Source organism: Crocodylus siamensis, chromosome 6 (assembly GCF_052110815.1).
Source record: "Crocodylus siamensis isolate JL-2025a chromosome 6, ASM5211081v1, whole genome shotgun sequence".
Taxonomy (NCBI): domain Eukaryota; kingdom Metazoa; phylum Chordata; order Crocodylia; family Crocodylidae; genus Crocodylus; species Crocodylus siamensis.
Window position 1 is genome coordinate 79,187,789 of NC_143400.1, and position 72,089 is coordinate 79,259,877.

Consider the following 72,089-nt stretch of genomic DNA (forward strand, 5'->3'; position numbering starts at 1 on the left):
GAACCACTGTAATTAAAGCTCCCACAACATCATGTGTATTCAGCATCTCACACTAGAAAATGACAGCAGGGATGCTTTATCTAAAGCTAATTCAACAAGCTTTAGTTAAAGTGCCTGTGCCACCATTTTGAAGTGCAGGGATGCTGAATACACATGATGTGGAATCATGCTAATTAGCATGCTCCAGTAGATTTGATTAACTGAGTCTTCTCTGATGCATGCTAATTAGCATGTATCAGAGCAGATGTCCAGCACATGCATAGGTGCCCAAAGTGAGGCATTCACCAGTGCAGAACAGAGTGAAAGAATCGCTTCTATTGAATTGCAAGTGATGATCTTGGTAATACATCCCAGGATGCTAACGGCTTTCAGGAACTGACTATTGGTTCATATTCTGTTTATGGTCCATTGTAAACCCCAGGTCCTTTTCTGCAGTACTGCAGTCTAAGAAGGTATTCCCTAGTTTGTATTTGTGCATTCAGTTCTTCCATCCCAAGTGCAGGACTTTGCACTGGTACTTGTTAAATTTCATCTAATTAATTGTGGACCATTTATCCAGTCTATCCAGGTCACTCTGGGTCCTAGCCTTGTCCTCTGGAGTGTCTGCAATCCACCCAACTTGGTATCATCTGCAAATTTGCCAAATATGCACTATATCCCATCATGCAAATCTTTAATGAAAATGTTGAATCATACTGGACCCACAACAGACTCCTGGGGAACCCCATCTGATACCTCCTCCCAACTAGGTATTGAGCCATTGAGGGCTACTTGCTGAGTAAAATGATCCAACTAGTTTTCTATCCACTGTATAGTATATTTGAACATAATGTTGTAGGAGATCGTGTCAAAAACCTTGCTAAAGTATACCACATCTCCTGCTCTCCCCTCATCCATAGAGCCTGTCATTTTATCTTAGAAGGAAATCAGTTGGTCAGGCATGACTTGCTCTTGCTGAATCCATGCTGACCACTCCTGATTATCAGGGATCCTGGTTTTCCCTAATAATAATAATAATAATAAATAAATAAATAAATAAAAGTAACCCTAAATCCCCATTTTTCTGTGATTAAAATGAAACATCACTATATACCAATATATTAGTGGCGTTTCATTTTAATCATAGAACAATGGAGATTTGGGGTTACTTTTTTAAATTAGAAAATTGGGGATTTTTTTAAATCAGAGAAAACCAGGATCCCTGCTGATTACCTTGCTCTCCTTCAGGTTTTTCACAATGGATTCCTTGAGAAACTGCTCCATGATCTTTCCAAGTATATAGGTCAAGCTGACTGGTCTCTAGTTCCCTGGATCCTCCTTCTTCTATACCTTACATTTAGACACTATAGTTGCCCTTTTCAAGTCATTTGGGACCTCATCTGACCTCCATGAATTCTCAGAAAGGAACGATGCTCTGATATTACCTCAGTCATTCCTTTGGTACCCCTGGGTGAATTCCATCCAACTCTGCTGACTTGAAAGCATCTAGATTCTCTAAGTAATCCCTAATCTGTTTTGCCATTATGCTAAGATGTTTGTTTCCTTCCCTATCTCTGCTTCTAACTGCACTCTTCACCTGGTAGTTGCCCCTGTTTGTGAAAACTGAAGTAGAAAAGGCATTAAATATTTCAACTTTCTATGTATTATCTCTGACTAAATTGCCTTCTGCATTCTTTAACCCTCATCTGTTCTCATGAAACCATAACCATTGTTGTTCTCATGGGATAACTTGTTACCCTGAAATTTGTCATTATTGGTCTCATGGAGTAAGCCACCCACATGAATAAAATGGAACCAGTGGCAACACTATCAATGTACCAAAAACTATTTATTAAACATACGGATTGTTTGAAAGAGTATTTATGATAATATGAACCCAAAATAATATTTAACTAGAAATAAGAACAAAATTTAAACTTTTTTTAGAGTTTCAAAATGTGAGTGAACAATTTGCTAAGTCTGCAGTTCACACTGTTTTCAAACAAACACTTCCAAAAACATTTCCTGTTTTAACTAAATATTGCATTCCTCACAAAGCAGTAATGATGTACTGTGCTTCACACAAATTGCTTACAATCTTCACATCATTTCTGGGTTTTGCGGTCATTTCTCCTTGGAAAAAGGCACAACATCCGCTCATGCTTGCAGAAGGTTCTGCAGGGGTGCGTTGTGGCAATTTGTAATTTACGGCAGTCATACCAAACTTGACAAACAGATTGCATTATTCTTCATTTTATATGTCCGTCAATTAACTGTTCTCTAAGCTCCTGCAAAAAAAGCGCCATCTTAACTGTGATTTTTGCTTCCAGTTTGCATTGTGGCCTAGCCAAATAATGGGGCTGGCAATAGCAGCCACATTCAGCGTAGTGAAAAATAGTGTCATTGGCCACCTGATGATTTTCCATCTGCAGGTGGTCATACAGACCAAATGATCAAGGTTATCCATCCCACCCGAATACTTTTTGATGGCTTCGTATACTTTTACTAAGTATATTTTGCGGGATATAACTGTATTATATTAGAAGTCATTTTCCAATAGTATAGTTAAAAAAAAAAAAACAACATATCCAGTGGTTAGGTTAATTAAAGGCATAGTGGGTACATTTACACATGCTATTAAGGTGACACAATAAACTCCAGCACAGTTTGAACTGCAGTTAATTGCTGTGCTCCCAAGCACAGTAACTACACATACGCTCAGCACTGCAAGTGGCAGAGCAGTTCTGGGCTGACAGTACTATGTTATGTTGGAGTTAATTAATTTTCTGTGCCCTAATACCAGCACATGTGTATGGTAATGCTTTACTGGGGAGCTAACTAGTCAACTGCACAGTAAAGCACACATAAATAGATGCATCCAGTATGTCTAAAAAAAAAATAAAGACATACTGTATTAGGGAAAGCAAACTTTATTTTGTGGAAATAAACCGAATTGAAAGAGTGTACCCCAATACCTTAGAGGCCAAAATCAAATACTCAAAGACACATTTTACCTTGGTTTACACTTGTAATCAGGGAATCTAAGCATCTGTAGTTGCAGAGGAACAGAACTTTGTTTTACTTGTCATTAGAGGTGCACCAATACATTGGTCTGATACCGGATTAGCACCAATATAAAGAAAACTGATTGTATCGGAAATTGGCCTGATGTGGCCAATAATTTGGGTAATAAATGCCTGCTCACATGTGTAGCCAAAGTGCAGCATGCAGGCAGTGAAGAGCATAGCCTGGCAGCTTGGAGAGTTGCATGCAGCTGGTAAGTCTGTCATGGTGGAAGGGTAGGAGTGGGGAAGGGGTGTGGGGGGGCAGATCAGTGCCCCCCATGGTCAGGGAGGGGTTGGAACAGGGGCTGGGGCTGGCACTGCCCACTCAGAATGGAACAGCGTTCAGGATGGAGCTGCAGCTCACTGGGGAGGTACGGGGAGGTGGGGAAGCTCCTGCTGCTGCGCACATCCCGGGAGGGCAAGAGGGGGGGCATGTGCCCCCAAATCTGTGTGGGGTGGTGGTAGAGGCTGCAAATGTGGCTGGAGCCAGGGCTGCACTGGGCTCTTTCCAGTGTGGAGGGGAGGGAGTTGGACCATGGCTGCACTGGGGATGAGTGGCAGCAGTGCTAGAAGCATCTATGGCAAAATTTGGGGTGCCTGCAGCTGTCCCCCTCCCAAAGCCCCTCTCCCAGCACTGTTTCCCACCCTGAGCCCAGCCCGGTCCTGCCCTTGCTGGTAAGAGCACTGCCTCATCCCTAGCTAGAAGCTGCAGCCTGCCCCAAGCATCACATGTCCTTCTAGGGTGTGCACAGTGGTGGGAGCTGCCCCTCACCCCTGCCCCCTGGACAAGCCATGGCTCTGCCCCGTGCCCCACCCTGCTCCAGCTGGGCAGTGCTTGCCCCAGCCCTTGATTCACTCCCTGCCTCACTGCAGGGGCCTTGATCTGACCGCCCCCCACACACCCCTTCCCTCCCCACTCCCATTCCACCACAACAGACTTAACAGCTGCACACAGCTGTATCAGAAAGCAGATCAGTATTGATCAATATGTCTCCTTAAAAATTGGATATCGGTATCAGCCCCCAAAATCTCTATCGGTGCACCCCTACTTGTCATTTTTAACATGAGTTTCTATTTGACTGAGGAATGCATAATTTAGTAGTAATTAACTGGGAAGACAGGATTGAATACCGGCTGTTATTTCCATCCTCTTTGTGCTTCTCAACATGTCAGGAGGGCAGATTGGGATTCTCCTGAATTCCAGTAGATCTGGTGACTGTGGGAGGGCCCTGGTAAGGCCAAGACAGGAGAGATGTGACATATAAATTGATCTCAGTAATTCCTGGCTAGTGTTGCTGTCCCTATGAGACTATTTTAGTCACTGCAGTTTTATGTAGACCTTACACTGCTGTAAATTATGCCAGAGTCATTTCAGCTCCAATCTAGCTCTAGGGCTGGAGAAATAGAAAAGTCCCATCTCTTCCTCCCACCCTAGTTTTTGTGCTTGGCAATCTCAGGGATATGGCTCTCAAAACACAGAAGAATTAATTCCTTTCCTGTAACTCTCTTTAAAAATTGTATTCAAGCTATCAGAGTAACTAAAGGTATGATTTTAGTGTATTTGTTATACCTCAGACAGAAATGATGGCCTTGATGCAGAAATTACTTGGTGAGATTCTATGACCTGTGCTAAACAGGAGGTCAGATTACATGGTCATAAAAGTCCCTTCAAGCTTTAAAATATGATTTATTTTATTTTATTTTATTTTATTTGCACCCTGCTTTAATTTCTGCTCCACAGTACAGAAGCTCTGGCATTACTATTCAGGTAGCTGAAGGAGTCAGTGACCCATTAATGGGCCATTAAGTTAAAGATCCATTGATTCTCATTTCACAGGTATTAACAATCATTTCTCCTTTTTAATGGTCATTCCACTAATCAAGCTAACCTTTCTTAAGGCAATTGTTCTATTGTTAGGACTTCTGGTCTCTTCTCCTATTTCACAGCTCTTTACCATTTTTCAAGATCATACCTCTACCAGTTGAGACCAGTCTTCAGCAGCAGCTAACCAGAGTTAAGCAGGAATATGAGGGTGAGTCACTTCAAGATGAGGTTCTATTCCTGCTCTCAGCAGCTGTAACTATGGAGGAAAAAAACAAACAAACTTCATAATGCCTTTCAAAACCAAGGTTAGTATTATATTTGAGGGAGTTTAATATACAAGAAAATACAGTATGCTTTCAGTGCCTTACATGTCAGTGACTTCACATTTACTGTTGATATGACAACATAGTCTCAGTGATGCTTAAGTAGAAATATATTCCAAAACTTAAATGAGGAAATCAGTCCCCAGAATTGAAAATATATGTCAGACTGCATGAGTTAAGACTTTACAAGAATCTTCTAAATCAGTAGTTGCCAACCAGGGATATATGTACCCCTAGGGGTACTTTAAAGTTCATAGTGTGTACACAGAACTGATGTGGCCAATAATGTGAGTGATAAATGCTGCATTCACACAGGTGGCCAGGAGCACAGACTGGCAGCATGGAGAGCAGCCGGGTCTGGCTCGTAAGTCTATTATTCAAATATATTGTTACATATTTTAAATGGAAGATATTTAAGGATGATAAGCTGTTCAAATATGCATATGGCACTAGGATCAGATTTTTAAAGGTATTTAGGCTGTAAACCTTAATTACTTAGGTGGCTAAATTTCATTTTGAAAAAATAATTTAAGCACGCAGCCTCTTATCTTAGATTTGAGTACTGTTAGGATGATGTAGTGGTGTTGAGGACAGAGCTGCCACTGCCTCTGACTCTGAGCTTAGAATCAGATTTGTAGCTGCCCCTCTTCCCCATATGTATGCCATTATTACCTTCCCTTTTCAGTTCCAGCTCTGGCTGCATCATCCCTCTGTCCCAGGACCCAATTTTGGCTTAGGCAGGGAGCATAGAATATGTGCTGCCTCCAGCTCCAGCCTTGCCATAAAATAGCATGGGCAATTCTGGCCAGCTCTGGGGCCTGGACTGGAGCTGCTTGTTCTACAGCAACATCTACGATAGCAAGAGGGAGAGGAAGGAAGTGATGCAGGGGAGCAGGCTGAAGGGGAGGGCAAGTGGTGGGTAGGGGAAAGGTGCCAGGAGTGCAAGTACTGCAGGGAGGGGGCATCAGGGGGCATAGGTATGGGGCAGGCAGGCAAGATGACTGGGATGCAATTTGGGGGACCAGGCAACAGGGCACATGTGCTGAGGGGAAGCAGGCAGAAGAAGGGGCAAGTAGTGGGGAGGCAGATGGTGCAGGCTAAAGGCATTGTGGTAGGGGCAGGAATAGGGCAAGCAGGCACTGGGCAGGGCAGGTAACTGGGGAGGCATGTGGTGGTGGGGTAGGTGGCAATGATCAGCATCAGACAACTTTACACTCCACTGCATGCCTTCCCACCACCTGCTTCCTTGCTTCTGCTTGCCCTGTTGCACCAGTGAGGGGGGCACATTTAAGACCACCCTCCAAAAATTAGATTCTAGATGTGGAAAAATATATCAAGTTTATAAATTATCCATATCTAGAATCTAATTACTAGGGTGGGGTCATCTTAAATTCAAAGTTGTCTTGGATTCAGGTAAATATGGGAACAATCATGATACCGCATAAACATTTGTGGTTAACGGAGCAGGCTGCAGTAAAGTCATTTAGTGCTAGGAAAAGACAATGGGTTGATTCTAAGTGATATTCCAAAAAAGGAGGCCTACACTAGGATTTTTCAACTCAAGCCCATCACAGTAACAATAATTTATGTAATAAAAATATGCAGTTGTGACTCTAGGTTCAATGACATTCATAAAAGCAAGTGTATGCACTATTCCCTAATTAATTTAGTTAAGCAGTCTCAGTTGCTTTATATTGACAAAAGAAGGTAAAATTATTAGTTCAGACTATTCCTGACACGGGAGTACTTTCAAATGACAAAGGAAAATAATAGGAGTTTCTTGTTGTGTTTTATTTTAATAAGCTCTGAAAAAAATGTAAATCAAAAATCTATTTCTCAATCCTTTTCAACTGTGAGTCAGTAATAGGCTTTTGAAATTTTTGCGTTTGATTGCCTCCAGTATGCTAGTGGTCTGTCAGGAAGCAAATTACTTCTTTGTACACCTAAGCTGATAGAAAGATTTCTTTTGCAATAGGTTTAACACTAGTAACTTTTACTTTAATTAAGTTAGGGGACAGACTTCAATAATATGAAGTCTGTTCCTCCTCATTTCCCTGCAGGGCCACACACCCAAGGAAGAATCACCTCAGGAAGTGTCCTCAAGTGCAAAGTGGCAAATGGTCACTTCCAGAACCAGGGCTGCTCATAACACAGCAGTACCAGTTCCTCCAGTCCAGCTGGAGAACAGGTACAAGGCCCTGGCAATACTAAAGGAGAAGGAGGGAGAGGAGACAACCAGAAAGGAGGCAACTCCACACTCTCTCCACACTCCAAACAGCCTGAAGGAGCTAAGCAGTCCCGGAGGAGAAAGTGTTGAGTGATCATCATAGGCAACTCCATCCTGAGAAGTACAGAGGGCCCCATCTGTCGCCAGGACTCCTCAACTTGTGGGGTCTACTGCCTACCCGGAGCAAAGATTCATGATGTGATGGGATTGATCCAAGCCGTGATCCAGCCCACCAATTATTACCCCATGGTCCTAATCCATGTGGGTACTAATGACGTGGCCAGGAAAAGCCCTGATCACCTGATGGTAAACTACCATGCTCTGGGGGGGGTGCTGAAGGACGTAGGTGCACAGGTGGTATTCTGTTCAACCAGTGAGTTGCTGTGGAAGACGGCATGAGACATGCATCGCAGAGACCAACTGGCAGTTTTGGGAATGGTGTCTTGAGGCAGGCTTTGGCTTCCTTGACAATGACCCACAAATGATGACGAGAGAGACATGCTTGGGTGGGATGGGCTCCACCTTTTCCCTAAAGGTAAGCATGTGTTCTCTTCTAGGTTGGTGGATCTCCTCTGGTGGGCTTTAAACTAGGCTCGTCGGGGGAAGGGGAAGATGAGGGTGGAGGAAGCCTTGGACCGCTAAACCAAGCAGTACTAACAAGTACAGCCCAGGCTAGACCGATGAGCAGAACATATATACAGGTAAGCAACAGGGGCCAGGGCAATGCTGTGATTAGGGGGCCAGTGCACACATCTGCAGGAGGCCTCAAATGGCTCTACACAAACACTTGTAGTATGTAGTATAGAACTTACCCTCCTGCTAGCTGACACCAATCCAGACCTAGTGGGGCCCACTGAAACATGGTGGGACCCAACACATGACTGGGCGGTGAATATCAAGAGCTATAAGCTGTACAGAAGGAACAAAACAGGGAGGAAAGGTGGAGGTGTGGCACTCTACATTAAGGAGGAATACACATCCTCATCAGGTAGCACAGAGTAAGAGGAGGGGCACATGGAAGTGATCTAGGTTAGAATACAAGGCAGTCGAGGGGAAAGAGACTTAACGGTGGGGGTCTACTACAGACCACTGTACCAAAGGGAAGAGCTAGACCAGGAATTCTTAAGTCAGCTCACGGAGGTAGTTAGGTCAAAGGACGTGCCAGGTCTGACTGCTCACGTTGGTTCCTAACCCAAATGCAGGACCTCCATCTAACCCAGGAGGTGCACAGCCCCACCAGGGGAGACACCTAGTTGGACCTTGAGCTGGCCGTGGGTGAGAACCTGGTGAGAGGGCTGCAGGTGCTCAACTACCTGGGTGACAGTGATCATCTCCTGCTGGAATTCACCATCCAGCGCAAGGTGGCAAAGGCCTGTAGCAAGGCAGCAGCAGTAGATTTCAGAAGGGCAGACTTCAATGTGCTAAGGAGAATAGTTGGGGAAGCACTGAGGTCCTGGAGGGAAGGGGAGCCAGGTGTCTAAGAAGAGTGGTTGCTCCTTAAGGAGAAGATCCTTCAAGCCCAAAGGGAGGTAACCCCAACACGGATCAAAGGGAGCAGGAGGGCACAAAAGCCCCCATAGCTCACCAAAATCATCCAGGAATTTCTTTTAGCTAAAAGGGAGGCATACACCCAATGGAAGGGAGGAGCCATCACCAGGGAGGATTATACTGCAGTTGCTCGGGGATGCAGGGGGGCAGTCAGGAAGGGCAAGGCGGAGACGGAACTGGAACTAGCTTCCTGGATCAAGGACAAAAAGAAGTCCTTTTTTAAATACATAGGGGGCAAAAAGAAGGTACCGGGTAACATGGGGCCCCTGCAAGACATGCTAGGAAATTTGGTCATCACACCAGATGATAAAGCTAACCTGTTTAATGACTTCTTTGCCCCCATTTTCCTGATCAGGGAGCAGATAAGCCCCACCCACTGGGCTCCCCTCAGGCCCCAGGGGAGGCGCACCTAGGCCAAGGGTCAGGGAGGATCTAGTCAGGGAACTTCTGGAGGGACTGGATGTATTTATATTCCAGCTGGGCGACAGCGATCATCACCTGCTGGAATTCACCATCCAGCGCAAGGTGGTAAAGGCATGCAGTAAGGCAGCAGGCCAAGATTTTAGGAGGGCAAACTTCAGCAAGTTAACGAGGATAGTTGGAGAAGCGCTGAGGTCCCAGAAGGCTGGGGGGAGCCAGGTGTCCAAGGAGAGTGGTTGCTCCTTAAGGAGACGAACCTCCAAGCCCAAAGGAAGGTAATTCTAACCAGGAACAAAGGGAGCAGGAGAGCACACAAGCCTCCATGGCTCACCAAAAGCATCCGGGAATGTCTCCTTGCTAAAAAGGAGGCTTACACCCAATGAAAAGAAGGGGTCATCATCAGGGAGGACTATTCTGCAGTTGCTCGGGGATGTAGGGGTGTAGTTAGGAAGGCCAAGGCAGAGATGGAACTGGGACTAGCTTTCCAGATTAAGGACAATAAGAAGTCCTTTTTTAAATACATAGGGGGTAAAAAGAAGGTCCTGGGTGATGTGCGGCCCTTGCAGGATGTGTTGGGAAATTTGGTCGTCACACCAGACGGCAAAGCTAACATGTTTAATGATTTCTTTGCCTCCGTCTTCCTAAGTAGGGACCAGAATGGCCACCTCCCCGCTGGGCCCCCCTCGGGCCCCGGGGGAGGCACACCTGGGCCAAGGCTTAGTGAGGATTTAGTTAGGGAGCTTCTGGAGCGGCTGAACGTCTTCAAGTCAGCCAGTCCGGATGATCTCCACCCTAGAGTTCTAAAGGAATTGGCTAAGGTCATTGCAGGACCCCTGGCACGGCTTTACGAGCAGTCGTGGTGCTCAGGAGTGGTGCCAGAGGACTGGAAGAGGGCCAATGTAGTTCCCATCTTCAAAAAAGGGAGGAAGGAGGACCCGGGAAACTATAGGCCAGTTAGTCTTACCTCGATCCTAGGCAAGCTGTTCGAGAAAATTATTCTGGCACACATCCAGGAGGGGCCATCAGGGGACTGCATGATTAGGGGCAACCAACACAGGTTCATCAATGGCAGGTCCTGTCAGACCAACCTGGTGGCCTTTTACGATCAGATCACCAAATCATTAGATGCAGGGGTAGCAGTGGACATAGTCTTCCTGGACTTCCGGAAGGCTTCTGACACTGTCTCTCACCCTGTTCTCATTAAGAAACTGGGGGACTGCAGTGTAGACACCGACACAGTCAACTGGGTCGCCAACTGGCTGGTGGGCCGCACCCAGAGGGTGGTGGTGGATGGGTCCTTCTCAACCTGGAAGGACGTGGGCAGTGGGGTTCCGCAGGGCTTGGTCCCCAGGCCCGTGCTGTTCAACATCTTCATCAGTGATTTGGACAAGGGGGTAAAAAGCACCCTGTTCAGATTTGCTGATGACACTAAGATGTGGGAGGACGTGGGCACACTGGAAGGATGCAACAGGTTACAATCAGACCTAGACAGGTTACAAGGGTGGGCGGATGAGAATAGGACGGGATTCAACACAGACAAGTGCAAGGTGATGCACCTGGGGAGGAACAACCGGCACCATACCTACAGGTTGGGGAACTCCCCTCTTGTTAGCATGGAGGCGGAAAAGGATCTTGGAGTCATAATTGACTCCAAGATGAACATGGGCCGGCAGTGTGGGGAGGCAGTCAGGAAGGCCAACCGCACCTTGTCATGCATCCACAGATGCATCTCGAGCAGATCCAAAGAGGTGATCCTCCCCCTCTATGCGGCACTGGTCAGGCTGCAGTTGGAGTACTGCATCCAGTTCTGGGCGCCACACTTCAGGAGGGATGTGGACAACATGGAGAGGGTCCAGGGGAGGCCACTCGCACGATCGGGCGCAGGAGGGCAGGCCCTACGAGGAGAGGCTACGGGACCTGAACCTGTTCAGCCTCCAAAAGAGAAGACTGAGGGGGGATCTTGTGGCCTGTTATAAACTGGTCAGGGGGGATCAGCAGGCATTGGGGGAGTCACTGTTCCCCCGAGCACCGCCAGGAGTGACCAGGAATAACGGTCACAAGCCGGCAGAGGGGAAATTCAGACTAGACATCAGGAGGCACTACTTCACTGTCAGGGCAGCTAGGATCTGGAACCAACTTGCAAGAGAAGTGGTGCTGGCTCCTACCCTGGGGGTCTTTAAGACCAGGCTAGACAATCACCTTGCTGGGGTCGTTTGACCCCAGTACTCTTTCCTGCCATGGCAGGGGGTCGGACTAGATGATCTACTAAGGTCCCTTCTGACCCTACTAACTGTGAAACTGTATCTTTCTAACATCAGACTAGAAAGTTGATATGATTAGTCTTTTGCCTTTCAAAGTAAAATGATATTGTATTTCTAAGACTACAATTGGTTTTGGACACTTGATTAGCAGATTTCAAGACCTATACATTGAAAGCAGCTTTTTAAACCACGGAATAACCTAGTACAAGCAGCAGCATACAAGATCTTTTTACAACAGCCAACATGAGTTACTAATACTGGAAAACTTGTATTGGAATAAGATTTCAGCCAGAACAGTGGTCAATCTGTTACTTACAACTAAACATTTGTTATGACCTTCATGTTTCAAGCTGCTTATACATTTCCAAAATTTTCATTTATTAGATTGCAATTTTCCTTCTTGGTTTGTGCTCCCGTTTGAATTTATACGGAGAGATTGTGCAGAAATAATGCAGTCGCTTAGCAGGAGAGTAAAAAAAAAAAATCATTCTCCAAATGAAACAAATACATTTTTAATAGTTTTGTACCAGGGTGCCAGAAGGAGAGTGGTGATATTTGGCAATGAAACAGTCCTTCCTGTGATGCAATGACTTTGGGTGGGTGAAAAAATGGGTTTGGTGTCACTGAACTACCACAGAAATGAATGTTATGCTGCGTACATACAGACTTAATTTTAATGGGGTTTTCTTTCTAAGACCTTGAATCTACATATTGATGCGATTAGGTAGAATCCTGAATCCAGACCAAGTTTTGAACTTATTTGTTCACTGAATAGTATTAGGGTTTTGCTCACATAGCTCTGTCAGGATTGGGCTTATTCGTATAGAATGCATAGTAAAGGAGGACTCTGCTACGCATGAATGGATAACTTAGCTTCCAAGTGGACTAAGGTTACCACAGGCTCCTCTAGCAATACATGTATTTTGTTTGAAGCAGGATTGGATTCATTCAGTATATTTATGTCATCAACCTGAAAGCTGCACGGAAAAGGTGCATAGGAAATAGGCTGCCCTTGAATCCAAAAGATACATGAATAATTTAAAAAGCAAGCTTCTCCTAGATTCTTGGATTTGCAGAACTGAGCTCTCCTAGAGTATACTCCTTGGAGCTCAAAGAGACCTGCAATGACACCAATAGTAAAGGTGTGACAAGAATAGATTGGGCCAGCATAGTGTTAAAAATAGTTAAATTTTATAGGATCAAATTTAAAGTTTTGCAATTAACAATTTATGTTGCTATTTTTATTACAGAAAGTGTCAAAATGTTAACGCCGAACATACTTTGGGAATGACAGCTGGCTGTTATACTACACTGACCTTTACAATATTTGTAATTTGATTAGGTGTCATTCTACCTGTGAAAGCTTACTAACCATTTCAGGAACAGATGCATGCTGTGACACTTTACTGTACATTTCACTAACTTAATAGGCTGAACTAATTTTGCCCAAACTGTCAAAGAAAAAGTTTTCCTTTTTTTTATTTATTTTTTTTTGTTACTTAGATTGGGTATGCAAAGTTTTCCTCCACAGCGATAAATTTTGTAGAGTAGTGAATTTGTGGCTTAACCTAGGCTTGGAAGTAGATGTAAGAAGCCAGTCACAGACCTAATAGGAAGCACAAGGACTTCTTCAGTCTAGTAGCAAATCTAAGGGAATACAAGCCTGAATCGGGGCCCGAGCTGGCAGAACACAGTCTCAGAATGCTGTAATACAAAGGCAAGAGACAGTTGCATGAAACAGGAGCATTTTAATAGTTGGGGTTTTTTTGAAGAACTGGATTTCAGGAAAAATATTGACACCTACTGTGTGTTCTATAGAAATGTTTCTATTGTGGTGGCCAAGCTCTGGTCAACAGTAGCCATAAATTTAATATCCTTTAAAATGGCATGGGAAAAAGAAGGAGGATTTTGCTCACATAACTATCAACATGGACCTAGCAGCTCAAAGTCAAGATCAGTACTAATTATCTACATAGTAGAAAAGATTAATTTTTCTTTTTAGCAATGCAAAGTCTTTTCCTGACATGTGAGGATTCTTTTAGGTTTTATCACTTTGTATCCTATTCCCTGAAGGTTTCTGTGACACTGATGTCATCCTGATAAATGAAACTTCTCCAGATGCTCTTTAGATTCCATCAGCTCAATTCTTTAATCAGCTATAGGGGTCTTCCTAAAGCACTTGTCTTCTCTCAAACTGCCTCTGGGGAGTTTATCTTCCCTGCTGGTTGGAAAGCAAACTGAGTCCGCAGAGTGGCCACTGCAAAATGCCAATGGGCAAAGGGGTGACAATGACAAAACCTCCTACTGGGAACTCTTCTTCAGGATGTGATTTTACATGCACCACATATATCTTCCTACTGGTCAGAGGAATAACAAGGTGTCATTTTCCCCAAGATTTATAAAGAAATGAGAGGATGAAAAGTGGACTTTGTCCTTAAATTTGGACTATTTTTTTAAAAATCCACTTTGGTGACAAGTGCCAAAATCTTTTCAGAATAGAAATGTGAATACTGCCTAAAAGTTTGCTACCCCATTTCTCTGGCATTTTTATTTTAGAGCTTATACAAAAGAACTGAAGGTAAATCTTTAAATTCCTTTGGACAAGTTCTATTTTTCTGAGCCCAGTGAAATGTTAAATCCTAAGGAGAGAAATTGCTGATTAGATTGCTAGTGTGACATTTGTGGGATGTTCAAACATATCCCACCTGCTTTTCTTTTATGCACTATTACATAGCTAATTCAAGGGAACATTTAAGTATTCACTTGACTAGAAATGAAAAGCATAGGTCCCATTGATTCCAGTTTGTAAAAGTGTTTCCCTGAATAGGGCTATTGAACATGGGCCTAAATAAAGAATTCTTGTATTCATATGTTTTACAGTAAATAAGTAGGAAACACATGGCTGAAAAATGGAAAAGCTCCAGCCTCTGAGTATGATGCTATACAGAGGAGCAGATGGACAGCTGCTGCAATTTCAATTAGATCAATTTCAAGGGAAGCCCAATTAACGGCCAATTACAGTACTTGAGACTGATGGTGACACTGTTTACTAAAAATGATAAAAACCCAATTATTTACTAACTGTCGCGGCCTGAACTAATGCAAACATACTGGAGCCACAGTGAGTATTTGATGGATACACCATTTTGAGTTTACCAGTAAAGATTATAAAGCAGTCATTTTTATTTTCTTAGGAAGAACAAGACTGAAGATGGAGCAGGATTTGGACTAGACTGCTCTAGAAACCTAAACTAGATAGATAGATAGATCATATTGCATATGAGTTTATAAGCATTACTACAAGAAGAGGAAAGTAATAGTTCTTAAGAGCATTACTTAAAAAATAAATAAATAAAAAGCTTTCTTTTAAATGGTCGTTTGTCTACACTGGGGCACTAGAAAAATTCTTCCAAATTACCTTTCAAAGTGGATTAGGTTAAGTGTATTAAATCCCCATGCTGACACACTCAATCAGAATTGAAGAGGTCTTAATTCAATTTATCTTAATTAATTTGAAATTAATTTGGAAAGTAATTAAAGTGATTTCTACAGCAAAGAAGGTATACTGAATTAAGGCTACTTGAATCCTGAATGAGAGTATTCACACAGAGATTTAATGAACTTCAGCTAATCCACTTTAACTTCTCAATTTATGGTTATGGACAGTTGACAAATTCACCACTGGGCAAAAGGGGTGGAGCTTTACTGCAAGCCGGCTACTTCATGGTATTGCCTTTATACATGTTTTTATCTAGCCATAAGTGAAAACTAAGCTGTGGTAGTTTATCTGACAATGAAAGAAAGGGGTAAATTATCACAAATTATTCTCCAGTTACTGCAGAGTAAATACATGAACATAGGCTATTACTGGAAAGCAAGCACTTACAAGGTAAACACCAATAGTAAATTGTCTACATGTCTGTATCCTTAGTAATTTCCTGAGTCTATCTGTTTGGACAAAATGTGAGATTAAAAGAAAAAATCCTAGCATCAGATCCTCAATAGGGATTAATGGATGACAAGATGCTATGGTGCCATAGAGATGCGCTACGGTGCCATAGCATCTACTGGCAAAAATGGTGACACTGTCACTACATTGCTGTAGCAATGCACTCCCTCATTATAGTGCGGTGCTATGGTGATGTGGCAGCCAAAATTAACCATGTGTAGCTGGCACAGCACAGTATTCACCATTTTTTAATACTTCCAAAAGGAAGTACTACATGATGACACTGTGACAAAGGCACTGTATGCCCATGTGTAGATGCACCCAATATGTACAGCTCCATTCATGTCAATAGGGCAATATCAATTGACATGGGGATGATCTGCTGTGTGATTTTTCTAGAATTGTTCTCATCTTTGGTTTTTTAGATGATTCAGTAAATTGGTCTTTTAGAACATATTTTTATGTACTTGCCTGCAAAATTATTAATTATAAAAGCTTTTCATAGATCATTTCTTGACATTATGAGCTGATCTGGAATGACCCCTTTTGTGAAGGAAGCTTTGCCTTTCCTAAGTCAGATTCAAGAGTTTGGTATTTAACCAATCTTTGAATGTGGCATTTAATCTTTTGTAACTGTAGCAAAACAGTTCTCAAGTCTAGAATTGGCATTTATGTATTTATGTAGGATACAGAAAAGTGGTAGCCAAATCAAGAGAAACTGAGGAAAGTAATAATTTGTACATATTCTACACATCTTATTAAATATAATGAAACACTTTTAAACATATTTTTCCAAAATAAATTCTGGAAAATATTTGAAAATTCTGCTTCTGGGATTAAGAATTAAATGTCCCATTTCAGCCTGGAGCATATTTTTACAGCTTAGCTACCATATAAATCATTGAAAACAGTAACATAATTGAACTACTGATAGTGCTTTAAATACAGCAGTCCTCATGGGATCACTATTTTATTGAATTTGTCCAAAGATGAGTTATTATCTTATTTTTATAGAGCACAAATAATCAGTCACTTACTCTTTGCTTACATGGTAACTGTTTTTCCTAGTGGCTCTATTATTCAGTCCTAGTTTTCCATGTCAAGTCAGTATTCAATTATTGTAATCTGAAAGACATAAATGACAATGTAGTTTTTCAGACAGCAATTAAATAGCTATTTATGCGTTCAAAAACATGCTTATAATGCTGTATAATTGTACTGAAAAATGATGTGAAATTATCAGTAAACTGCTTTTGTGCATTTCCCTATCCAATGGAATGTAACACAACTTTGACAGAAAGAGTATGTCTACAGTGCAGTCAGTAGTGACGGCAGTGAAATATAGACATAACTGAGTTAGGTTGAAACTAGCTAACCTGAAGATTGATGGTAGTATCACTGTAGCAGCAAAAAGATCTGTGGGCTAATGTATCTTGCTTTCCTGGTTTTTTTAGGTCTCGGTGGGCATGTCTACATGTGCTCCCGACTGCGCAGTTGTTACTGCACAGTAATTTAGTACTTGCATTAGCATTAGCAAGTGCTAAATGACTGTGTAGTAACCACCATTACTGCACAGTCCTGGCAGCACACAGGTCATTTCTGACCCCACTGTGCATCAGTGTCACGCTTCATGCCTGGTCATGCCACATTACCGTAACATCGTGTGTAAACACACCCACTGAACTCTATGCTGACATGGTAAACTGTTATTGCTCCATAGTTTCATAGTTGGTAGGGTCGGAAGGGACCTGAGCAGATTATCAAATCCGACTCCCCACCATGGGCAGGAATGAACGCTGCTAGAAATGAGCTAGTAAGTATAAAGATGGCTACAAACCCCCAAAAATGAATTGGATTTGTTGTGTAGAACCAGTGGACTGATTATACTTGCAGGCTTAGCAATGTCAGCCCTTTTGTGGGTGTCATAACAAAGGGTGGTTTTAAAGAAGGATTTTAAATAAATTTAAATAAATTACTAACTGATTAACTGACAAGAGATTAAGTATCCAATCATATGGTAACCTAGAAGGCAGACAAGTGAATTTACACTTTAGTCATAAAGCTCCTGAGTAGAGACCTTGTTCTATTATAGGAGTGAAGGCTATAGAATGAGTAAGATGCATCTGTGCCACTACTAGATCCAAAACTGGTTTTCTACAACAAGCTGCATCTTGAGGTATACTTTATACCATTCTTTTTCTTTCTCTCAATCACATCATAGAGCATATTTCAACATCATTCTCCAAAAGGATCAAGAATTCTTTCATGACTGGACCCTGCTAACATATTTTGAGCACCCTAAATTAAAATTCCAGATAGATAAACTGGTACAACTTTGCTTTTCTGGGTTTCCTTTTACAGAATGATCTACAGGTATTATCTACTTTCTTTATAGTTATATAGATATGGTCAAAGTGACTAACTTAGTTCAGAAATAGCAATAACAGCTCATCAGGGACCTAAAGACCTTTGAGTTTAAGATTGTTCAGTTCATTAAAAAATCAAAGTAGGCTGACTACTAAGCAATCATTGAATTTCCAAGACTTCTTTGTCATATTAAATTTGATCTTCACAAGCGTAGACACTTGAACTTGTTTACAAGCATATTTGAGATACCTTTCTTTCTTGTTCTGTTCTGTCCACAGAGTATTTGCTATCTAGTGACTCTGTCTGAAGTCTCACAATAACCCTGTAAGCCTACTGACCTTCTTAATCTTTTGGGCATATTGCAGAAGGCTATTGACTCCTTTTAGTTTTTTTATAGTTGATATACTTTCAGTGTCTCCACAGGCAGTTGAGCATGCCACTCCCAATGGAACTCAGTGGGATTTAACAACTGAATGTTTGTCTTTTGAAAAAAAGATCCTTCATCATCTTTAACTGAAAATTATTAGCTTTTTCAAATGTTTGGTAGAAAGTCTACTATAGGAAAGTATATATTCAGCTGAGTTACTCTCACATTTTGGGCAGTGACCAAGAGATAAGTAGCAATTTAGAAACATCATTTTTTCCAGTTCATCATATATTTATTTTACATTTCAAATATAGTTATTTGATTTCTAAGAATGGAGGGTTTTCATATTCAATTTTGGTTACAATTTGTCAGGTTTTTCTTGTTGGTTTTTCTGTAGGGTGAAGGTCAACGTGTGTCCTAGCTTACATTTTGTGGTGCATACCTTACTGTCCTTTTGAAGTGCTACATTTCTGTAGGAGGTTATGTAAAAGATGTAGAACTGTCATTAAGATGATTGTGCTCTAAGCCAATATGATGTCATACCTTTGAAAAAGTTTGTTCCTGTGCTTGTTCCACTGCATGGTCAGTCTGCTTGACTGTAGTTTCTCTTAATTGTCATCTGTTTTTACCTGTTCATTTTAATTGCATCAATTGGGGTCTGGGATTGATCAGGTGCTGAGGCACATGGTTTACAGTCTAGAGGTCACAAGTTCAAGGCCATAACAGAAATGCTCACAGCGCGGCCCTGTCAGATTCCAAGGAATCTATGAATTCTGCTAAATGCCTTGTCACAAGTACATGAAAAAGGAAGTACTTTATTCATTTTTATTAGATTTTGTGCTCTTCCATCTTCTGTATGCTTGATTACTCAAACTATTGTAGTCTGATATGTCTCCCTTTTCCATCTCAGCTGGGAGTTTCAGCTGTTCTCCTTCATTCTCTTCTCGAGCATTTCTACCCCCACTGCCTTTACTGGATCTTACTGATCTTCTTGTTCCAGTTTCTGCAAATGTCCATCTCTGCAGAAATTCTGGTAGGTTTTTTTGTAAAGCAAGGCTACCTTTTAACTGATGTTTTGTAAAGGGCCAAGTGGTGGGTTTGTTGCAATGATCTTCTGCAGAGAATGAATTTAATCCTACTGATTCCTTTATGGAAAACAATACTTTGTAAAATACATCCCTGATTGTCAGGGGTGGGGGGGAAGGAACAGGGAGGGTAGGAAGCAGGGGGTGGTGGGTTACATTATTCTTTTTTCCTCTGACTGATTGTCATGGAGCACCAGTAGGGTGTTCACCACTTAGGGAGGTTACAAGCTCTGGGGAGAACTTGTTGGCTGAGTAGCAGGGAACATGCCACCCCCCCAGGAACCATTTTAAGGGGAAAGGCATGTGTTAGAGCACTCATGGCACTCTGCCACTTTACGAACTGGGCCAGACAGCAGGCAGGTACAGTCCAGTCTTGACAAGTGGCCATCTTAAACTCAGGCCAGTAGGACTGGAAGCAGCAGTTTCTGTCTGGCACTGAAGAAGCAACATCTTCCAGCGGAGAAGGCAACATCAGACTGAGCTATTCCTGGAACACCTTAGCAGTAAAGGTGAGGCTATGGGGAAGTAGGAGGCCTCATTGGTCTTGGACATGATCTGAAACTGTGCCCTGCCGGGATAGGGAGGCCTGGTGGTTCTGCCTGTGGCTGGGTAGAGTCACTTAAGTGCCAGGTTGAAGGACCATACTGGTGTAAGGAGAGTCAGGGTGCCTAAACCCCTGCCCTCACCTTCAGGTGGGCTTAGGAGGCAGCTCAGGGCTAGGCATGCAGAGTAGCTGCACCTGAGCCCTGTGGGGTGGGAGACCCTGGAAGTGGGCCAGGCACCACAGGACACTGTTACCTGAGCCTGTAGAAGTATTCTACCTCAAGCCCTGAGTGAGAGAGCAGAGTGGTGGGCCAGGCATGGCAAGCACAGTGCCACCTGAGCCTGTGGCAGTCGTTGATCCCAAGCCTGAATGGTATGGTGGAGCAGCGTGGCCCTGAGAGAGGGCAGGGTAGTGTGGCCCAGAGTTTGGGTCAATATTGTGAGAAGCAGCTGAGTTGTGGGGCATGGCTGTGAGGCCCCAGACATGAGGAGGCAGCTGACAAGGCCCAGTGTAAGCCACTTGACTGGAGGCCGGGGCTAGGCTGGATATGGAAGACCCGGTGTGTACACCAGTAGGGATACAGGTGCTAGGCCTGGAAACATGTACGAGGGCACTAAAACTTTGAGCTCTGGCTGGGAGTGAGAATCCCACATGAGACTCTGGAGCTGGAGTCTACCAGCTTTCCTCTACCTAGCTAGGGGAAGCTGGAGTTCTGTGATAGCCCATGTGTCAGCTAGAAGCTGGAATCTACCAGCTTTCCTCTACCTAGCTAGAGAAAACATCTGCGAGGCATGGGGCATGTGTAGGGATGGTTGGAGCATGTACATCAGGCCCTTGACATCAGGGTGGATTGAAGGGCAGCCTATTAATATCTAGGGGAGCCTATTAATATCAAAATAATAGGACATCAAAGTGTGGCAGAAGAAGGAGGTAGACAGCATGCTCAAAAACAGTAGGAGACTAGCACTGTGGTTGTCTTGGGAGTTCCCACGTTTCACCACACTGATGAAAATGTAACTATAAATACGCACACTTAAACTTAGTTGTCAACCACTGACCCATATTCATATACAATTATCATATACAGCAATACAATAATGACAGGCTTGTTAGGATAGTAAGTTTTCTTTCTAAAACTGAATATTGCAATTTTTCCAGTGTATGGCCAGCAGAAGTGTTATAACAGAGTGGTCTTTGATACCTTTTTGTACGTGCGTGTATGTGTGGCAATTTTCCAAAATTATTTGTAGACTACAGTAGTCCCTCCTATCAATTATGGTAAATTTCACTCCTCATATATTTATAGAAACACTTACCATGTGAGTTACTGAGCTGTTATAGCCTGCACAGAATTAAATGTCAGAAAAAAAATCAGGGCTAATGTTTAGTGGCATGAAATAAACTTAACCATGGCTCAAGGATTTTTTGTTATTATTATTCCAGTTATATGACCTAGACCTAGACTGGAATTTAAATTCAGATTTCTGCAATTACATCAATTTTCTAAGACATTTATTGGGTGGCAGTAAGGTACACTACATTAAATAAAATCAGGAATTGTCTTTACATATATTGCATTTTAATGCTATTTTTACACCTTAATTTGATATCTTTTGACATCCTTAAAATAATCTGTACTTCCATCTGCTGTGATTACTTTTGTAAAATACATTTTGTTTTTATCAAATAATGAGTAAATAGTCCCAGTCTAATTTGGTTGGCCAGCATTTTAGATATTGCTTTTTTAACCACTCCTGTTGCCACTGTCTTAAGGCAGTCTCCAAATATTTAAAAATATAGTAATATTAAAATAACCATGCATGTAAAATAAATTTTCCATGCACATCAACTCAGACTGATTATTAATATTGATATCTAATGCTGTTAATATTAATACCCCCAAAATAAATCTCCAGATCAGTCATTCGCTTTCACATTTCACTTGTACATCTCTCAACCCACCGGCTTTGAAAATAATCAAGTTTTTAGTATTTCTTTGAGTTAAATACATGCAGATGTTTTGTAAGAAGAAAGGAGACAGATTCCTCAGCTAAGTGTTCCTCATAGAAGACCTTTTGTCAGCAGTTACATCATTATTTAAAGCAGGCAGCTGTCAACACGGGCACACAAGCAGATTATAAAGCTAAGTACAGATATTCAAAAAGCCTGAGGCAGAATGGATCCAATCTATGTGGGTTTCTCTAAGCTGTGTAGATTGGATTGGGAGCAAACAGAACTCATGTTCACACTACAGTGGGGAGAGGCAGGCAGTTGCCTGCAGTGGTCCAGGCCAGAAGGTGGGGTTCACTTCTGCATGCTTCCCATTGTCAAGGGCTGCTCAGCACATGCCCCCAACCCCTTGCTGTCAGTCACAGGGAGGGGGACAGCCAGCACAAAATCATTCCCCCAGCCAAAGCAGCTGGAGGGGGCTACATGGTGGGATCTTTCCCTGTGTTGCCAAGCCAGCTAAGCCATTCTATACATCCCTGCCCTCCTGTGAGCCACTACCTCTCACCAGCAAGGCAGGGGGTAGAACAGCCCTGCCCCCCCCCCCACAAGCTGAGGTTTGCAAAACTAGGGGGGAGCTGCATGGTGGGGGCTTTCCCCATGCTGCCTAGCTAGCTGGCTGAGCCAGGCAGTGCAGGGAAAGCCTCCTCCATATGGGGGCTGCAGCTTGGGGCGGGGGGGGAGGACTGCTTCTGGGGCAGAAGACTTGGTTCCCTCACATCACCCACCCTCTCTGCCAGTAAGAGGCAGCAGCTCACAGGGGGACAGGGCTGCGGAGCACCGCTTTACTGCCTCAGCTCTGTGATAGCCCATGGGTCAGACTGGCTCTGTGCTGGGATGAAGAAGATGAGTGCTGGCTGGGACAAATCCATGCAACCTGCAAGTGAGGCTTAGTAGGGGAGCCACAAATCATCCTGGGAAATCAGGGGACTGTGACTTAACTTGAGTCAGGAGGGTATCTGAGATGGAAGTCTGATAGACTGGTTCAATCTAAAATAATTAAATCTGATACTACATCCATCCAGATCTATCTTAGACAGGGTTTTGCCATTTTTAAACTGGTCTATGTGCACTGAACTTCTGTTCTGTTACAGGTTTAGACTGGTTTCCAGTCACGTATACCAATTCATGTGTAATTTCTGTATCTAGCCACAATTAGCTACATCCCAAACTAGTAAGGAAACAGTTAGGAGGATATGAGGAGAAGGAGGGAGACAAAACTGCAAATTTAAAAGCACCTGATTTATGAGTATGGTGTACAGCCAATTGGAAGGTAGCTAATTTAAAAGATTAAGGGTATTTTAATATACCTTTCCTCTAAATGAGTAGGTGAGTATCTATACTTCCAACCTAATCCCTTTGAAATCACTTTACATTATGAATTCATGTAAGTGATGACTGCAGCATTTTAGCTACAAAAGGAGACTATACCATGTCCCTGCGTAGGAATTTCCTGGATATGTTCTGATCACCTCCTTTTGCTCATGTGGCCCAAGTAGGAAATACTGGAGTAATGACTAAATTGCCATTCAGACCTTTTCTGTCTGGAAGGCCTAGAACTGACTAAGAGGATTTCCCCATAAACTGTTTCATCACAGAATTTCTAGATCTGGTGTGTGCCAAGAAACACTCTTGGATGAACAGGGAAATCCAGGAGAGCCTAATGGGGAAAAGAGAGGCATACAGACTGTGGAAGCATGGGGGAGCCACCAAGGAGGAGTATACCTGCTTGGCTCACACTTGCAAGGAATCCATTAGGAGGGCCAAAGCAGAAATAGAACTCAGGCTGGCAACAAAAATTAAAGAAAACAAAAAGTCCTTTACATACATAGGGAGCAAAAAGAAAGCACATGGTAACATAGGACCCCTACAGGACAGACTATGGCAACTGGTAACAGATAGAAGGGATAAAGCTGAGCTTTTAAATGAATTCTTTGCATCTGTATTCCTCAACATATATACAGACATATCTCCCAAAGGGGCTATAGATAGGCATGAGGGACTCCAACTCGCCAACAGTTAGCACTGACCTGCTGAAGGGACATTTGGAGGGGCTGGATGCGTTTAAGTCATCAGGTCCTTGTGATCTTCATCCAAGGATATTGAAGGAATTGGCCAGTGTCATAGTGTTGCCCTGTGGAGTCAGGCCAACTCTCAGGAACTCAGTACTGCATTGTTAGACAGGATGGTGTGACACAATTGCACCTATACAAACACACAAATCAATCAGGTGCATACACACACACACTACCAGCTCAGGCACATACACATCCAAACCAGTCTAGACACATGCATACCTATCACCGACTGAAGCACATATACTACACACCCCAGAAGTTAGACACAGATCACTAATTTGTATATTGTGCACACAATGCCATACATACACACACACACACACAACCCAGATACACACACGTTCAAAATAACTAGTCTAGGTTCATGCACACCTATCACCAGTTTAAAACCATACTCACTACACACATTAAATTTAGGCAGAATCAGTTACCAACACCTGCACATTCAATGCACATACATGGATTACTAATTTATATACCACACACACATGTCATGATATCTATATCTATATATGTGTGTGTGTGTGTGTGTGTGTGTGTTCACTAATTTACACACCTACAATCCACCTACACATACAAGAGGTGAGCTCCTAAGTTGGGTGTTGTGATGTGTATGTATGTATGTGCTTGGTGTACTTAGGGTACCTGAGGAAAGGTTAAGGTAAGAAAGTAGAAGTGTAGGGAGTTAAAGTTACCAGGATTAGAACTGGTACACTACAGGGGCCTGGACTGAAGAACTGAGGTTTGGGGGTAATTTTAGGTTAATTGATCTTAACTGATCAAAAGATAATGCCCAAAGCCTGCAGAACAGGGAAGCGATGCTGGCACAGATTCTGGGACTGGAGCCAGAGCTATGGGGAGCTGAAAAGGTAGATAGGGAGAGGATGGAAAATGGGACTAAGAGAAAGTGTGGGTGTTATAGAAGGGCTCTGGGTGTGGAGAGCCAGAGAATGGCTCCAGGGCAGCTAGAGAAGTTGCAGGGAGCGGCAGTAGATGCTGGGAGCTGGAGAAAGGCTCCAGCTGCTGGATAAAACTGCAGGTCAGCCACAAGGAGCTGGGAAGCTACAACAGGAAGGGAGACTACAGAAGGTGTGGGGGAAACCGGAAAATAGAGAGAGAGACAGCAGAAAATCACAGGAAAAGCAGCAGGAGAGACTGAAAGGCAGCAGGGGCAGCAGGAAAGCAAAGAAAGGGAGCAGAAAGTCACTGGGAAAAGGCAGTAGGAATTGAGGGGAGATTGGGAAACTAGTGGAGAGGGATGGGGGCTAGAGCTGAGAGAATGAGGCTGGAATTTAAGATAAGGAGGGGACTGGGATTTAATAAAAAATGACCAAATTCAAGGTTACAAATGACAGTGGTTTTATTGAACAGGGGAGATGGTGACACAATGTCTTATTGGTTCCCTTGCACACACACACCCACTCACAATGGCAGCAGGGGTTAGAGAGGCTTGGTGCAGGGGCAGAAGTCCACTAAAGTCCAGGAAGAGAGAGAGACAGACAGACAGACAAAAAGAGTCCAAATTGTAGGAGGAGGTATGTAGGTAATATCTACCTATTCAGGCTGGAACGGGGTCCTTGTCCAGTAAGTGTTGTCCAAAGGGGGGTAGCCGGCAGGGCCTCTGGGTGGATAGGTGGTATGGCATAGTGCTGGTCCAGATGGAGAGAGAGTCCTACTGGGTTTGTCTTCACTGCCACTTTTTATAGAGCGGATCTTGTGTGACCCTAGTGACAGGAGGCAGGCCTAGGCAAGGGTCAGCCCCTGGTGTACTGAGCATGTGTGCTCCATGCTACATCTTAGCTTGCTTTTACTTATCTATAGGGAATAGAGCAGGAGAGAAGTAATAAATGGTTGGGGGAAAGGGGAGGGAATGCATTTTAAAATAAATAATAAAAAAAGAAAAACAGGGTTTTTCTACAATTGCAGAACCACTGGCATAGTTGTTTGAACAGTCACGGTGATCAGGCACTCAGGACCCTTCTTCCTATTTTCAAGAAGGGGAGAAAGGATGATCCAGGTAACTATAGGCCAGTTAGCCTCACCTCTATCCTTGGGAAAGCCTTTGAAAAAATGATTAAGGATTACATTTGAGGGAGTCCAGTAGGAAAAATGATTCATAGATGCTAGGGTTAGAAGGGACCTCAACAGATAATTGAGTCCGACCCCCTGCCTAGGTAAGAAAGAGTGCTGGGATCAGATGCCTATCCAGCCTTCTCTTAAAGACCCCAAAGGTAGGGGAGAGCACCATCTCCCTTGGAAGCCCATTCCAAATTTTGGCCACCCTTACCGTAAAGAAGTTTTTCCTGATATCCAGCCTAAATCTGCTCTCATTCAGTTTGTAACCATTCTTCCTTGTTACCCCTAGAGGCACCCTGGTGAACAGAGCATCTCCGATCCCTCGCTGCATCCCCCTAATGAATTTGTAGGTGGCCACAAGATCATCTCTCAGCCTTCTCTTGCAGAGGCTGAAGAAGTCCAGGTCCCTTAGTCTTTCTTCAGAAGACTTGTCCTGTAAACCCCTAACCATATGAGTGGCCCTCCTCTGGACCCTCTAGACTCTATCAACATCCTTCTTGAAGTACGGTGCCCAAAACTGGACACAGTACTCCAACTGTGGTCTGACCAATGCTGCATAGAAGGGAAGTATCACCTCCTTGGATCTATTTGTCTTGCATCTGCTGATACATGATAAAGTGTGGTTAGCTTTACTGATGATTTCATCACACTGCTGACTCATGTTCATCTTGGAGTCCACTATGACTCTGAGATCTCTTTCCACTTCTGTGCTGTTGAGAGGGTCACTTCCCAGCCAGTAGAAGTGCTGAATATTTTTGCACCCTAGGTGCAGCACTCTGCACTTGTTGTTGTTGTACTGCATCCTATTGTGTACTGCCAACTTTTCTAAACTGTCCAGGTCTGCCTGCAATCATTCCCTACCCTCCAGAGTGTGCACTTCACCCCACAATTTAGTATCTTCTGCAAACTTGGACAGAGTACACTTCACACCCACATCCAAGTCACTGATGAAGATATTGAAAAGTACAGGTCCAAGGACCAAACCCTGCAGGACCCCAGTACTCACATCCTTACAGGTTGATACCAGTCTGTCTACTACCACTCTCTGGGTGTGACCACTAAGCCAATTTGCCACACACCAGACCGTGTAAACATCTATGTTACAGCCTCTTGATTTATGAGAATGGGATGAGATACCATATCAAAGGCCTTGCTCAAGTCCAAGAAAATGACATCCACCTCTACTCCTGCATCTAAGCATTTTGTGACTCAGTCATAAAACGAAACCAGATTGCTCAGGCATGATCTACCTGCTACAAATCCACGCTGGTTTCCCTGATGCATTATTTTTTCCCAGTGGACTCCAACAAATATAATCCTTCATAATCTTTTCAAAGACCTTTCCAAGGATGGAGGTGAGACTGACTGGCCAATAATTATTCGGCTCCTCCTTCCTCCCCTTCTTGAAAATAGAGACCACATTGGTCCTTTTCCAGTCCTCCATGACCTGACCTGAGCACAACAAGTGCTCAAATGCTGAAAGCCAACCATCATGGCTTCATAGCAGGTAGATCCTGCCTGATTAACCTTGTTTTTTTTATGACCAGGTCACAAAGTGCTTAGATGCAGGAGCTGAGGTAGATGTCATCTATTTGGACTAAAAAAAGGCCGTTGATACATTATTGCATCCCATGCTTACAAATAAATTAAGCAGTTGTGAAGTAAATGATTATCCAGTCAGGTGGGTGGAGAATTGGCTTGTGAGACACACCCAGGTGGAAGTGTATGCGTTGTGTTCAACCTGGAAAAATGTAGGCAGTGGAGTTTCCCAAGGTTTGGTCCTTGGACCAGTGCTGTTCAATAGCTTCATCAGTGTCTTGGATCTTGGCGTGGAAAGCATTTTATCCAAATTCATGGATGAGACCAAATGATGGGGTAAAGTAAACACACTGGAGTGCAGGGAGCAGATTTAGGCAGATTTGGACAGATTGGAAAAGTGGGCAGAATAGGATGCAGTTTAACACAGATAAGTGCAAAGGGTTGCATCTAGGGAGAAACAATCACCAACACACTTACAGACTCGGAGGTGACTTTCTGAGCAGCACAACAGCAGAAAGGGATCTCAGAGTCATAGTCAACTCCTAAATGAACATAAGTTGTCAATGTAATGAAGTGATTAGTAAAGCCAACCACTCTTTTATGCATGAGAACGGGTCTAAGAAGACGATACTTCCCCTCTATGCAGCATTTCTGGAGTACCACATCCAGTTCTGGGCAAGCCCACTTCAAGAGGGATGTGAATAACTTTGAGAAGGTCCAGAGAAGGGCCACTCGTACGGTTAAGGGCCTGCAAGTAAGATCCATGAGGAGAGATTAAGGGAGCTGAATCTCTTTAGTCTCTGCAAAAGAAGGCTGAGGGGATCTTGTGGCTGTCTACAAATTCATCGGGGGTGTGGGTTGGAGGGGACGGGAGCAGCAAGGATTAAGGAATACTCTGTTTACCAGGGCACCGCTTGGGGTTACTAGGAACAATGGCTGTAAACTGATGGAGAGCAGATTTAGATTAGACATTAGGAAATTTTTCTTTATGGTGAGGGTTGCCAAAATCGGGAATGGACTTCCAAGGGATGTGGTGCTTTCCCCTACACTCAGGGTCTTTAAGAGGAGACTAGACAAGCACTTAGCTGGGGATGTCTGACCACAGTGCTATTTCTTGCCCAAGGCATGGGGTTGTACTTGATCTACAAAGTCCCTTCTAACCCTGAAATTCTATCAAATCTTTGAGTGGGATGTTCTCAGGATTGCCCACCCCAAAAGCTATCAGAGATATGGTATAGATATATACACTGTGAGTTAATCAGTTCACACCTATACTGTTGGTGACCTATACTGCTGAATTCCGCCTGCAGGTAGATCTAGGTGGTGAATAGTTTTATGATCGTGCAAGGTGAGAAAATATTATAAAATGAAAAAAAAATAAAGGATAAGTTAAAAGATCAAACATTTTTGTGATTTGAAAGTCTGAAGGAAAAATAAGGAAAAATTCCGAATTCCCATTTAAAAATGTTGAAACAAAACATTTTTGGTACCTGCAGGACTGATAAAACAACAAAATATTGTTTTTGATTAATTACATTTTTCCAACATAATATTTTTTAAAAGTTATGACCAGCTGTGCTATTGTATATTGTGTAGATTATATGGATGTGGTGCATATATCATGTGGAATTTTTCAGGCTCAGTTCTCAACAAAATGGAATTCAAAGAGAGGATCTGTATTGTGACTAGAACAGTGGCAACTTTCTCAATATATTTACCTGTTCCCTGTTTTGCAATGACTAAACTATTATAAGTGTCTTTCAAGAAGGGGAGAAAACCCAAGTCTCCCTCCTTTATTTTTACATTAATTTTGCACATCTTTTTTGAAAATGAGGAGTCTGCTTACCTCTGTTATCAAGTTCATTTTTTTCCAGGGCACAGCTCCATCAAATCTGTATAGAAAATGCAATATAAAACATTTTAAAGGGTAATTGGTGAATATGAAAAAGCAAACATAAATCTTCATAAATCCACTCATTTGCATTTTTAAATTTTATTTTAAGGACCATTATGACATTATGCTACTTCTGTGGAAATATATTAAGGGTATACTAGAGGATTGATCATAGTCTGTCATCTCTGAGGTCCAGGAACAATTACAATCTCAATACATATTAATACAGTCAGAACATTTGAAAACAAAGAAGTTAGTGTCACCAATCATAAATGTTATTTCATATTTTGAAATCGTATCTCAGACAGTCATAGTAAAATATGTGTGGAAGGGACTTTAATGTTATCTGGTATAATTTCCTGCTGAAGGCAGCATCATTGCAGTCTTAACCATCCCAGACTAATGTCTATGCTCTACTTAAAAGCATCCAGTGGTACATTCCACAACTTCTCTAGGTAATCTGTTCCAGTGGTTAAACACCCTTGTAATTAGAAAGTTCTAATATTTAACCTAAATCACCCTTTCTGCAATTTAAGTCCTTTCTCTTCCTTTCTGCAGTGATCATAGAGAATTGTCATAGTTTGTTATCCTTATCGCAGTATTTTTTTTGTATTTGAGGACTGCTATCAAATCCCTTCTTAGTCTTTTCTTCTCTATAACCAGTTTCATCATTTTCAGGCCCTTAAATTATTTTTTTGCTTTTCCAAGGACCCATTCTAAGTTGTTCACATATTTTTAAAGGGAGATGCCCCAAACTGGATACAATACTCAGGCTAGGCCCTACAACTGGAGGAATGAGGTAGAAGGATGACTTTGCATGATTCACATGTGACAATCCTGTTAATCGAACAATATTACACTGCTGCCACCTTTAGTCTGTGGTCTGCAGTAAACTCCAGTCCTTTGTTTAGGCCTTCATAAGTGTATTGTTTTGAATTTGTGCTTCAGCCTATTTATTTCCAACCATTTTCAAATGTGTCAAGGTCATTTCAAATCTTAATCTAGTCCTCTAAAATATTTACTACCGTATAAAGCTTGCCTTCATACACACTTAATAAGTGTGTATTAATTTCCATCTCCTAAATTATTAGTAAGAATAGTGAACAGTAACAGACATAAGACAGACCCCTGGGAAATCCCACATGATACTTCACAGTTAGATGTGGAGCCATCATTGACAGTCCTTGTGTTCAATGATCCAGCCAGTTATATATAAATGAGTAAATAGTTCAAAATGAAACCTGAAGCATGTTATACAAAATAGTGTATGATGTGTTAAAATGTGCTTGTTCAAGAATGATTGTATCTCATGAGGTCCCTTCCAGCCCTAAAGTTCTGTGAATCTATGAATCCCCTTCTTTTTTTTTTTTTTTTTTTTTTTACAAAATGCATAGAGGAATTGCACTCGGTAAACAGAAATCACGAATAGGAGACATGGACAATGATATTCCTCAGGTTTCATCTTAGGATCTGCTTATTTTTAGATGCAGCAAAATATTTTTTTGCAAATCACACAGTAGTGACCAATTCATTTGTTAACAGTGTTGGCCAGGGGAATTGATATAATTCTAATGAAGAATACAAAATTCATTCTGGAGCCTGCCCCTTGATATATGTTTAAAAACTTGGCAGTTCTGTTCCTCTTCATGTGCTTTTTCCTGCTTCCCTCTGGAGGGGTTTTCCATACATTCTATAAATATTTCAGGTAGGTATAGTTTCATCCTATGATTAGTTGCTTATTTCTTTTTTAACATGCTTCTTTGAATATATGTTCCTATGTATGTACCATCCTTATCTGTATCAATCCTTTTTGTACTCAACAAATGTCTAAACTGCTACTTTTCTGACTGGCCTTTGAAAAAACAAAACCAAAAACATAGAACAAGGTCATAGAGCTGAACAGGAATTTTTCAATAAAAATTTCCATCAAAACCTAAAACTTTTCCTGGAAATATATAGTTTTTGTTTAAAATCTCATCAGGAAGATTTCTTGGGTAAAGGATAGAATATGTGGCCAAAACTTAAGAGATGTCCCTAATTCAGAATAACCTGGTGTCTTGGGGTATAGACAGCTCTCTGCTGCGACTCAGAATGATTTTTGCAAAGCATTCAGACTTACAGCATTACCCCAAGCCAAACAGAAGTTCACTGTTGGTTCCCGGGGAGAGGGGAATTTAGCTGGGGCTGGGAGGCTGCAGCCAGACAGATCCCCATAGCAATGGCCAGGGCTCTCTGCCACTGCTCATTGTTTTCAGAATGGGAGGGGGGAAAGGCAATGGAGGGAGACCATTCTTGGGGCTCCCCAGCTGGTGCTGAAGGGTAAGTGGGTGAATTGGAGGCGGTGGGGGGAGAGAGGTTGCAATACACCTGCCCCCCCCAGCGAGGGCTGAAACCCTCCCAGACTGAACTCCCTGCACTCCCCTTTCCCCCTCTCATTTTGAAAACACTAACAGGCTGGAAGCAGAGCAGATAGAAGTTACAAAAGGTGCTATATTTTGTAACATCTTTATCTGATACCTCATGCAATGAGGGGTCAGATTTGCACCCAGTTGGCCACTTCTGAAGTTATTTACAGCTGTGCACTTGTGTTTGGTCACAGCTACAAACTGATTTTTGTGCCAAATCAGGTGAAAATTGTCATTTCTGTCTGCACCTTGGGGCACTTTCCTGGGGTGTAAAAAAGTTCCTGATTGAGGCCAGAAGGTTGAACTTAAGTTTTCCATATTCCTGTAAGTGCCCTAATCACCAAATTGCTGACTATTCTGAATTCTCACCTCTACTTTAACCAAATGTTCCATGTTAGACCCAGGAAAGCTTTCTGATAATTTTTTACTCAGAATTCATAACGTTGTACTAAAGGTTTCAATTGTAATGAATTGGTTTTTATATATATTTTTTTTATTTTGTTATGAAAAATATTTCACTGAAAATTTCCTAACCAACTCCTAATTACAAGTGCAAGCCCAACAGGTGTTCAGCAGAACAGATCATTCCTGGTTACTTAGGGGCTTGTAAATTTTTACCTAAGCACTTTCCTCAGTAGAGACTTGGTGATGAAAGAGTCGCAGAGAATAAAAATGAATACCCTAGACTAGAATTTGCACCTTAATATTGCTTTCAATAATAAGAAAGCACAATTCCATATGTGCTGTAAGAACATATATAATTCAGATGCTCAGGTATTTAAGTACTGCCCTGTGAATTCATTTTCACCTTTTGTACAAATGTTTTAGTCTTTTGTACTTTAATGCATTTTTTCTTTAAATGAAAAGTAGAGTGTATGTATATAAGAAGAAGGATTTAATGTATGTGCTATAACATCCCCCCCAGCAGTTATCCTTTTAATATTGAGAACTGCAGAAAATATTATGTACACACACAAGGCCTAAAAATTCATACACTGAGTGCTATTAAGGGAAGAATAAGGGCGCATGATAGAAGATAAAACTGTCATCAGCCATATTCAGTTATTAGGAAAGGGGAAAAAAGGATAAGCATTAGAAAGTTAAAAAAAAGAAGAGTAAGACAACAGAAATGTAGGCATTTTGTTAAACTATGATTAAACTATGGTCCCTCCAAAGCATTCTAATATATATTTCTAAGAAGGCTAATTGTCATGTTTTAAGGAAGGCAAAGTTCAAAAATATACAGAAGAAAATCCTTAGAGTTCTCTAGCAACCTGTTCCTGTGCCCACTCACATCAATGTGAGTGTTGCCACTAACTTTTGTGGGAGCAGAATGAGATTGCAGGGAAAATATGTGAACTGGTAGTCTGTTTCAATTCTTTTTTCTTTTGCTTTCCATTTTTCACAAGATAGTACTTCTGAATAGCATCATATTTCCTTAGCTTCCTCAAGTACAAGGATAAATTCTGAAGGGTAAGGAGGTAAATCTGACTTCAGCCCCTATCCTGAAAGCAAAGGAAAGTCACGATCCATCAAAGTAAAATATCTGCATATGCTAAAAATCGATCTAAGATTAACCTATTTCAGGCTAGAGCATAAATGATGAAGTAACCTGATGACAAATCTAAATATTTATTAGTCCTGAGCATGTCTTAGTGAATTATTTGGTTCCTTACACTTCCATCTTCCACTTTACTGATGTACTGATATATACTTACAAGTTCAAATCCTCCCAAGTCTTTGTTGGGGACTAATATTTAGAAGTGTTTTTGCATCATATATGGTCCTGGATGTAATATGGATTTAATTATGTTTGAGACAGGCAAGTTCATATTTGATTGCTTCTATTTCTTCCAAAGAATATATTTCTTTGATTAATCTGTCTATTCCATCTGTCACTTTATAAACATAAACGGAGGTACTTACCTGAGGATAATTCATATCTTTTTATAGGATAGGCATCTTGCAAACTTGTCCCCATTTGACCTCAGAGCATGACTTTTTCTTATCTGTTATTATTTCTATGGTTGAGTCTTTCTAGTCATTTTTTTTTTTTTTTTGCAGCTGCAAGATGCTGGATACCTGAGAATACCATAACCTAATTTCTAAAATGTCCTTTTGGATTCAGTTCAGCCAACAAATTTTCTTATCTTTATGGCTAATCTCTGGATTATTCCAGATGGACACATTGCAAATTTCATGTGCATTGAAGCTCAGAGCTCATGATATTGAAAGCCAAATTTTCACATAAGCAATTTTTTGCTGAGGTGGATACTTGTTTTATGGTTGACACTACCTTGAGGCGTTAACTTTTTGGTACCAGTCTGAGGTATTCATAGAATCATAGAACATTAGGGCCGGAAGGGATTTCAGGAGGTCATCTAGTCCCACCCCCTGCTCAAAGCAACTAGATCATCCCCCACCTGGATCATCCCAGCAGATCATTCCTGCTGTGTATTAACCAGTTCACACTTTTTCCTGAATTTCAAACCAGATACAATGAGTTGCCAGTATTGTAATGTGTGGTGTCATAAAGTCATAGAGAAGTAGGGTTGGAAGAGACCTCCAGAGGTCCTCTAGCCCAACCCCTTGCTGCAGGTAGGACCATCCCTACCCAAACCATCCCGTACAAACCATGAACTAAACTCCACATAAGAGTTCTAGTGTCAGATCTGGGAATGTAAATCCATCATTATGCTTATCTAAATTCACATTGGTTAGACATAGATTCATATATTTTAATTGTTCTAGGGTAACTGTTTAATGCTGTGCATTATTAGGATGTATTCTATTTAATGTATGCCAAATAGAATATGCTTCTGGGAATGAATTTGGTAACTTAAATTTAACTTTAAAATATAAATCTGTCACCAACACATTGGGCACTTTACATGTGCTCCAGGGGTGGGGGTGGCGGTGGGGGAAGATGGGCAGTGCTTTAATTAGAGCGGCTCCGAGAGAGCTTATTCAGTGAGCTTTAGATCAAGCAGCCCTGCCACCATTTTTAAGTGCAGCTATGATGATACATGAGACACAGCAGGATGCTGGAGGGCAGCAATAGTCTGCTCCAACCCTGGAGTTGCAGCTTCCATGCTCATGTGTAGGTGCCCATTGTTCTTAGATTTTCAACCCATCATGCAATCTAATTGTGCCTTCATTTTGTTTTATTTCAGTATGTAAGTTTTGCATTGCCAGCTCAAATCATATTGAAGGTGAGATCTTCAGAGGTGTCCCTTCGCTATTTGTAATTTCATGGAAATATATAACTATTTGTAAATAAGTATTCAATAATAAGCCACTGAAGCTAGTTTATTATATTCCAAGTCCCCCTCCCCAACATATTTCTATCAGCCAAATAAAATACTATATACATTAAAATAAATTATTGCAGTTTGACCAGGGTTGTTTTAGACTAATCAGATTCAGAATTGCTCTCATATTATTTTAGGAGAGCCTGCTCTCAGAGAAATCTCATTTAAAAAGAGGACATCAAGTGTATCTCCTCATCTCAAAGGCTTACTCCTATTTCCATTGAGGATGACTCCAAAATTCCTTTTGGTTCTAAGAGAGAAAGATGAAACCCTAATTAATAGCGATGCTCTTGAAAGATTGTTTCAGTCTGTTAAAGTCAGTGGGACACCCTGCAGGATTTCATTTTACTGAGATTTGGATTACAACCTTCGTGTGCATTTTATTGTATGGATTGGTTGGAGGTGTGAGTCAGTAATTTTTCTCTGCCTTATTCTGTGTCTTGATATCTCTTGAGAACTGAGGTGGTTAAGTGATTCCAGGTTCTGGAAGTGAAATATGTGTGTGAAGGACTGACTTATGAACAGGAAGTGAAACAGAGGATTGCATACTGTGTATGGTTTCCAAAAAATCTATCCGGAAATTCTTTAACGCCAAAATTTTATTTTTACTTGTTAACATTAGTTTAAACTTTCGCTTTAGTTCTACAGCAAATGTTTCTATCATTACATCTGCCCATTATCCTATTGAATCTTTTCAAGCATGGTTTTCCTGTCTACAAGTTCTGGTTATAAACCTCTATAAAAATAATTAAATGACTCATTGATTTCATTACTGGCATTGTTCTAGAAGTAAACAGGGATTTAATTTCACCATTTTATAATTATTCTTTTTGACCCCTGTTGGAATTCTCCCCAGAGTCCTACTAGTTTTTGTTCTAACTCTGGCTGTTTTATTGACCTAATAAACGTCACCATCATGTTATGGTTTACCCTGTTTTTTTTTAGATTTTTTTACGTTCATCATTAGACAAAATCTAAATCTGAAGTACATTAGTCAACAGAAAAGTTGATAAAAGTCTATAATACACATCCTTTTACTGATCTAAAGATATTGTTGTATGCAAACAGACAACTGGTTCTGAAGAAATCCTTTTTCTCAGTCTGGCTGACCTTATCAAGTTATATGCCTATTCAAGTGACCCAATCAAGTTTCCTAACTTTCAAGGGAAATCATAAGAAAAAATGAAGCTAAAAACAGATTTTCCTGTCTGGAGATTATAGATATATTTCAAAAATAACATGATTTCTATAGGTTTTTCACGCATTTTAATTAAACAAATGTTGTAATGGTGATAATTATTCTACTTCAAAGCATTTGAGAGAGTGGCTATATTAATCTTTTCTGCGATAATTAGCAGCTTTATAGATGAATGTAATTAAAGATTATCAGAACTTGAAATATTATCTACCAATGTATGTGCTTCATAACTATATGCATATCTATAGATATATCTATACATATCTATATCTATATCTCTCTAGAGATAGCTCTAGAGACATACATATATCTCAGCTGAAGAAGTCAGCTGAAGTAGGAACCAGGCATACAGGCCAGCTAAGGGGAGTTTGAGTAGAGACTGCTCACTGGGAAAGGAGCAGGAAGCCTTGGTTGCTTTGGGAGAGGGTTTGCAGGTGCTGCTGAGGGGTGTTTCTGCTTTGTTTTTGATTCATATAGATTACCATTCTGCAGGGCTGTTTGAGGTTCTCAGCTGCTGAACAACGTGAACAAGGAGGCAAGTCATACAGACCAGGCCATCTTTCTGAATGGTCCAATGATTAAACCAGATAATAGGGTAGTTTAAATTGGAGTCTGCAGGGGAGTTTCCCTTAGCTGCATTCACTGGAAGCTTGCTGAGCATTAGCAGGCAAGGGGAGAAGGCCTTTCTAGGAGAGGGGTGGGCAAAATATAACCCACAGGCTGGATTTGGCCCATGGCCCATATGCCATATGGCCCATGATAAGTCCCACTTTCCCGGGGGGTGGGGAAGGTGGTTAGAGGGCCTAGAGCAGTTCCACAGCTGGAGTCTGGTTCTAGGCAGCTCAGACAGTGGCACTGGCAGCTCCTCCCACCTGCCACTGCTGCTGACCCCAGGCCCAGGGAGACTGGCAGGGACCTGCACACACAGACAAGGCCCCAGCCAGCCCCACACCCATTCCACATTCACCCCAGCCAGAATGGACCAGCTCCAGATCACCTGGGACCTACATGCACAGTGCTGACCCCAGCCCACCCTGTGCCTGCTCCAGACTGCCCACCCACACAATGGCCAGGCAGAAGCTGCTGCTGGGTGTGGGGGAAAAGTGGCCATCTCTTCCTCACTGTTTCTGAGCCCTTCTTGCTGCAGCCATCCAGAACCCATACCCAAGTTGCCCTGCAGCTCCTGTCTGTCACCATTACCACCACTACTAGCGCTGCCTCCAGGCCGACCAGTGGGGCAGTAGTAGTAATAGGGAGGATCTGCATGGCAGCCCAGGCATGGATTCTGGGCAGCTGCAGCAAAAAGGGCTTGGCAGCAGTGAGGGAGAGTTGGCCACTTTTCTCTTGCACCCAGCAGCAGCTTCTGCTCAACTTCTACCATGGCTGCTCAGCATGGGTAAGTGGACTGAAGCAGGCATGGGGCAAGTAGGTTTGGGGCTGTGCACATAGGTCCTGGCTGGTCTGGAGCTGGTCCACTTTGGCTGGGGCAAGTCCAGAAAGGGTAAGGGGTGGGCCAAGGCTGGGGCTGGGGCCAGGGCTGTGCACTTAGCTGCTGCTGGGCACTGGTGATGGCAGCGAAGAGCCACAGGGCATGTGGGCTGTGAGGAGTTGCGAGCAGGGTGGATGCTGACCAGCTCACGGCAGTCAAACTTCCTATGTGTTCTGTGGGCCCAATTAATTTCCTGAACCTGTTCTAGGTAGTACCAAAAGAAAAAGTCAGTGATGTGGCTGGAAGATGTTGCAGTGCCAATGCTAGCAGATCTGCCTGCAATTCCTCAGCTTCTACCTGTGTGGGCTCTGTTCAGAAGGGGCCATTGAGCATCAGCAAATCCAGCTAGGTCCTTGTCTGGCTTTGTGAATTATGTAGTCTGCATATCCCTGTAAAAGCCATTAGGTGGCAGAGTGCTTGTGGTGTGACATGTCTCCCAGTAAATTTTCTGGAACCTGCAGAAGGTTGTCCCCAGGTAACTGAGAAGCATCTGTGACCATCATCAGGGCTTCATCAGTATGATATACAAGTAGACTTTGAAAGAGGGTGTTGGAGGTACTGGACTGCAAGGAAGGCCTGCACATTGAGTAACATGGAAGCTGGCAGCTGGTCACCACTAGCAGCAGATATTATTCTTAGTTCATTCAGGTGAAGTACAGGAAAAAGCCCTAGTATTAAAGAATTGTAGAAATTTAGGGTTGGAAGTGACCTTAGGAGGTCATTTAGTCCACCCCCCTGCTCAAAACAGGATCATTCCCAATTAATCATTCCAGCCGACTTTATCCAGCTCAGCCTTAAAAACTTCAAGGATGGAGAACCCACAGCTTCTATGGAAAGCCTGTTCTAGTGCTTTACAACCCTCACAGTGAGAGAGTTTTTCCTAATACAGTTGAGCTTCAAACACATTTTGCAGTTTCAGTTATGCATTGTCAATTAATTGTGACCCTTTTTTGTACAATGTATGGATTCAATTTTACACAGTGCAGCATAGTCACCAAGATGCACTGATGCATCTAGAATTAGCTGCTTGCTTGCTCCCCCGCACTCCAACATGCTGCATTCAGTCTATCTGGTAAATGTGTTGTGATGGAAGAGGAGGGGAGAAGGAAAGGGTAGTGGGGCAGATCAATGCCCCCCATGGTGAGGGAGGGATTGGGGCAGGGAATGGGAGAGGTGCTGCCCAGCGGGGGTGGGGTAGGTTCATCTGGGCATGCGGAGTGGGGGGGCAATTCCTGTATCTGCGCAGAGCAGGGCAGACCAACTCTGGGCTGGAGTTGGGGCTGTGTGGGGCTGTTTTCAGTGGGGGCTGAAATGGACTGAGTTTGGGGCAGGCAGTGGCGGTGCTGCAAGGGGGCTACAGAGGGGCGATAGTGAAATTTGGGGTGGCTGCAGCTCCCCCCCCATGACAATCTCCTAGCACCACCACTGCCCACCCTTAGCCCAGCCCCCACTGAGAAAAGCCTGGCACAGCCTTGACTTCAGTCTGCAGCTGCAGCCCACCTGCTTAACCCTGCACAGATCCAGAGCCACATGACCCCCATGCCCTCCCTGTGCACAGCAGTGGGAGCTGCCCCCTCCCATGCCCCCAGATGAGCCACAGCTCCATCCTGTACCCTGCCCCACCCCAGCTGGGCAGCATCTGCTCTTGCCCCACTCCTCCCTCACTGTGAGGGGCATTGATCTACCCTCCCACTTCCCTTTCCTCCCCCCTGCCCTTCCACCATACCAGACTTACCAGCTGAACACAACTCTCCAAGGTGCTGGGCTCTGCTCCTCACTGCCTGTGTGCTGTGCTACGGCTGAGTGCATACATGACATTTATTGGTCAAATTATCAGATGCATCTAGAATCTAAGCCCTTATTTCCATAGACCCTTGGTATCTTTTTTACATGACTTCTATTTGCATGGTGTTTTTTCAAGAACATAACCACTGTGTAAATTGAGGCCTGACTGTATCTAACAGAAACTTCCCTTGCTGCAACTTGAGGCCATTGCTCCTTGTTCTATTGTCTGCCACTGCTGAGAACAGTCTATCTCCATCCTCTTTGCAATCACTTTTTAGGTAGTTGAAGGCTGCTATCAAATCTCCCCTCAGTCTTATTTTGTCCGGACTAAATAAGCCCATTTCCCTTGGCTTCTTCTCATAAGTCATGTGCCCCAGTCCCGTAACCATTTTTGTTGCCCTCTGCTGGACTCTCTCCAAATTGTCCACATCCTTTCTATAGTCAGGGACCCAAAACTAGACACAGTATTCCAGATGTGGCCTTACCAGTGCTGAATAGAAGGGAATAATTATTTCCTTTGACCTGCTAATGCAGCCCAGTATGCTGTTAGCTTTTTTCACAACAAGGGCACATGGTTGGCTCATATTCAGCTTATCGTCCACTGTAACTCCCAGGTTCTTTTCTTCAGAGTTGCTGCCCAGCCAGTCAGTCCCCAGCCTGTACCAGTGCATGGGATTGCTTCATCCTAAGTGCAGGATTTTGCACTTATCCTCATTGAACCTCATAAGATTTCTTTTGGTCTAATACTCCAATTTTTGTATAGCCTCTCTGAATCCTAGCTCTACCTTCCAGCATATCTACTACTCCCCGCCAGCTTGGTGTCATCTGCAAACTTGCTGAGGGTGCACTCTGTCATCTTCAGCTTCTTTGATGAAAATACTGAACACAACCAGCCCCAGAACTGGGGCACTCCACTTGATATCAGCTGCCAACAGGACAGTGAGCTCTTGGCTACTATCCCCTGAGCCAAAAGATCCAGCCAGTTTTCTATTTACTTTTAGTCTGTTCATCCAACCTATACTTCCTTAGTTTGCTTGTGAGAATGTTGTGGAAGTCTGTATGAAAAGTCTTGCTAAAGCTGAGGTATATCACATCCACTGGTCTCCCCACATCCACAGAGCCCGTCATCTCATCATAGAAGGCAATCAGGTTGATCGGGTCATGACTTGCCCTTGGCAAGTCAATGCTGACTATTCCTAATGACCTTCTTCTCTTCCAACTGCATAAAAATGGATTGCTTGAGGACATACGCCATGATTTTTCCAGGGACTGAGGTGAGGCTGACTAATGTGTAGTTTCCTGGATCCTCCTCCTTGTCTTTGTTCAAGATGAGCACTATATTTGCTCTTTTACAATCACTCAGGACTTCTCCCAATTGCTATTAGTTTTCAAAGATAATTACCAGTGGTTCTGCAATCAGATTGGCCAACTCCCTCAACACCCTCTGGCACATCCCGTTTGGCCCCATGGACTTTCTAAATAGTCCCTAACCTGTTATTTTACAATGTTGTTTGCTCACCTCTTACCCAAACTGTACTTCCAGGTGCAGTAATCTGGGAGCTGGCCTTACCTCTGAAGATTGAGATAAAAAAGGTATTGAGCAATTCAGCCTTTTCTGTATCCTCTGTTACTAGGTTGCCTCCCCCATTTAGTAAAGAATCCAAGCTTTCCCTGATCCCCCTCTTGTTGCTGATATCCTTGTATAAACCCTTGTTGTTACCCTTCATGTCCCTGCTAGCTGTAACTCCAGTTGTGCTTTGGACTTCTTAATTCCATCCCCGCATGGCCAAGCAATACTCTTATACTTCTCTGTAGTTATTTGTCCAAGTTTCTACTTTTTATAAGCTTTCTTTTTGTCTTTTAGCTTACAAAGATTTCTCTGCCAAGCCAAGTTGGTTTTCTGAAATGTTTGATAATCTTCCTGCATATTGGGATGGTTTGTTCCTGCTCCCTCAGTCAGGATTCCTTAAAATACAATCAACTCTCCTGGATTTCTCTTCCCCTCAGACTGGACTCCCAGGGGACCCTCCCCATGATTCTCTGAGTGAATGTAAGTCTGCTTTTATGAAATTCAGAGTCCACACTCAGCTGATTGCCTTCCTTCCTTTCCTCAGGATCCTGAACTCAATCGCGTTGTGGTCACTGATGCCTAAGTTGCCATGTATTACTAGATTCCCCATCCAGTACTACATTCCCCTTCCCTGTTTGTGAGGATCAGGTCAAGAAGGGAACAGTTCCTAGTTGGCTTCTGCAGCACTTGCACGAGGACGTTGCCCCTAACACCCTCCAAAAACTTCCTGGATTACCCACATCAGAGGAAAAAGAATCTGCTACATTGGTAAAAGAAGTCAAAATCATGCACCCCAAAGACTGGGGAGGTCAAGACCACTGCCACCAAGAAGAAGCAAAGGTAGTAGTTGGTGACTCCCTTCTGCAAGGGATGGAGGCATCTATTTTCAGGTACTGCTACCTAATGCTCATGTGTACACTAATGGTACTGCCAGGGGTGATATCAAAAATGTCTACAGGGCTCTGGACATAATAATAAAGGGACAGGAGCTCAGATTGAGTTCTCATTGATCCTTCTTGTTAAAGGGAAAGGCCCAAGCAGGCAGAGATGCATCCTGGAGATCAACATCTGCTGCTAGCAGTCCTCTGGCTTTTTTGATCAAGGGTAGTCTATTCCAGGAAGAAAAACTGTAGTAGTCATTAGTGAATCAATATCTAAATGGGAGGAGGTAACATCTGGGGTTTCCTAGGGAATCCTAAATGGGGCATGAGCCCACTACTGTCTTCATTAGTGATTTGGAGGGTGGATTGAGAACACAGAAAATTTTCAGAAGGAGTTGAGAATCAAGTTGAGTGGAGTTGCAGACACTCTGGAGGATAAAATTAGGATTCAAAATGACTTTGATAAGATGAGAAAATGGTCAACATTTAATCAAATGGAATTTAATAAGGAAAAGAGAAAATTCCTGCACTTAGGATAGATAGAACAACCACATGCAGAGTGACTGGGGAATGACTGGCTAGGCTGAAGAAAAAATTTGGGAGTTACAATCCACTCATGGGATAGTGGCTTCTTTAATCTTGGAGTTCCCCCTGTGCACCCCTCCCACTGTTGATTGGTAAAGGGGCCTTCTACCCTTGCTGCTTGCTTCTGGTGGCTGGGAGGCTAAACCTGTGGTTTTAAATATGTTGCATGGCTGTCGAGAGTGAAGCTGCTGAAATGAGCAGCACGCAGCAGAGAGATGTGCAGAGGAGAGGTCCCTGAGGAGGGGCCGTGCATAGTTGCTGAGACGCATGGCAGCAAGACGCGTGGCAGAGATCTCAGAGATAGGGCAGAGTACTGCAGCTAAGACACACAGCAGTGAGATGAACACCAAAGAGCCTTCTGAGGCAGGGCATGGTCCTGCAGCAGAGGCCTGGTCCAGAACAGCCCTGGAAGGGAATCCAGCAGAAAGCTATGGCTATGTTTCCAACACTAAGGACCTGAGCAGCAGCAGTAAGAGGGCCATGCCCAAAGAAAAGCAGACAAGAGGCCCCCGGATCAGCAGCTGGAGTACTGACTAAAGCCATCCAAGACACAGGTCAGACAGAGCCAAGGTGGGAGAAGTAGCAGTTCACTTGGGAGTGCCCCGATAATACTGTGTTGGAGAAGAAAAGGTCTGGAAGGCCTGCTGACTCCTAGGTAACTGGGAAAAGGGAAATGCAGCAAAAATTAAGGGATTTTCCTACCAGGAACAAGTAGACCCAGGGAAGTATCTCAGGTGTACTATAGCAGTGACTGATATTTGTTATTGTTCACATTCTGAGTATTCAGTCCTGAGTTATCTCCAGACAGAGACAGTTTAGATTTCCTGATTCCGAGTCAAATCAACAAGAGACAGATAGTGCAGGGTTGACCTCCAGTACAGGCTCATAACAAAGTGTGTTGCCTGACAGATGAGAGAATTATCATCTATGGCCTTAGACATCAAGACACTGACATTAATTCAGGCCCTAGATGTGTATTCCCTTGTTACAGTCCTGGATTGCCAACATCACATCTGCTGGGGTATAGGGGAGACTGAAGCCCCATGAAGAAGCCAGGATGTGTGGTTCAGAGAGTCACTTGCAGGGAACTGTCTCCCAAAGAAGATAAGATCAAGTCATGGCAGGGAAGAAGGAATGATGACATACTTTTATTAAAAAACAAACAACAGCACACTGGATTATATTAACAGAGTTTCTCCTTACACATCAAGGGAAGTGATTCTTCTGCTTGGTTTAGCAATGGTGTGAGGTCTCACCTGGAGTGCTATGTCCAATTTTGGGCACTGCTTATGATGAAGGAGACTATGTGGCTGAGTTTCTTGTGAAGCCTTGTGAGGCTATGTGGCTTGCTCCTTGTGAAGCAAGGACTGGCTTCAAGGGGTCTTCTTAAGTGAGGCAGAATGAAAAAGGCCAGTTCTTGGGGAGTCCTGAGGCAAAGCTTTCCCTGACAATGTTGTTGATTCTGTGATACTGCCCTTCAAAAAAAAAAAAATACATGGTCACATTAGAAAAAGTCTAGCAGAGAATTAGAAAATGATTATCATTGTAGGAAACATGACACAAAACAGAACAAAGAAAAGAACTGGGACAATTCAGTACAGATAAGAGAATACTGAGAGGAATTTGATAACTTTCTTCAAAAACATGACAGGTTCCCAATCATATTGGGGATGATGATTAATTATTCTCTCCATCTGCAGAGGACAAGACAAGAAATAATGGTCTTAAATTGCAACAAGAGAAATATAGGTTTCATATGAGGAAGAACTTTCTAACTGGAAGAATAGTTGGAAATCAATCAGATAGAATTAATCAGGGACAAGTACAAAGTCTTGCACCTGGAACAGAATAATTGCATGCACACCTAGAGAGTGGGAATGATTGGTTAGTCTGAAGTACTGCCAAGAAGGACCTGGGGTTTGTAGTAGATGATAAGCTGAATATGAGATAAGTGAGCTCTTGTAAAAAAGTCAACAGAATACTTTATTATATTAACAGGAACATTTCTTGCAAATCAAAGGAAGTGATTCTTTCTCGCCTTGCATATTATGTCCACTTTTGGGCCCCTGGTTTCAATAGAGATGAGGACAGATTGATAGCAATCCAGCAGAGCATAACAGAAATGATTAGAGGCCTGGGAAATATGACCTATGAGGAAAAGCTGAAAGAGCTAGAAATATTTATTCTGGAGAAGGGAAGACTGAGGTGGGATTTGATAGCAGTATTCAAATAACTGAAGGGCAATCATAGAAAGGATGCAGATAGTCTTTTCTCTGTAGGTGTAGTGAACAAGATTAGGAGTTATGGTCTCAAACTGCAACATAAGAAATTTAGGCTGGAAATTAGGAAGACATTTCTGAGTATGAGGGCATTCAAATATTGGAAAGAGTTACCATCTCATTATATAATATCCTAATATTATAGGACAGTAGTCAAGGAGGCACTCGGAGCCCAGGGTATAGCTAGTATGGTGGTCCAGGAAAGGTGGTCCTTCCTCAAGGAGGCTATCCTTGGGGCACAGAGGACGCAATTCCACTGTGCAGGAAGGTGGGAAAAGGGTCCAAGAAAACTTCATGGCTGATTGTGGATATCCAGGCTGGCCTGAGGGCAAAGAAAAAAGCATACTGGCAGTAGAAGCAGGGGGCAGGGACAAAGGAGAAGTACACCTCCCTGACCCGAGCTTGTAGGGATTTGGTAAGGGAGGCTAAAGCAGCACTGGAGCTTAGATTAGCTTCTGGGATTAAGGATAACAAAAAGTCCTTCTTTAAGTATATAGGTAGCAAGAAGAAGTCTTGGGGTAACATTGGACCCCTACGGGGCAGGGCAGGGCAGTTGGTGACGGACGCGCGAGAGAAGGCAGAACTCTGTAACAGCAGCTGTTGGGGCTTCTGGGGGCTCATGGCAGAACCCCCCCTCCCACACAGTGTGTGGCAGAGGGAGGCAGCAGGGATCACCCCCCCCCCACACACACCTGGCAACAGTTGGTGAGTGTGGGGCTTAAAAACAAAAAAGGCAGCCATTGACAGGGCTGGGAGAGCAGGCAGGGGATGTGGCCTGTTCAATTTGGAGATTCGGCCGATTTGGCAGCAGCCAAATCTCCAAATCAGTTTGGCTGAATCAATTCAGGACCGTGATTTGAATCACTGAGTTGAATCATTGTCCTCTGAATTGGCCAAATCCAAATCCAAAGTGAATACTAGCCACTTTGCACAGGCCTAATGAATAGTCCTTTAAAAAATATAACCTTCTTCCGAAAGTCAAATGAAAATCCAAGTCAAATGTTGCAGGAGAGTCCTACTTCATATATTAATTCTTTTAATTACAATTAACTAGAAAGACAGTTAAAATGACCATTCAGAATGTAGCAACATATAGTAACATTTTAAATTACATTTGCACTATATTTCCCAATATTATTATTCAGAACATAATTTCATTTCATTCAAAAACATTCTGAACATTGTCTCCAATTTTGGTTATCCCATCTTAAGAAAAATATAGCTGACACTGAGGAAGTCAATAGAAGGTCAACTTTGATGGGTACAAGTAAGACAGGACTTGCATATAACAGTACAAAAAAGCAAGTTTATTTTCTAGTGAAAAGAAGAGAGAAAAAGGGCTCAAGGTTTTCAGAATGTTTTTGCTTTCTGTCTCATATTAATAATGATCATGATGAATTCTTAATAAAATTCATGGCATATGTAAAAATAAAATAATTTATTATTACTTATTAGTATTATAATAATATGTCACAGGATGTACCAGGCTTAGACCTTCAGTGTACCAAGTACTACACACTGTAAACACATAAGGTACAAGATAGTTCTTTATATTTAAAAGAAATGAAGGGTAGGGAAGGGAAGCCAACACTTAAGCATGGTATAGTGGGCTATTTTTTATAAACAACAATTACTACACCAAACTAGAATTACAGCTCGCATGGTCTGGCTGTTGTATATGATGGACAAGTTGCAGTTATTAATTTATGTGCCTAGATCTGATTGGGACATTTTCAACAACGCAGATTCATTGAAAGCAAAAATGATTGAAGGAACACCACTGTCTTGACTAAAATTTAATCAGGAAGGTTTTACAGGAAGTCAGGAAGAATGAGGGAAGACAAGGCTTACCTGGCTAGGTAAAGTTCAGAGTTTAGTTAGGTATCTCACCTAGATGAAGGGAAGCCCACACTGCAGTCCTCACTGAACATCAGGAAGAGAAGGACCTTTAGCCTGTGTGGTAACGCACAGAAACTCAGGTTCTCCTAAGCGAGTCATCCTGACTTTACAGATGTTCAGGATTTTTCTCCCAGAACAAAAATGGTTATACCAGGAGAAAATAAACTTGGGAACAACTAGAGTTAAATCACTCCCAGGAGAATTTCTCTTGTGAGAGGGAATATCTGGACATGTTCTCTTCTGAGAGAAACCACAGCGTGTCCTGAAGAATCTCAAGATGCTTTGCTCCCGTCTCTTGAGAGGAGGAGGCAGTGTGTTGCTTGCTGGACTCCGGATTCGGCCATAGGGTATAATAGAGAATCAATGAAATATCTATAACTTTGTTGTTTTTTGGCTGATTCAGATGAAACTTGCATGGGACTGCACTAGGTCCACATTAGTTTGTACCTGGCCTAAAGTATAGCTACTCTAGGCTACACTTACTGTAAACACTAGGCCTGTGCAAATAGGCAGCTATTCAATTCAGATTCAGCCAATTCGGAGTTGGCCAATTCAATTTAGGGATTTAAATTGTTTTTTCAAATCAATTTGGAAAAGATTCGGAGCAGCACAAGTAAAAGTGCAGAGGTGCAGTTTTCCAGAAACCCTTGCACCTTTCCTTGAAAGCTTTTAGGCTTCATGGTCTCATCAAGGTCTATTATCCCTGCAGTTTTCACCCCACTGCACCTTAACGTGCATCACCTTTGAAATGAGTTTTGCTTGTCAGCAGCTTGAGGTATAGTTTCCCAGAAACCCCTGCACCTATCTCCTTGAAACTTTGCAGGATTTGTGGCCTCAGAAAGAGCTACCATTCCTGCAATTTTTACTCCTCTGTGGCTTAACACACACACACGTGACATAAGTTTTTGTTTCAGAACTTTGAGGTGCAGTTTCCCAGAAATCCCTGTACCTATCACCTTGAGTCTTGGCAAACTTAGTGCCCTCACCAGGGTATACTATCTCTGCAAGTTTCATCTGAACCAGCCAAAAAACAACAAAGTTATAGATATTTCATAGATTCCTCATTATACTCTATGGCCGAATTTCCAAATCGGCTCCAATCTTTGGAAGCAATTTGACTGAACTGAATCAGAAACATTACTCAGATCTCTGAATTGAATCTCTGGCATCTGATTCTCCCACATTATATGAGCGTGTCTTATATCTGAGATCAGGTGACTGCCCTCACTGATAAATTAAAGGTTGTCTCTCTTCTGTGAAACAAATCAAAAGTTTTCATTTTCTACATTGGACCAAAAACCAAAGGTTGAAACCTCATTATTTGTTTTGAAATGGAATATTATCCAGTCACTCCTATTTGGAGCCTGTTGTTTTGTGTCTCTGTGCCTGACACCAAATTAAGTACAGTGTAATGAGAAAAAAAATAGCCTAAAACTTGGCCCAGTACAACACATTTTCTTATGGATTCCTCCATGGTTCTGGCCAATCTTTTCTTTATTAAGAAAGAAGAATTTAATATGTACTTTTAGGTTCCTAAGTGTAACTAACCAACCTTTTTTGTGCCTGCGGTAGAAGACTGTTGACTGTTACAGTTGTTGATTTGAGGCTCCCTCTTTGGCTGAATGGTACACTTTGATTCTGTACCTCCGTGCAGCGGTTCCCAGACTGTTAGCTTGGCAGCTTTCACAGTTATTTCTGTAGATAATTAATGGGGTGAAATTTGAGATTCTGGTTTCCATTAAGCTGATTTTATACCAATGTAATTCTATTGGTGGAATTACTTTTAGTATATGTAAAAAGAATATCTCTACTATCAGGCTCATTTCCAACTTATTTGCAAAACCTTATATATGAAATTTGATGTAAAAAGCATAAAATGACACTATTTTATTCTAATTTTATACATAGACAAGATGTAAGAAGGTTAGGGAGAGAAAATGATTTCTCACTAGCTAATTATAAAAGAAACGTACTATTTAATAAATCCACAATGTAACCTTTTTATTAAAAACAGAGAGGGTGAATTATTATTTGAGGTTTCATCTGGGTCAGTCTCAAAATATGAATAAAACATTTTCCTTGCACAAATCATTCTCCTCTGGAATCTAACTGAAAGGTTGATGAAATGACCAACAAAGATGAAGCATTTCATGGAGCATTTTGGTGATTAAGAACCCTCTTAGAACGTGGAGGGTAGGAAACAAATGTAACAAAAAATACAAACTATACAGAATGGTAATGTAGTTTTATACTCAAATAATAAAAATAAATTAATCATTGTCTGCAGGTTTGTTTACAATGTTATTTCTTTATATTTAAAGAGTGTTGAAGGGACTAGAAATGCTTAATTTATGTATTCTCAGTCTTCAGATGTTGCATTTGGATCCTCCTTTGAGAAGTTGAATCCAACTTTACAAGGATTATCACTACATCAGTTCATGGCAGTATAATGATGTGAGTAAAACTCTATTTCCTAGTTACCACATTTCATAATTCACAGTACATTAAACTATATTGCTCTAAGATGTATCAGAGCTATATAAACTGCACACAAAGTATGCAATTTTATCAAGAGTTTCATTGATCAGTTTGTTCATCATATCAGGTTACAATCTTTAAAAATCAATTAAAGTATGGTCACATGGGAAAAAATCACAAATTATGCAAAACTGAAACACAGAAGTGCATGAGTAGCATTGGAGATATCTATTAGGTATCTGATTTTAAAAACAGTTAGGTAAAGATTTAGTTGCTCAACAGAAACCATAGATCAGAAAATTTTAACTACAAAGCTTAACCCTAGATACATTGATTAATATTTGCTATGCTATGACACTTGAAAGATATAAATTTAAATCATCAGTTAAATGCCTTTCTTTCTATTTAATCAGAGTACTATAATGTGGTTAGTGAGTTTATATTTATTTCACATAGAATCAAAGAAAAATGCATTGGGAAATATTTAACTTTCAGTAAAACAATTACAAAGATTTAAGGAGAATACAATCTATATTACACACTGGAGCCAATGGTTGGAGAAAAAATGGAAGAACTCAATTTAGAATTACAGAAGTCAGAGTTGCCATTTTTATTCGTACAGTAGTTTGCCATTACAAAAGTAGGGTTTTTTTCTCAGGAAAATTTAGCAGTACTAAAAATTACTGGGCTTTGATGCTAAGCAAAAGTAAAAATAAAAAAATTGTCATTTATCTTTACTGTAAGTATGGTTCAGAAGCCTTTGATAGATTTTTTTCTTCTTAATTTATTGTAAATCCTTACCATTCAGAGATTTTAAAGTCAAAGGCTAGAGAATTGAAAATTCAGAAAACAAACAATTTTTTATTTCTAGAATCTCAGGTGTATGCAGTTATGGCTGAGCACTTGGACCCAGACCCATAAAGATGGTTAGATGTCTGTCTAAATACTTTTTGAGGCTTGGACTTCAGCTCTTAATGTTAAATATTTACAATAGCTAAAAAGTTCTTGAAAAAATATTAAATAAGAAAACATAACACAATTTTCTCCTGCAAAATGCTACTCCAATTAGATATAATTTCTGGGTGTCAGAATGCTATACCTATGAAATGTGAACACAAAAAGTCAGGCAAATACTTTGTCTTATACAAAACATTCACTAGAGAGGAGGGTGGGAGAAGTCCACCATGCTGGCTCATATTAATTATTTTTAATATTGCCTATTAAAGAAAAAAACCCTAATTGTGTTATTCCTTGTTGTTCTTCCCTGGGTGTGTCTACATGGAATGCACGGAAGACTAAAAACAGTGCTAATGTGCTAATGCACCATAGACTTAGTCTATTGTGCGTTAACGTGACTTAAAAAGCATTTATCTGTGCTAATGCACAGTAGCGTTGTCTATGGTGCATTAAGTTTCGTACTTGTTGTTACCATAATTAGTGTAGGCGTGCCCCATAGAAAGTAGCGGGCACCTCAGGCGCGGCTGGTGAACTCAGACTGGTGGGGCAATGGCATGTCCCGCAGGAGTAGGGAGGGTGGTTTGCAGCTGGCTGGAATGCCCAGCTGGCTGCAAGCCCTACTCCTGGCCAGCTGCAAACCATACCCTGATCCTGGCCGGCTGCAACCCCCCCAGCTCCCAAGGGTCGCTCCACCACCCTACCAGTCTGAGTTCACCAGCTGCGCCTGACATGCCCCCTACTTTCCAAAGGGCTGTGTTCACCATTGTCACTTTCTTTCTTGTTGTGAATAAATTTCAATAAGTGCCCGGTCTTACCAGACTTTTAGTGCATTGTTGCATGTGGTTTGGGATGAAGCACCAGGTGCTTTAATGAGCTGTATTAATAAAAAGCATCCACACATCATATGTATCAGCATCCCCACGCTGAAAAAATTGTGGTGGGGTACTTTGAACTAATGCTTATTGAATGTGTTTTATTTCAAAGCACTCTGTCACCATTTTCAATGTGGGGATGCTGATATGTGTCATGGAAGGCTGCCAGAGTGCATCAATTTCTGTGCTCCAGCAGACTCAGTTAATTGAGTCTGGATTTCCGGTGTGTCAGAGCAGGCTTCCCACATGTCTATTGGAGCCCTTAGTTTTGACCCTTATCAAAACTCCATCCACATTGCACCCAACCCTAGAAATAGTCCTCTCTGAAGGTGGATTTATATGCCCATAGATTGGTGTCCCCAAGTTCAGATTTTTCATGGGAGAAAACCCAGTTTTCCTCACAGACAGTAGTATAACTAAGAGGGGGTGATGAAGGCAGCAACCCTGAAGCTATCTTTTTGGGACGTACAAAAAATAGCTGCCACTTCAGAAGCAGCTGATCACAGGATGGTGTGGGGAATTCTCTACAAAGATGCCCACCGTTTAAGGAATGGAACAAATCTCTGTGACTTCCATAGACTTTGGATCAAGCCATAAAATATTAGTTTGAATTTGTAATACCTTCAGTACTGTAAGATACTGTGACTCACTTCAAGAGACTGAAAGGAACATACTACTAGAGTAGGATGAGTAATAAACAAATACAAAGCAAAAAACAAATGTTCTCTTGGGTCTAAGCTAGTAAACAATGCAAAGTTTATAGGTAGAAAAGCAATATACAGTTACAATGTAAACAGGTTTTATTATCCTTGCCAAAAGAGTCACCTTGTATGAAGTTCTTACATTTATATATTCAGTTCATTTTGTGTAATGTATTACATGAAAAGCATGGGTCAAATCATTCCTGGTGCACCTATTGTATCAGTGAGATACACCTATTGAAATCTGTAGAGTTATGCTGGGATTGATTTACCCTGTATACTTTATAATACTTCTAAGGCTAAACTAGAAAAAATACTGTGTGTGTATATGTGTGTGTGTGTGTGTGTGTGTGTGTGTGTGTATTTTACATTTTGTGGTCAGGCGAGGTGGCTGAAGAAAGCTTATATATTTCAGTTCTAGTGCATTTCTGAGAAGACTGCTTGTTTATTATGAACATTCAAGACATACAAAAAACTAGAACTCTTGGTTCCAAAATTATACCTTTTCTTAGACCAATTGGAAAATGGCAAGAAAATTGTCCGTTTCTGCAAGCTTTTGGGATCAAAGTCCCTTCATCAGGCTCTGGGAAAAGTGCAGATGGTACAAGATGGTAAAAAGTCCCCATAGGTAGGAAATAAACTTCACTGTTGCACAGAGGAAGTTGAAGATGGAAGTCTATCCCTCTGGGTCCTTATGAACATTCAATAATTCTTGAAAAATAAAAAATAAAAGATGCAATTAATTTGGAGAAGAGAGGACACAAACAAATTCGTTTGTGTCCTACTAATAGCAGAGATGCATTATATATGTATAAGTGATATATAAAACTTTATTCTAACCTGCTGTTCCTCAAATTTCTTACACGGTGACCCTTCTTCTCAGCCAGAGCTGGATACATGATTTTGTAAAGAAGGGTGAGCAAGCCTCCCCCTTCTTTCCTCCCCCCAGCCAGGCCTGCAGGCCACATTAGGGACCAGCAGCCACGGTCTTTTTTTAAAGTCCTTCAGTCAAGTAAAAACCTTCCCTCTCTGTTCTCAATCCCACCCTCTCACCATCATTAGCTGTACTCATTGAGGGGGAAGGCTCCTGTCCCATTCCAGCTAAGCTGCATGTGGAGCCACGCTCAGCCATAGACAGCAGCAGCGGGTGGCAGGGACCTTCTGCGGAGACTGGGCAGGGAGGAGAAGCTGCCTGTCACTGCCTCTTCTGCTTCTGCTTCCTCAGCCCGAGCCGGGCTCCCTGAGAAGCCTGGTTGGAGCTAACAGGAGCAGCTCTGGAATCTCCCCCTGTAGCAATTGCGGAAGGGGAGGGAATGGGGAAGAGAAGGGAAGAAAGAAGGGGTGGATTCATACTCAACTCAGTGATTTAAAAAGTCCCTGGCTGATGCTACCATGGCGTCATTGATTGAAAGGGGAGTCCCCCTGGATCCGCCTCTGTTCTAGGCTCATGAATGCACTCCTAACTTGAACCAGACCACTATACCTGATTTTTGGAGGGACTCACCATCTCCATTTGGTTTCACAACCCCTAATATATTCCTAGGAGAAAGTTTCACTGCCCTACCCCCTCTGTATTATGTGCTTTCTCTTCTATGAGAGGGACACTTTATTTCTTGAGTTAATTAAAAGCACATTGTACATAGGATGTTACATCATGATTATCATAAAGTTATCAGGTTGTCTAATGCATAAAAATCTGGGATTACGAAGGTCAGGATATGCTTTTGGAATTAAAAAAAAATTTTTTTTCAGGTTAATGAGCTTGCTTTCTGATGTTTAAAATAGGGTTGGCAAGCTGCTTAATTGACCAGTAAAATATTGTTAATTGACTGCATATTTTTTGACTGGTCAAAGATTATAGCAATTTTATAGGAACAAAATTTTAATATTCTTGACAGAAATATGATCTTATTTTTTAGACATGTCTTACTGGAAAATGTGTGCTTTTTAATGTAATATTTGGACATATTAGCAATTTGTTTACAAATTTTGACCAAGATTTAATGAATCAAATACCCAAACCAAGTATAAAATATACCTTTATTATTTTGGATAAAAACCTTCCTGCAGGAGAATGCTTTTGAGTGGTAGAGGTGGGTAGTGGAGATGCTAATGACTCCATGTGTATAGCAATCCTACCCTGGAAAAACTGTCCCAAGCAAAAAGGACTAGTATCTTTTTATTATACTTCCTCCTCCAGCCCTTGTATCGGTAAAATATTTCATCTCATCTTGAAGGCATGAGATGCAGTAGCAAATAATACTATCATTCCCTTTATCTAGGGGATTCAATTGGATTCTTGAGAGTTGAATAAAATCAACAGGAACTGGCCGAACTGTAAATCTTTTTACAGACAACCATCTTAGGCCATGATCTCATCAATTCTTACCAGCCACTGCTCTAGGCTGCTCAGTAGTTGAACGTGAGCTGTCCAAACTGCTGATGCTGACTCAGTCTGACTTTCCATGTGAGTCCGTAATTATACCAATATCTTATATGGTTAGAGAAAAATACGCTGCTACAGTAGCCGTCTTTATATGAGATTTAAAAATTGGGTCCGCTTATTGTTATGCGGTGCTCTGTGACATTTTACATGAGAATATGTAGCCGCAGGTACATTTTTGTTCTATTTATTATTTCAAATAATCCTTCAGAAGCTTCGGTTCATTAAGCTTCCCCTAGTTAACTCTCGTGTAGTATTTCTGAGGCTGTGGATGGGACTCTGTGTTTTATTCTTGAAGTGGTTTCACTTCACAGGTAAATTTTTAGGAATTCTTGCCAATGGAAGACCCAGTCTATAAACTTGCTTTTGTAAGCAGGATTTTCAGACTTGTAATTTGTTAATTATCACTGGCTTATAATATCTGTAATATAAACATCAGTTATCAAAAAGGATTATTAGATCAAATTAATTGCTTCTATAATTCAAGTTAATAGAACTGTTTCAACAGAATTTTCCCTGCCATATTTCAGCATATTTTCTCTAGATATGACATATCATGTATGATAGGGCATACACTACATTAATATTAGTTTTATTTGTTTTCCAAATACATATTTTCATTCAAACCATGTCTTTTTAACATTTCTTTTGGTTCCTCTGTCAAACATTATTATTATTTTTTCATGCAGATTTTTCTATCTTCTCCATAAAATCAGGAAAACTATAATCTATAGCAGCCAATTAACACTACTTGCAGCTGCTAAAGAGGATAATTGCCTGCTGCTATGCTCACCTAGCGTCATTTTAACTGATAATTACACACAATTTAATGGCCATTAACTCAACCCTATCTCCAGGTATTTTGTCCTTACCATATATTGAAAGCTGAATCATACTCATGTAAGCAGGTATGTGTACTTTGGGGGTTTCAGCAGCTTTATCAGTAAATCAAAGTGTAGGGTGTTACAGTGTCATAACGTGCATTCCAACACAACACAGGAACGCTTTCAGGAGTGTCAGTATCCTGATGTCATATGGGCACTGGTTTGCTTATGGATTTTTACAAAGAATTAAAAAAATAAAAGTTGGGGGGCGGAGGGGGAAGGAAGGGAAGGTTCCTAAATCTTTGTGAAAATATTTCTTGGAAACATATCAGGGTGAAGTACTTTTCACTCTTCTTTATGAACTGAGTATTGTAAGTCTTCTGCCCTCACTCACAACCATCCTTGACTTCACTGAGAGTTTACAATGCAGACAGCTTGCAAGATTTTACTCTATCATTATAAAATCCAGACTTCTGATGGCCTCTGTGGAATTCACAGACTTTATGGAGAAATATTTCAGTTTTATTTCATTCTGTATCCACCTACTTACAGCAATCTAAACTTTTTCAATTCATATAAATGGTTTCCTGGTTCAGCTTCAGTGCAAGTTTATACATTGAATACAACAGCAGAAATTACCACTATAGATAAAGCCCATTGAATGTTAACATTTTACATGCAGTATCAAATTGAAATAATTGCCTCAAAAGAAAGCACCTTAAACAAATTATGGTCATTGGAAAAAGGAATCATAATTTCAAATAAGAATAGATAGACAGTCCTTGATAAGACACGTGGAATGAATAACTGATGAATGGATGGTTTACTTTGTAAATGGGAACCTCATTAGCTTGTGTAGATTATGATGGAAGATAGTAAGAAATATAATTGATCCCTTTTTGTGAAAATAAGGCAATCCATTAAAATTGCTGCACACAGAGTTCAAAGGAATTCTATCAGTTTTTCTTTTAATTTTCTAAGACTTTTTAACCTCTTAAACACTGGTATTATGTGCATGTTTACAAGAGCAGAAGTTATATGTTTATATATAAAAGAATTTTTATATATATGTATATATATATGTATATACATGTGTATATATATGTTATATATAGAAGTTATATGTATATATATAAAATATATATACACATATTTATACGTGTGTGTGTGTGAACTAAGCTGTGCATATGGATACTTTGTGACATGACAGTGTTATTGGCACATACTTGGGATAGCTATGTTTAGTTCTTAGTGGTGAAGCCAAATGCAGTGGTTTTCAAACAGTGTTTCATGGAAGCCTGGGTCCTGCAAAACGACTGAGGGTAACAGCGGAACAGGTCAGGATGTTGTGCACCACCATTGCTGGGCCAGGTCATCTGGCTCTATGTCAACTCACATAGCCTGAAGAGCTAGAGGTAGGGGTTCCCCATGACTTCAGGAAATTTGAAAACCACTGCATAATTGACCCATCCTACATCATTGCTACTTCTGGGCAAATTCTTTCCAGCAAATACTAAATTTTCCAAAAGGGTATTGTGAAATAGTTTCAGCTAAGAATAAATTGAGAGCTATATTCAGAACATAGGCGACGCATAGGAGAGGCACGTGCCCCCCCCGACAGGGCTGCTGCTGCTGCTGGCAGCAAAGCCTGTGGGAGCTTGCCAGCTCTCTTCCCACCACTGACATTGGCGGTGGCACCTGCAGGAGCTTGGCAGTTCCAGCCCCACTGACGACATTGACAGCGGTGCCTGTGGGTGACCCCCCCAGGCTCAGGAGGTACTGGTTTCCCATGATTCAGAAAATAGATGAAGGAGAAAGTTACTCCCTTTTACCTGGTAGTTCAATTGTTAGTGTTTTCAATAATGATGTGAAAGGCTATGGTCCCCTCTACCATTTGAGAAGCATTCAATTCTTCTAGTTGATTCTGTTCCACTTTATATTAATACTTGTATTTATACAACCCTCATTTATGTAATTTGCATCACACCTCTCAGTTTATTGTTCCAACTGTCAGTCTATAAAGTCATTTTGTCTTTCTCTGGCTGAATTAATATTTGAATATTTTATAAACAATTGTACAACTCAGTCAAAATAGTTTAGTGATACCTACCTCAGAATACTATATAATGGGGTGGCTAGGGCACTCATCTGATAGGTTGGAGGCCTTGATTCAAATCCCTGCTCTAAATCAGGCAAAACCTGCATTTGAAATTGTATCTAGAAGCCATATGGTGAGTTTCTCAGCCATAAAACTATAAGCTATTTTGATATGGGTTTCCCTCAGTCATTGCTGGAGCTGTTCTGCATGTATAAATACTTAAATAATTGAGAGAGAATGAGGGAGGAAGAGAAGGAAAAGATGGCCTAGTTTGACAGCTGGGATTCTTGGGTTCTACCCTCTGCTCCTGTGTAACAGTCATTTCTCAGTCCTCTGTCACTTTTGTTCATCTATACCTTTAATTTACCTGTCTCAAAAAATCAAAACCAGATGAAAAGAACTATTTTAATAGGAAGTTTTTTGAGGGTTTTTTTAAAATTTTTTTTTTTACCAGGAAACTGCAGGGCAAAACTAATTTTTGGCTTAATATGAACTTTTTTATTTTAATTATTTACATATTGAACCAAATTTTAAGTTATTTCACAATCCTCCCAGGTAGGTACTAATGTCCTCTTTATATCATCCTGTCTTGTGCATTTTGTGTATGACTCATCCTGGGAGAAGTAGTCTGAAGGTGATATAAGCCTTATGGCCAGTGGATTAAATTTGCAGTTCCCTGCATTGGGAAGGAGGAGAAAGCCAAATGTGGCCAGCATACTTTGTTTTACTGATAACAACATCATATATTTATTGTTTTGAATCTGATTTTGTTTTATAACTGAAGGAAAGGCTTTTCTAGGTGGTAAGAAAAGATCACCAGTCTACTTTGCCACTATTGGTCTCAAAGGCAGTTGCTGTTCCTCTTTTTTAATTTTCAGCTAGTATCATGAGTGTAGGTTCACCAGTAATAAGAAAACTGTATTTTTAAAAGAAATCCTGCAAAGAATGAAGAGGAGATAGCTACCATTGTCTCTGAGGAAGGTGAAAATTTGATGGAGAGACATTAGGGGTAGCTTCTCTACCCAGTGGGATTATCAGTGGGATGGAGAATGCAAGTTTAATTTCTCAATTCCATTCCAACTTCCTCTCTTTGTAAAAAATCAGGCTGTACACTTCTGGTTCCTAGCTGAGGTCCCCAGTGTGAGGTCAGATTGCTGGTTCATATCCACAGCTATGGTTATCAGGCATCAGCTCGACTTATCTGGATACTTTAAACCCCTGGGAAGCACTTGTGAGGATCCCAATTACAGATATGATCAGGTACCTAGAACTCTGAATGCTAATATTTGTGCTTACAATTAATTTCAGAGGGAAAATTGTGTCTTCAGAAAGGGAGTCTGTCTTTCTCATACAGCTATACATAGATGTAGATGCATATAGCCTCCAGAGAGTTGAAGTCAAGATCTGAACAATTACAAATTGTAAATGAGACAGTAAATTTTAATAAGACATCCTAAGTGCTAGATGGAAACACAGTGTTTTTCACCTTTTTATGTATGTGCAAAAGGAATGCAAGCAAAAGCATGAATAAAATAAATTCTGCTTTATTTTCAATACTGGGAGTAGCTGAGGACTCTGTTGAAGTATGATATTTCTGTGGGGAAAATGGGTTAGAATAGAACATTTCTTTGACAATAATAGGTCTACTATAGTTTTGATAAAACAGGAAAAGTATCATCAAGAAAATAGGCAGTGACATCTGTGAAGAGACCAATCTGGAACAATCATCCAGGTATATAATCCATAAAACTGTTGAGAGATTAATATAATATCATTATTTAATTTTTCTAATAAGATGCTGCCTCAGCTAAATTGTTTATTGATGGAATCTTTCAAGACTGTCATTTCACAATTGATTCAAAAGAAAGAATGAACATTCATACAGCTATAACTAAAATGTATGTTTTTGCTTTATAACATTTATTTTTTATAATGGAAAGATGATTTATATGTTCTTTTCCAAGAACAACTAAAGCAAGAGTGAAAACTAGCAGATATTCTTGGAAAAATAAATAATCAACATTTACGTTGCATGGATAATGACATGAAAGCATGTGAAAAAAATAATTAGAAAATAGACGGTGATGCCAGCATCTAAAGTGCAAAAAGTTTTGAAACTGTGTTCTTAAAGTTAGGCACTGAAATTTTGATTTTTGTCACTTAACAAAATAGCCTTTGTCTGTCCAGTTTATTTTCCCTTTCCCTTGCTACTGAAAGATTTTCTTTGTTATTTTAAAGTCTGTTCCTAAGAGCCTGGATGTGCAACAGATTTACACCAGTGTAAGCAAGAAGCAGACAGATGATGTACAGCCCTACATCAGTGTCATTTACTTAAATCTGATTTAGAATGACACTGGGAAAAATCAGGAGTAAAGCTACATTGGTATAAGTTACATTGGTGTAGGTCATCTCTCTGCTGCTTACTGGGATAACAATTCACTCAAGACAAACTTGTCTCCCAAATAACTGCTTAGCTGCTTATCTGTCTGCTCTGGATCCTAGCATAACTTACATCCATATCTACAACCAGTGTCAATTATACTGGTATAAACATCTCATGTACAGGCCCAAAGTGATTAAAATGTAAGATGCTTAAATCAGGTGTATACAAGGCAATAATCATTAATAAATCATTGAAAACAGCGAAGCTTGGGGATGATCCTAGCAGTGCTTAGCACCCGTGTATTTTGTGTTTAATACATTTTGAAAATGCTTAGAACTTCAGAGGTTTAGGCCTGCCTTATGACACTAATTTTGTGTTTGGTGGCTTTTGTTTTTGTCTGCACTTTTTGGCTAAGTACAGACATTCAAAAATCCTGAAGAAGAAGCAGTTTAAGTTATGCAGTTTTCTGTGAACTGTGTAGTTTATATAGGCAGTTAACAGAACAGACATTTGCCCCTCGGCAGGGAGCGTGTGTTTGGGGGGGGGGGGGGGAGTGGCACACACATCTTAGACCAGTCTGTGTGCTGAACTTCTGTGTGGTGTTTCTGATCACTTATACTGGTAATGTTTATACCTGGCCTTTGTCTGGACTTTATTTCAGCTGCTTCTTGTTAATAATTCTACAGCTGAATTATGTCTCAAATTAAAAAAAAACCCGAACAGATGGCAAAATCTCTGCCCTCTTCTCAGTGGTGAAAAGTAAATGGAAACAACACAGAAATTCCCTGCTTGGTGTTTCTCTAGTATAATGGATCCTCTAGCAGACCTGTCCATCGTGTACACAAAGTAAAGGGTAGGGGGGACAATTGAAAGAGCATGCTGGGTTTTGGCTGGGTTTTGGCTATAATGGTTGATATATGGTTCCTTGTGGAAAAGAGTCAGCTGACACTAGTTAGTGCAGCTTCTTGTTCCATCAATTTCTAATGAACAGCAAGAATTTACAACGGGAGATCCCTTTTCAGGGCTGAAGCCTAAAGTACCATATTTAGCAGTGTATAAGTCAGGTTTTGAAGCCCATTTTTTGTGTCTTAAAAATCAAACTTGACTTGTACAGTGTGCCACATCAAAAACTCAGGGACAGGTCTGGGCTCTGCACTTGGCTGGAGTGGCCCCATTCCCTGTAAGGTGTGTTGCCAGCCCTACTTGCAGGGGATGAGGCTGCACCAGCAAATGCTGAGCCTGGCTGAGCTCAGCCACACCCCCGTCACCTGAAAGTGGCACTGGGCTTGTAGGGGATGGGGCTGGACTATCTGAATGCTAAGCCTGGACCTGTCTGCTGCAAGTGGCACTGCCAAACACTGAGCCTGGTGCTGCTCACAGAGACTGGGCTCAGCTGGCATGGTGTTCAGCAGTGCTGCTTGCAGCAGCCCCTTCCCCTGTGAGCCTCATAGGGGCTGGGGCTGGGAGTGGACTGGGCACAGCTGGGCTTGGTGTTCGGTTGGTACAGCCTCATTGCCTGCAAGCAGCCCTATGCTAACCCAGCCCTGCCCAGCCCATCCCCTTCCCTATCCCCTGAGTGCAGCACTAGGCTCAGCACTGCTTGCAGGGGACAGGGATGAGGACAGGTTCGGTGCTTGGCTGGCATGGTCCCATCCTCTGTGAGCAGAGCTGGCAGGTGAGCTTCAAGCCCAGCCCCAACTGATACACCATGCCTATACACCGTGTTGACCTATACACCATGAAATATGGGTAAATGTTCACATTAGATAATTGAATTATCCATTGTTAACAATTATTATCCAATTTGGACCAACTGTGTGTCATGTTTTTTTTTTTCTCTCTCTGTATATATTAGTCATGGTTTGGTCAACACATGAAGCTATCATCATATGTAAGGTTTAATAATTCCCCATTGTAAGTTTTAAATGTGCAAAGCTGGTGTTCTGTGTTAATACACTTTGATTGTAAATGGTAATAAACTCATCTGCTCTTGTGGAAGAGTATGTATGTGGGGGGACCCTTCAGTGTATTACAAGACATAGCTAAATGTTGTTTATCAGAAAATATAATTTTTTACAAGAGTAACAAAAATGTATTTTGAGGTGTATGTAGGAAATGATCATAAATATAGTCTTGTGATATAAATGTATAGATACACACATTGCATTCATTTTGGAAAAATATCTACAATGACTATTTTTGCAAGCATTAGTTTAATACTAGACATGGTATATTATTATTTATTTTAACAAAATAATAAAATGATCTCCTTAATAGAAATTCAGCACATTCTTTCTCAGAGCATATATGGTAGCAGTGATGATGATGATACATTTAATTCATATTATGATCTTGTAACTGTTGTTACTGTCTATAGGTTGGCAATTTCTTATTTTATTTCTTATTTCTTTGCAGGATTGACTAGATATGTAAATTTCTGATGTTATGGCACAATAGATAGAACAAACATATCTTTAAAATTATCTTTTCTGAGATTCTATATGCTCTTGAAAAAGTCTGGGTCCTTAAGATGGCCCTGTGGGTTCTTAGGCAGAGTTTTCAGGACACCTACAGCAATCAGTAATATTTTAGCCTTTGTGTCCTTTCTAATTCCTGGCCTATACTGAGGCATAGGTACTCTGGCTTGTGGTTTGCATAAGCCACTAGCTAAGGTCCTAGGTCAAAGCCAAAGGGTCAGAGTCTGAGCCAAATCCAAACGGCTAGACGGAGCAGGGCCAGGGAACAAACTGGATTAGATACCTGTGAAAACTAAATTTCAACAATCCACAGAGGTGCAGGTCAAATTTGGGGCAGGGTCAGCAATGGATGTTCTGATATAGTCAGGGCACAAAGTCAGGGAAACAGCAGATGGCAGGGGACTTGTTTTCTGGACAGCTTCCCAAGGAAACAAGGAGCCTTATATTGGTAGGAGGATTCAATTAGGGGCTGGGAGCTCCAGGTCAATCAGGGGCCAGTGGTAGAAGGCCCCTGCCTTCCTTCATGAGTTGAGGGTTGAGCTGGTGCTTGGTCCCTGAACTGCGGGATCAGGTCCAAACAAATTCCATTCTGAAGGATTGGTGTTCAAAAATCTCTTTGTTTCTGGCAAACTGTCGAGGCCACATAGGTAGCCCTGCCCCTTGATAAGTCTCCTGCCCCCTGGTTGCCATCTTGTGACCAGAAGTACTTCCCTGTAAGCCCTGACCTTTGCCACCAGAAGTCCCTCCCCTTGGCCCTGGAAGTACTCCTTTCAGCAAGGGGTTTTGCCATCTCAGAACCAGAAATATACCAAATTATATTCTAAAAATTGAACATCTACAACAGTCATTAATTTGATTTCAAAAAATATTTTTGTCCTGATTTACATGTGTTTGTGTAGTGTACATAGAGGTGATTGCACAATAACTTAAATTAAGTCTTACTCTTGTATATTGTGGGAGGGAGGTATGGCGGGGTGGGTATAGGTTTGGGGTATAGGGTATAGAGCTGTAAGTATGTGGGGTGTGAGGGAGTATGTGGGCATGTGGGGGGTTGTGGGACAGTGGGTAGGTGTAGAGGGTATAGGTGTGGGGTGAGGGAACGTGTATGTGTGCATGTGGATATGTGGGGTGTCGGTGGGTATCGGGTTTGTGGGGGGAGGTTGACTGGGGTGTGTCATGGGATGTGGGTGTGCGGGTCTGTATGTGTGGTAGTGCAAGGGAGGATGTGGGTGTATGTGTATAGTGGGGTGTGGATGTGGGACTTGCCCTAGGAATACACACATACTCTCTTTCCCTCCCTCATTTTGTGCATACATACACACACAAACACACACAGAGTCTCTTCCTTCCTCACTGCTCTCTCCGTCTCTCTCTCCCCTTCCCTCATTACACACACACACACACACACACACACACACACACACACACTCCTGACCTGGAGTACTGGTGCGGGCCCTGTACTCCCATGGTCTGGTGATGCAGCTGGGGGCCATGTGGTGCTGAAGCAGCTGACAGGCAGGCAGGCAGGGAACCAGTGTAAAGCAGAGGCAGGAAGAGGCTTCTGATGGGGGGAGGGAGAGGGGTTGGAGGAGATTGGGGAGGGGAGCCAGGCCAGACCAGCCTTGCAGCTGTATCCTGCCAGCTTCCTCTGGGTCCTACTGCCCCTGTCTACTGTCATATTTGACAGGCAGCCAGGCACAGATAAATCTAAAATGTATAGGAGCCCTGCAGGCCAGATAGAATGGCCTGGCAGGCCGGATCCAACCCGCAGGCTATGTTTCGCTCACCCCTGGACTGGACCGAATTCACATTCAACCCCTTGCGGTATCCAGCATGCAGACTGATTCCATGTTATTCATTCAGTTTGTAGGGCTGGAAGGTTGGCCAGCACTGGGGAAACAAGTGGTCCATATTTGTTATATAACTGTAATTGTATTTTTGTATAATGTATGTCTAAGATCAATATTAGTAGCAAGGTAGCATGTTTACTTAATGCTACTGTGATGTAAATGCAAATAACAAATCCATTTCTAGATGGAATGAATTGTAGCAAACTGTCATAAAATTCAACAGATTATGATTCCGAAGTGTGCCTTTAACTTGATTTTGGATTCTTTCAGTGGATTGCTTTTCCTTTTATTACATGCTTATGTATTACTTTCTTGGTTGGATCTGAAGAGCTTTATTCCAGGGGGCTTTAAACACAACTCCTCTTCCTATCCTTAATCTGAGCAGAGAAAAAGGTGGTGGTGGTGGGGGCGGGGGGGCTGGAATCTGATGTTTCCTCATGGGAATGAAAGCAATCCCTGTTTCCTCATTTTCCTGTGGTAGATAGAAAGCAAATGGTTTGTTTTTCTACATCTGCTCAGAGAGGCAAAGATGGGACTTTCCAAGAAACTCTTCCAATACCATTGTACCTGCTGTGGCAGAAAAGAGTCCCTGGCACATTCCTAGTGTTAAGAAAAATGAAATCTATTGTTCTGCTGAAATAAAACTCAACTTTGAAGTTTAAAAATCTTAAACTTAGGTCATATGTTCAGGGGCTGAGAACTTAAGACTTTTTTTGTGGTTTGGATGGTGCTAAATGGACTACAGCATAGTTCCTCTGGTGCTCGTTATTTCTCGACATTCCCCAAACTTTTGGTTGTCCCCATCTTATGGTTAAATAAAAGTTCTTTAACCCATCACTAAGCTCTTCCTAGACCAGAACTGGAGAGCTGGAGAGGTCCTTGCTGCAAAGCATACAAAGTATACATACCCCATTTCATGAAGATCATGTCTATTCAGTGCATACTTCCTAGATCAAAATTGCTTCTGCATGAGTTCCGTGGGTGAACTTAAACTTCAAGAGGTTGCTACTTTACATTAATCATCTACTTAACAACAAGGAGATATATAGGCCATGCTTTGTCTACTTCCATCCCATGCTGCAACTAATTAGAGCAGCAACTATTTTTATCTTGAGTTTTATTAAATATGCAGTAGATCCTAAGTTACTCACTTTTTTAATGGGAAAACATGTTATTTTGTTATAAAGTCACTCTCAATTTTGAAGCAAAATTGTAAAAGCAGTGTTGTAGCACTTGTATGCCATTAAGATCATTTTAGTTTTGCAATTTAAATGACAGTAAACCACTGTTTATAGTGATACTAGAATATGAATGTAAATAATTGAAACTAAAACAGCCAAAGAAATGGAACAAGTACTATATCCTTCTTTAGTTTAAAGTCAGGTTTCAAAAACAGTTTTTGCAATGGTTTATACTTTCAAATTGTGTGTCAAGCTAATTTGAAAAAAAAAGACTGAAAATGCTGTAATATGGCATTCTGGCTGTTAAACATTGCTGAAATTGTGACCTGAAATCTGAAATTTGTACTTAAGTGTATTTCTGCCAGACATGTTAATTTTCTGTTGAGATATGGCCTAATAAATAGTCTTTAGCATCATTTAGAAAAACAAAAACTTCTACCCTGTTTTATTTTAGCAGATCAGAATCATGCTTTGGCTTAGAAAATTCTACTTTGGCATCACTGAAATATTTGTTTCTTCCTTCTTGCATCTATTATCAATCCTCAAAAATTTTCATCATAGCCTAATATTTTTTTTCAAATAAAGACTTTAGTATCCAAGTTTTAATGTGAAGATGACTGAAGACTATCTGAATCACATTGACAGATTTCATTTATGACGGTGGTGTATCTAGGGTGGGATGACAGGGACAACCACCCAGGGCACTGATGGGAGTAAGGGGTAGAAGTACTAGTTCTTGTTGAAGCCACAAGATCATGATTGTAGTGGCAATGCAACCAAAAATCTCTTGTTATGACAGTTACCCCAGGCATCCAGCCTCATTCTTATATCACCACATTAAGAAATGTTACCCTGATGGCCAAAGCAGTTTTACAGGTTGTCCCATTTGAATCTTGATGTGCTCACTGATAATACTATGCTTTCATAGAATAGATCTTAAATTGTTTTGCCAACTCTAATTCTCATGGCATGCCTGTGAAGTTGGTTATTTTTGTTTGAATACTGGTCAGAGTAGTTAGACTGAAGTAGTATATATTAAATGTTTTGGAAACAGTGGCCATGTCTACACGAGATGCTGTGTCATTGTAGTAATGAGCTATGGCCCACTTCCGGTCAGCTGACCCACAGCGGTTGCCCCAGCAACCAGCATCTGTGCCTCTTTATTACTACTCTGGCTGCCCTGGTAACTAGCAGATGAGCTCCCCATTCACTGCTAGGTCTTTCTCTCTCTAGCTGTTTCTGCTCTAAAGAGCAGGGCACCTCAGTGCTCTGGGACATAGGGCTTTGTGAAATTTCACCTGCTGTTCTGTTTTGACACTCTTTCAACTCATTTTGAGCTCAAAACAGCACAATCAAAATGAAACAAGGTCTTCAAAAGAGCCTTGAAACAAAACAAAGGGAGTCGAAGCATGTCAAAAGTTTTGAAATGTTTCAAGTTCTGAAGCTCAAGCTGAGCTTGCCTGAAGGGAAACAGAAAGTAAGGAGAAGGAGGGGAAAGAGGGGGGAAGGACTGCTCTCATATTGACTGCGTAGCTGGCCAATGACTGTGATCCTTCCCTGAGGTCCCTTCCAATCCCAGTGCTCTGGGAGACAGATGGAAAAACAGCATAAAAAGCAACATTGTTTGAACAGTCCCACTTTCTGCCTGGGAGTCTGACAGTTACTAAGCTATCTTCTAGCAGCTTAGGAGCATTAGACAATAAAGGCTACTACTACCATTGATTTGATTTGCTACTTGCCAGTCTAGCAAGTGGGATTCCACAATACCTTTTGCTTTCCTTCTATACCTTTTTATTTTATTATTATATCCATTATTTAGTCTTTTCAATTTCATAGTTATATTGGATATTACACTATAGAATTTATATAGTAATGCAGATACATTTATATATTTTTATAAAAAGACACTATGAAACACACCATGAAGCATGGTGGAAAGGCAGCTGGCAAGTCTTCAGGGAGGGGTGGAAGAGGGGGTACAAGGAGAGGTGGAAGTTCCCCCATACCACCAAACTGAGATGCAGCCACTTTCCTACAACTGGCATGGATGAGACTTCCAGAAGTGGCAAGGAGAGGGAAGCAGTGTCAGTACCACTGCCTGTGCATGAGTCTGCATCCTCTCCAAGAGCACCAGCCATAACCCCCTCCCCACCACCACCATGACAACAAGTAGCAGCACTGGCACCAGCATGACAGTCTTCTCCACCCCATTTCACTTCCCATGCTGAGCCTTCCAGCTCCAGAGGAAGAGCTGGAGCTAGATCTGGATGTCTGTACCATAGCAGGGGAAATTCTGGGGAAGGAGGAGGAATCATGTGAGTTTGTGCTCCACACCCTTCAAGGTTCCTCTAGAGCCAGGTCTCCTTCCCCAGAAAGCACTTCAGAGGTGGATGAGGTAGAGGTTGTGGAGGCAAGTGGCTCAGCTGAGTCCATACCTCCTGTTGCTGTGCCTCTGACTGCTGAGGAGGAGGAAATTACAGCATCCACACATGCACCCACACCCTAGAAGCGAGCAGGTAGTGTGGTCTGGGATCATTTTGAGCTAGTGTATGTGGGATCATCTGCCATCTGCCTGCACTGCCAGGCCAAAGCTAGCTTGGGCAAGAAAATAAAACACGTGAGCACCATGGGGATATTGATCCATCTCTGCAAGCACCACCCCCTTGCCCTTGCTCCTCCTCAGCCTGGCACCAGCATGAGTGTGCCCAAAGGGAAGTCCACCTTTCACTCCAAAGCCCCTGTCCCTCCAAAGCAGAAGCAGGCTACCCTGGAAACAATGGGAAAAAGGTGGACAGAAAGTGGGATGTGTTGCAAGGGTGAGCGAGATCACCCAGAGTACTAGGGAGACACTTGCTGTGGATGGCCATCCCTTCTTTTTTGTTGAGCCTCCAGGGCTCAGGTGGTTCATGGCATTCATGGCCCTATCCTACCAAATGCCCACACACCCCTTCAGCCGGGCGGTGGTGCCCTCCTTGTGTGAGGCATGCAGGGAGTACTTGAGGGAGAAGCTGTACAAGGCAAGTCCGCAGGTGGCCTTACACTTCACCTCAGATATCTGGAGCAACCAGGGTAGAGATCATGCCTACCTTTCCCTCACAGGGCCCTGGTGTGACCAGTCAGGTCATCAGTGGGCTTTTCTTCAAGCCAAGGTGATGGATGAGTCCCACACAGCAACAGAGATCATGGGGGTCAGGAATCACTTGGTGCAGGGGTGGCTTATTGGGCAGAGTGAGCTCATCCATTCGTTCATGATCACCGACAATGGGGACAATACAGTCAAGCTGGTCCCCGATGACAACTTTGTTGGCATCCACTGTGTGGCATACAAGTTCTACCTCATTGTCAGGGATGTCTTGAAGGGGTAAAGGGCTGTCAGTGATGGTGCCAGCACCACCAGCAAGCTTATTTCCAAAAGCAGGAAGGGGGCAGGTTATTTCCCCCAGAACATTGAGTGGGGCAAGATGCTGTGATACAAACAAGTAGAGCTGAACATCTCATAGCACAAAATCATGCAGGATGTGGTGACTTGGTGGAACTCCACATACTTCATGCTCAAGAGGCTGGTGGAATAACAGAAGGCCATCCATGAGATGGCCTTACTTGGGCAGATTCAGATCAGTGGCCCCCTTAACAGAGCTGAATAGGATAGCATCTCCTAGATCTTGGTGGTCCTCAAGCTCTTCCTAAAGGCCACCAAGTCCCTCATCACTGGTGATGCCCTCCTTATCCAGATGATCACTGTAATGAGGGAATTTTAGAGCCAAATGGAGAGCTTCCAGAGGATCAATGTTCCTGACTGGGGCAAGCTGCTGTGAGCAGAGGAGAAGGCATTGGTGAGGTGGCTGATGCAGGGCATCAGGAAATGACTTGATTCCTTGCAATCCAGTATGGTTCACGTGCTGGCTACCATGTGTGACCTGAGGGTTAAGAGCAGCATATGCAACAGCCAAACCCTGTATCAGTGGATGGAGGTGCTGGTGAAGAATCAGGGAGCCAAAATGGTGGAAGTGGGGGGACGTGTCCCATGCTAGCATGCCACCCACCAACCAGTCTCCTGCTCCACCATGGGCACTGCCAGTGTGGGCCAAGGGCATGGCTTCCATGGTGGGGTCCTGAGGCACCAGATACCACCATCAGGCAGGTAACACTCAGGCCTTGGTGGCTGTCTATCTTGCTAAGGACATGGAGCTGCTGCTGTGCTACCCCGTGGCCTACTGGGCAAGCTGCAGCCAGATGTGGCCAAATCTGGCCATGGTTGCCCAGGAATACCTGTTCTGTTCACTGACCAGTGTTCTGAGCAAAAGGGTGTTCAGCATTGCTGGGGATGTAGTGCCACCCCACTGCACCTCCTTGGATCCTGGTTTGGTGGAGCAGCTGGTGTTACTAAAAGTGAACCTCCCGCTGCTGGGATTCTGCAAGCTCCAGGTGCAGATGGAGTAAGTGCCATCCTCCTCACTCCATCCACACCTATTCCCTTTGTTTCATTTTTTAAAACCCATTTAATGCCCTGCTTTCAGAGATGGAGGGGGCATTCACTGCATCACCAGCCAGCAGGGGAAGAACATGTCCCTGCTGAGCTGCCTGCCAGAGTGAATTTCGAGGTATGAGCTGGGGCTATGGGGAAGGAGGAGACCCCAGTGTCTTTGGCATGACCACTAAAACTGCACTCTGCCAGAGTCAAGCAGGCCTGGTGGGACTGCTGGTGGTGTGGCAGCCCCAAGAAATGCCAGGACTGAGAATACCCCTGGTGAAAGGTGGGTAGGAGGTGCCAAAATCTCCAGCCACCACACATGCACACACAGTCCTGGCTGGGGAATGCCAAGACCTGTCATGTCTTTGACAGGTATGAGGCTTGCCGGTTGCAGTAGAGTTGTAAAGCTTCAGGTGAGCTCAGCTTAGCTGCCTGGGATGGCAGCTTTCAGGTTGAAAAACCCTTTGTCAGTCTGAGGAAGCACCTGCATTTGGTGTGTGTACTCTTCCTGGATGGAAGGAATAGTAAAGAACTCAGAGGCTGACATGCAATGCAGGCAAGAAAGCCATTAAGTGAAAATGGAAATGGACGTGTCATGGGGTGAGGGACAGGTTGGGTTAGGTGGGGGGAAGGGTAATGTAGCAGCACAGGTAAAAGTAGAGATAAACTTCAGGATTCAGGTGTCCAGCAGGTTGAAGTGTGTCAGAATTCCAACGTCTATATTGAGTCCATGACTTTCTGTACCAATGAGGTTGATGAAGTGACGTTCATAGGCTCATCTGTGAAAAATGGTTTGTAAATTCCCTTTGAAGATCAAGCCTGAAAGATTGTAGGCAGGTGCTGTTCTGTTCTTGTCTTTGATAGATTTTCAGTGTGTGCTCATTCTGGGGCATAGTTGTTGCTTGGTGTCTCAACGTATTTTCCATCAGGGTATTTGGTGCCTTGATGGAGATACGTACTGTACTGTGAAGATATCTTGATACTGGAGATATTGTTGGCACATTTTGTGGTTGTTGTCATGGCATGGCCTGGATCCATTCAGTGTGTTTTGGGCTGTAGAAAGTTGGCTTCTGATGATGAGGTTAGAGAGTTTCAGTGCTTGTTTGAATTTACAAACCATTTTTCACAGACCAATCTATGAACTGCACTTCATCAACCTCCTAGATACAGAAACTCATGGACTCAATATAGACATGGGAATTCTGACACACTACAACCTGCCAGACATCTGACTCCCCAGGTACCTCTGCACTTTTAACTGCTCTGCTCCTTCCCCTATTCACCCCACCCCAGCCTGTCCCTCACCCCCTGATGCCTCCATTTCCATGTTCACTGACTGGATTTCTTGCCTGCATTGCATATCAGCCTCTTGCTTCTTTACTATTCCTTCCATCCAGGAACAGCACACACACAAATTGCAGGTGCTTCTTCAGCCTGATGAAGGGTTTTTCAACCCAAAAGCTTGCTAAGATATATTTCTCTAACTACTCAGCATATGATCAGAGGTCAGGAAAACAGACCTTACGATGACAGGCTGAGAGCCATGGCGCTCTATAGCCTGGAAAAGCGCAGGCTCAGGGGTGATCTGATGGCCACCTACAAGTTTATCAGGGGTGACCACCAGGATCTGGGGGAACTTTTGTTCACCAGAGCGCCCTAAGGGATGACGAGGTTGAACAGTCATAAACTACTGCGAGACTGTTTCAGGCTGGACATAAGGAAGAATTTCTTTACTGTCCAAGCCCCCAGGGTCTGGAACAGCCTGCCATCGGAGGTGGTTCAAGCACCTACATTGAACGCCTTCAGGAGCAAATTGGATGCTTTTCTTGCTGGGATCCTATGACCTGAGCTGACTTTCTGCCCTTTGGGGGGGGGGGGGGGGGAGGGGGGGGGAAGGGCTTGACTCGATGATCTTCTGAGCTCTCTTCCAGCCCTAATGTCTATGAAATCTATGAAAACACTGTCCTGTCAAAACATCAAAATGGAAGTAAAAATGAAACGGTACTGTTTTGCACAGCCCTACTCAATTTGTCACAGTAGCAGATCGGCAGGTAGAATTATAGGAAGGAACAAGTGAAAGAATTCAGAATAAAGGGTGTTTAATGTTCCTTAACAATACTCCACGAGTAATAACTAAGAATCAGATTCTAGTAGGTGTTCAGGATCCTTAACTTCCATCTTTTCAGAGCCATAACCTAAAGGAAAAACCCCAGACATTCTGTAACCAGGTCATCAAACAAGCCTTCTGTATTCCTCAAGATAAGTTTCTATCCTGTGGGAAACACACTCCACAACAAATGTTCATCTCAGATTCTTGATTTAACTTGGTATCCTCAGGCAAATCTAAGGGATATTATAAATAACATTAGGTTTTCCCTTAAATCTGAATTGATCAATG